At 35.5% G+C, this 72089-nt stretch overlaps 3 protein-coding genes and 5 long non-coding RNA genes across 8 annotated transcripts; 2 read left to right on the top strand and 6 right to left on the bottom strand.

The window, feature by feature from the left end:
- Positions 1-1795: 1795 nt before the first annotated feature.
- Positions 1796-5445, bottom strand: LOC134661871 (uncharacterized). Its single transcript, XM_063518089.1, has 3 exons — positions 5282-5445; positions 3373-3480; positions 1796-1893 (listed from the first exon to the last, which is right to left on the bottom strand). The coding sequence occupies exons 1-3, from the start codon at positions 5405-5407 to the stop codon at positions 1870-1872; spliced, it is 258 nt and encodes an 85-aa protein (XP_063374159.1). The 5' UTR covers positions 5408-5445; the 3' UTR covers positions 1796-1869.
- An 8870-nt stretch (positions 5446-14315) lies between these two features.
- LOC134661555 (uncharacterized) lies at positions 14316-20475 on the bottom strand. Its single transcript, XR_010097972.1, has 5 exons — positions 20235-20475; positions 18326-18383; positions 18128-18183; positions 17690-17702; positions 14316-14352 (listed from the first exon to the last, which is right to left on the bottom strand). It is a non-coding gene; the product is annotated as an uncharacterized LOC134661555 (long non-coding RNA).
- An 8551-nt stretch (positions 20476-29026) lies between these two features.
- On the bottom strand, positions 29027-33085 carry LOC134661556 (uncharacterized). Its single transcript, XR_010097973.1, has 3 exons — positions 33035-33085; positions 29429-29610; positions 29027-29089 (listed from the first exon to the last, which is right to left on the bottom strand). It is a non-coding gene; the product is annotated as an uncharacterized LOC134661556 (long non-coding RNA).
- Positions 33086-35166: 2081 nt separating this feature from the next.
- LOC134661148 (uncharacterized) lies at positions 35167-40529 on the top strand. Its single transcript, XR_010097931.1, has 3 exons — positions 35167-35292; positions 35438-35771; positions 40453-40529. It is a non-coding gene; the product is annotated as an uncharacterized LOC134661148 (long non-coding RNA).
- LOC134661150 (uncharacterized) lies at positions 35515-40499 on the bottom strand. The gene is made up of 3 exons (XR_010097932.1): positions 40411-40499; positions 40027-40265; positions 35515-35577 (listed from the first exon to the last, which is right to left on the bottom strand). It is a non-coding gene; the product is annotated as an uncharacterized LOC134661150 (long non-coding RNA).
- A 1978-nt stretch (positions 40530-42507) lies between the features above and the next one.
- On the bottom strand, positions 42508-49902 carry LOC134660775 (uncharacterized). The gene is made up of 3 exons (XR_010097900.1): positions 49628-49902; positions 43467-43535; positions 42508-42626 (listed from the first exon to the last, which is right to left on the bottom strand). It is a non-coding gene; the product is annotated as an uncharacterized LOC134660775 (long non-coding RNA).
- A 2336-nt stretch (positions 49903-52238) lies between these two features.
- On the bottom strand, positions 52239-63874 carry LOC134661294 (uncharacterized). Its single transcript, XM_063517292.1, has 2 exons — positions 63622-63874; positions 52239-53305 (listed from the first exon to the last, which is right to left on the bottom strand). The coding sequence occupies exons 1-2, from the start codon at positions 63622-63624 to the stop codon at positions 52253-52255; spliced, it is 1056 nt and encodes a 351-aa protein (XP_063373362.1). The 5' UTR covers positions 63625-63874; the 3' UTR covers positions 52239-52252.
- Positions 63875-67467: 3593 nt separating this feature from the next.
- LOC134660636 (uncharacterized protein K02A2.6-like) lies at positions 67468-70647 on the top strand. Its single transcript, XM_063516411.1, has 2 exons — positions 67468-67641; positions 68791-70647. Exons 1-2 carry the CDS (start codon positions 67468-67470, stop codon positions 70645-70647), a joined length of 2031 nt encoding a protein of 676 aa, XP_063372481.1.
- The last annotated feature ends 1442 nt before the right edge of the window (positions 70648-72089 follow it).

Below are 72089 nucleotides of genomic sequence, written 5' to 3'. Positions count from 1 at the left end.
AATTATTTTAAAGCCCGCTCCACACTCGTGCGCGAGATATTAAGGAGAGAAAATCGTAAGATTTGACATTTTTTATATTAAGATTCGAGTAATGCTTGATGCTTAAATAATTAATTGCCTATTTTAACTTATTTCCTCGCATATTTGGGGCAAACCACTATGCTCCGGTGGGAATAGCAATTCGTGGAATCGTCTCATTGTCGGACTCAGTTCAATTCTTTCATTTCGTCGAACAAAATCGAAACTCATCCACGAATTGCTATTTTCGCCCTCAGTAATCATGTAATAATAAATCTCGTCTACACCACTCATAGTACATGGACGGAAACTGAAACAATATTTAAAGCTATTTTTAGTTTTCGACCACGTATTTTAAACATGATTTTAATCGAGCAACACTGACAAAATCGTGGACGAAAACTAAAATGTATAATCTTATAAGCAAGAAACATCATTTTAAGAGAAAATATATAGTAGTTTATAAGTCTTTTGAAGTAAAACGATCATAACAAATACTCACCTAGCTGTTCCAGTTACCGTCCGTGTGGTCGGAAACTAAATATTTTTCAAAATTAGTATGTCAGTACTCGTCCACTAAATTTATCAAAGATTATTATGAAAAAACTATAAAAAAACACTTAAAATTGCGTTTACTATACTTTTAAGTTGCAGTATGTGCCAATAACGTAACATAAACTAGTTAAATTAATTAATAAACTTACCGTGAACATTTGCCGCCAACACTTTTTTTTTCTTGCAAAATGATGTTTTCAAGCTCTGGATGCAATGCCGCCACTTACATAATTTTTTTTAAAGCCGCTATTTGTCAAATAACACTTTTATTTTGGTAAAAATATTGCTTAGACATTATGGATTGCAACAAATCCAAACATGTGTGAGAAGGCTTGTTTATATTCAAATTTTCCGCAATTCTTTGTAGCAACTCCGCCAAGTGGACGGAAACAGGCACTGGACGGCAAACAGACACAATTACCCTATATAAACAAACATGAAAGGCAAATTTCTAAAAAAAAATTATTAATATTATACATATATAGGTATATATATGTCGGCGCGTAGCACCTGTAAGCTTATAGTGGCTGAGGCCCGTGAAGGTGGCCCGCATTCCTGGTCAAATGTTTACATTAACAGCATTAGGCGTGATTGTCACAGAGTACGTCGTTGTTCCTTGAAGCGGGGCGGTTATTGTAAACACTGCCGAACGTAGCCGTGGGTCTGGTATTTGAATGAAATTTGATATTAGTTCTTTGTTCTGAGCTTAGCTTTGAATGCCGAGCGGGCATTAAGATTTGGGCCATGGTTGAGTTGGGACGCGTGCTGTCCCGTAAGCCCGTAACCGCGCCGTGCGATTTCGTGTGCGCTTTAAGTACCTACTTGTACCACTTGACCCACGGATTCGTTTTCGTTTCTTGATAACTTTGTGGTGTAAGCTTTGATTAACTTGGTGTGATTTCATTGTGGTTTGGAACTTAATTTATTGTCATTGTGATTAAGTGACATTCGGCACCTATAGTTACACTAATTACTAGTGTCAGTGAGTTTATTGCATTAACATTGTATTGGACTTGTGTGCGAGATATGCCCACTGTTTCCGCCCACCATGGAGCCGATGCCTGGTCCCCTGATGTCTTCATAGAGCTACCGGCTCCGACATATATATCAATGTTAGCTTAAAGGGCTTTTGAAGCTTTCACAAGTGATAAATAAAATGGTACAGATAATGGTAGTAGGTAAACAAATATTTAACTGTCTATAATTATTTATTAAGAGTAGAAAGCCAAACAAGACAATTTCGATGTAATTCAACTTGATCCGAAAATTATTTTCTTACGCTAAATTGGTGTCAATTTAGCCGAATGGTATAAAATCGTCCTGAAACAATAAAAATATAATAACTTTTATGTCTGTTGTTATAAGTGAAATACTTTGTTTAACCCTTAAATGCATAGTGTTGCCAAATGTCTACAAAGCATTAGACAGCTCACAGATTAATGGTTAAACAAATTCTATTTGTTCCTGTATATTATTTCAATAGTAAAACTAATAAACTTTCCGAATTATTACATAAATTTACGCAGTATTTTAATTTTTAAAAATTACATTTGTTTATAGACGAAATGTCGGAAAACTTAGAAAAACCTGGAAGTTGATGATTTTTAGTTATGTGATATTGGGCAGATTTTTCGGGGTTTGTAATTATTTTATATTTACAAACTTTATCATAGGTATATCACAAATAATTGGTACCATATACCACTTTCTAATGGTAGTAAAAAAATTCATATATCTATTACTGAAAATTACATATTTACATAAATATGATTTAGCCAATTCAACTTCTAACACTGATTTCGCAGTGAAAATCGAAGTTATATATTTTTTTACTATTTTTCCTAGAATCGGCAAACAATTATGTGATATTAATTTCGGGCAAAAAGAAAAAGTCATGCATTTAAGGGTTAAAGTCAAGGTATAATGGAAATTTTACTTTTAAAACACACACTGACGATTATGATTTAATATTGTTGTTTATGTTTAAAAATATTCAATTTGATTAATTTTATAACCGTTTAATTTTTTTTTGATTCTGTGCGGAAAGAGAAGAGTCGGGAAATGTATTTTATCCAATACATTCTACGACTCTTCTCTTTCCGTACAAACTCCACAACATTTTCAATCGGCTGACAATATGGCCATAGATTCATATCATATTCATGCAATATGGCGGACAAATGTTTGAAATGTCACCGTATTTAATAATTATTTCGCTTAGATTAGTTTTTTCTTCGCAAATGTGACGAAAAACATTGTGTGTAACTCCGGGGGTAAGCATATTATAGATGTCGTCTACAAAATCTAGCGGTATCGTCTTGGGTCGTCCCATTCGTTTTCCGTCAAGTTCTTAAATTAGTCCTATTCTGCTTTCGTCACCCATTCTACATTCGTCACAATCGTCAGTGGCTTTCAATGTAGAATGGGCGACGAAAGCAGAATAGGACTAATTTAAGAACTTGACGAAAAACGAATGGGACGACCCAAGACGATTTAGACCATACCAATCTAGCTTACCCTTCTCGTTGCACAATGTAGTAGGTAGGGCCTTATCACAAGAAGTACTTACTGGCTTAATTTAATTCTTCATTAAAGATATAAAATATATTATATGCCCATAAATAGGGTTTGCACGAGGATCCGAAATGTATGAGAATATCCGCGGATCCGGATCCAGATCCGGATAATTTCATACATTTCGGATCCGGATTGCAAACCCTACCCATAAAGTAACAGGCATCGATATAGCTTGAGATAATACACCCAATGGACCGGGATACAAGCGCTAATAAAACTTACTTGGTTAAAATACCACCATTTTCTGGAATAAAATAACTCGGGTGCAGTTGCTCCGAAGGTAATGAACCGAGGTGCGTAAGGGTTAATATTAACGTGATCGCCGGTCATCTGCAAAAACATAATAATTAGCAGCAGCAGTATACTTTTGTATACTTTTGATTTTGTATAAATATATTTATTTTGTAGAACATTTAGCTGTTGACAGTAACATCGATATATTTAATTGTCGATAAAATATTTTGCTACGTCACTTTAGTTTAGTATAAGTGCCCCGAGTTATCCCAGGTTTGCTAATGTATATCAACTTGGGCAGGTGCTTCTAAATCTAATCTTATAAATATACTATGAGCACGACTAGAAGTGTTGCACTTCTTATCATGTCACGCACTTATTAAACTTTTGACTTCAACAGAATATGTGTACCTACTGTACAGCAAAGTTCTGACGACTGGATAAATATTTATATAAGTCCTAAAATTGTATTCTACACTGACTTAAGCATAATAATTAACTATTGTCAACTACGCGACGAGTCGACGACCATAGTGGGAAGAAGGGTTACGAAGCGTAGGATTTCTTACAGCAGGAAAATCTTTGACTTCCATCACTTCCATGGAGCTTTTTTTAAATACGAGTAATATACATATGAGTCCTAGAAGACAATACAAACGTGCAGTAATTTGGATTCCGGTTCGTTACAGCCAAATATCATAATACCATTTTACATATTTTTCACCTCAGCAGCTCGAACAAGGGTACTTTGATTCTTAAAAACAGTGAGCAATATGCGATTTTGCTCACTGAGTGAGACAAAATGACATTCAAGTGACCTTTATAGTCAAATGTCATTTCAACATGCGGGGTGTAATACAAGTTCGAAATACTTGGGTTCTATTATCTCTGTCCCTTTCACACTGTTAGCAAAAAGAAACAGACAAAAAAAAGTTTCAACGGTATATTCACGGTTTATAATAGACCCCCAAAAAACTTCAGACCGCATCGTTCCAAACCACGTACGAGTATTAATTCTTAATAATTAATTAATAAAAATAAAGTTTAAGATTTGATAAAAACTCATAAAATAGTATATTTTAGGTATTTTATTGTACAATTAAAATAATGAACTCAAAAAATACACAGATCATCACGCAAAATTAATTATTTTACTTTTAAGAATTTCTACCATAGTTGACAAATAGTACGTATCCGCAATTCGGACCGTATCTTACAAATATTTTTTTTTTACAAAAAAAGAGTTGTCGATTGAAGTGTCAGTTGATGTTTGTTATTTCCATATTATTTTACTGAAATTTATTATTACGTTTTGTTTTTGTGTTCCATTGCGGTAATTCAACTTAATTGTTTGTATATCTTAAGAAAACATGAGTACAGGTATTAAGTGATGAAGAAGGATTCAATTTTTCAAGTTGTCTAATAGGTATGTTTTCACTGCTCAGGTGAAAAATGTTGTGTACTACACGAGATCAAAGTTATTTACATCTCGTGCACTTTTGAGTCCCTTACTACGCTCAAGATTCTAAATTAGAGTCACACGCTACGCTCGTGAATCTATTATAGAATCTTTCACTTGCACGGGACTCAAAATAAGCACTCGAAGAAATATCAAACTTTGATCTCTTGTTGTACAAATAACTATTAGTCTATTACTAAATCTCAAATACTCGTATCACAAGCAAACTTTAATTTCGTTCCTCTTCAAGGCGGACGGACGTATAGACTGACTCATATGAAACTTACGTAAATCGAACGTCGCTCCTTGATTTTTAACTCGTTTAATGAAAAGTGTGAATAACCACTCTGGTCTGACGCTCGTACCTTGCGTACTTGAATCAAAATGTATTATGAAATACCTAGTAGACAGAAATACCTTACCTTGCCCTTATTTTACCTTATGATTCCAAAGATAATTCTGTAGGTATCGATCTTTGTGCACAGTGTATGGATTCTGGCGGTTAAATTCAAAATCGGAAGAATCCGTGTCATCATCTTCGTCAGAATCACTGTCATTTGTCATATTTCTTCGAGTATTGGTTAAAACTGGGAGGTCTCCAAACTCGTATGATGGCGCGTCTTTCTGAAATGATTCATGGTTATTACCGCTTTATTTAAACTTAAAGGTAACGTCGAATCAACAAAAGAGGTCAGACAATCGGACATATCTCATCTTTTAAAAAACCTATAACTCATTTTTTTTTAATTCAAAAGCTCCATGTATATATATAGAATGTAATATGTATGAGGTCGAAACGTCATCGGAGGTGAAGTCGCCTAGCGACCAAAAGATGGGATTTCACAGAATGTAAACTATTACTCACATAACCCAAACATTTTCAAATCGTATCAGTAAAAAATATTATCGTTTAATCAAAATGTATTTACGATTAATAGTATCTTATCTCAAAAATGTGTCAGAACTGCAAAATACACGGTAACTACATTCCTTTCTCAGCCACTGTAAGAAATTTAGGCATTGTCATGGATCAGACTCTTTCTTGGGCATCACACGTGACTGAAACCAGTATAGACAGGTGGAAATCGGCCTGTTTCGAGAAAAGTCGTCGACATCTCTTCTAAATACCTAAAACTGGTATGGATGTGTTCCTCGTGATCTCTAGAATACGAAATGACCGGTTTTAGTTTATGGAGTGGGGGACGGGTCGAAAAGAAGGGGGGCAAAGATGGCGGCCGACCATTATTGATATTTGTTCACATCTTGAGTCCTATGGGACCGATCGGTTCGTGTGAGGTGTCGTTTGAAAGAGTATTAAACGTGCTATTATTGTTTCATAATAACCGTAGTCATAACTGTAGTCGTTTACAAAATATTTTAAAATATTTGATTTTATACCGTGCATGGATGGCATAAGTACTGATTAAATATGCGCCTAACTCAATAAATTACAACAATACCGCAATTATTTTATTACAAAATATACGAGACATTTCATTAGCTTACCAAAAACATAAGTTTTATTGGCGTATGATATTATATAACCAATTAATAACGAATTTTGTTCAGCATGGGTCACTACGCACCGTCACGTAAATGGCGGGCGACCGACGTAAACTTTTCATTATTTCTCGGGTTCTATTTTATTGATCAATTGCTGATAGGTACCATTTGAAAGGTTATTAAACGTACAATAAATGGTTTCTAATAGCCGTAGTCATAACTTTAGTAATTTACAAAATATTTTAAAATATTTGATTTTTTTACCGTGCATGGATGGCATAAGTACTGATAAAATATGCGTCTAACTCAATAAATTATAACTTTACTCCAATAATATTCTTACAAAATGTACGTGAAATTTCATTAGCTTTCCAAAAATATAAGTTTTATTGGTGTATGATATTATATAACCAAGTAATTACGAATTTTGTTCAACATGGGTCACTAAGCGCCGTCACGTAAATGGCAGGAGATCGGTGTCAACTTTTCATTATTTCTCGGGTTTTATTTTATTGATCAGTTCGTGATAGATACCATTTGAAAGAATATTAAACGTACTATAATTGGTTTTCAATAACTGTAGTCATAACTTTAGTCATTTTCAAAATAATTGAAAACATGATTTTTTACCGTGCATGCACATAAGTACTGCTAAAACATGGTTCTAACTTAATAAATTATAACTTTATCGCAATTAATGTATTTACAAAATATACGAGACATTTCATTATCTTTCCAAAAACATAAGATTTATTGGTGTAAGATATTATATAACCAAGTAATAATGAATTTTGTTCAGCATGGGTCACTGCGCACCGTCATATAAATCCCAACAAACAATTAGGCGACACTTAGCACCTATTTTCTTACCTAAAGACAGCCTGGCTCTAGAATAGCTACATCTATAGTCTTAGTTTACAGTTTACAGGCTCTGGTGAGATAAAAGTGTTTAAAAGGTTCATCTAAAGATTTAAGATCTACAGTAGCTGTTTTGGGCGCTATATTGCATGTTAAGCTGCTAGTATTATAGCTTATAGCTCAAAGTGAATTGAACAACCTTAACATCTATATGAGTAATAATCTGCAATTTGCACTTAAGGTTCTAAACGCGTGATAAAGCCTTCTACTTATAGCTTTTTATATCGCAATCGCTACTTAACTCTCTTGTATGACTTACAGTCGAACAGAGAAATTATGAGTCGCTATTATAGATCTAAGATCATGTAGTTACAGACGAGCGTTATTTAAATACCGTAGTACATCTTATAACTGTCAATAGAGTCATACTTACAAGCTAAAACTACAATGCCAAACGCCAATGAATCAATAGGTAAGCAAAAACTATAAATTAGACCGTAAAATAAAATAGTAAATAAATATAATATAGATAGTTTACTCAATATTGACCTTATCTTACTATTACTATACTTAAAACCGGACTTCACGGATAGTTACTATTATTATGTGGACATACGCTGCTACTCAAATAGTAGTCACTTATTTTGCATCCTGGAGCGTGCGGCGACAAATATCTCTTTAACGCCACAAGCCTCAGATCTCACTAAAAAGGTGATTTTAAATTATTAACTACGGAGTGGGTTTGAAAACGTTTTACGTGTAGACGCGCGAGTCAAATAACAACACAGATATTAAGTACTTCATATGCAGTGGTTTTGCAATCATGAAAGCTACGAACTTAACGATGTTATGAACCTAGAACTGGGCTTTTGTCAAAAGAGTCAAACTATACTTAAGTTTCCTGTGATCAAAAAACAAAACAAACAAACCATCATTTATATCGATATTTTATCATTTTGGATACCTATTATAAAATTTACTGTCAAACAATAATAGAATGCTGCTGGTCTACCAGGCGCTCGCCGCGCCGTGTGTTTGCTTGCTTGGCGAAATTGGTCCTGGCATACCTACATATATGTTTATAGTTGTACGGTAACTAAACAATATTTTTGGAAAGTTAATAAATAGTTTGCTCATTTTACTCTAAAAATTTCACGCTATATTTACTACATTATCTCTTTCTCAAATTATTTCAGTCACTAAGCAAACCTCTAAGGTAAAAATTAAACATTTTCTTTAATATTTTTAAAATGGTTATTTTGGGCCTCAGATTTCAAACAATCGAGTATTCACAGAAAATTTAATATGCTTGCAAATGGTATCCACCATGTATCAGAAAAATAGAACCTGAAATATAATGAAAACTCAACGATGGCCGGGCTCCATTTACGTGACGTGCACAGTACCCATGCTGAACAAAATTCATGATTACTTAGTTATACAACATTATAAAGCAATAAAACTTATATTTTTGGATAGCTCATAAAATTTCCCGTATATTTTGAAAATATTTATTGCGGTAATGTTATAATCTATTGAGTTAGAAGCATGTTTTACCAGTACTTATGTCCATGCACGGTAAAAATCATATATTTTCAATTATTTTGTAAATGACTACAGTTATGACTACGGTTATTAGAAACCAATTATTGTACATTTAACATTCTTTCTAATGGTATCCATCACCAATTGATCAGTAAAATAGAACCCGAGAAACAATGAACAGTTGTGGTCGGTCGCCCGCCATTTACGTGACGGTGCGTAGTGACCCATGCTGAACAAAATTCATCATTACATGGTTATATAATACCATACACCAATAAACCTTATGTTTTTAGAAAGCTAATGAAATTTCTCGTATATTTTGTAATAACATTAATTGCGGTAAAGTTATAATTTATTGAGTTAGACGCATGTTTTGTCAGTACTTATGCCATCCATGCACGGTAAAAAATCATATATTTTAAAATATTTTCTAAACGACTACAGTTATGACTACAGTTATTATGAAGCAATAATAGCACGTTTAATACTCTTTCAAACGACACCTGAAACGAACCGATCGGTCCCATAGGACTCAAGATGTGAACAAATATCAATGCTGGTCGGCCGCCCACATTCCCCCCCTTTTTATCGACACGTCCCCCTCTCCATAAACTAAAACCGGTCAATTCGTATTCTAGAGACCACGAGGAACACATTCATACCAGTTTTAGGTATTTAGAAGAGATGTCTACGAAAATCGTGAAGGAGACGACTTGTGTTTAATTTAACGCCAGACGCAAAAGAAAACCCAGAAGTCATTCATGAAACTGATTTACGTCCATAACGTGTCCAGAACGTGTTACAGTATGGAGCGCAGTTTCTAACGCAGGAACGTTTTCGGCCCTTACTTTTTTGAGGAAAATGGTGCTACGGTCACGTAACGGGCAAACGTTATTTGGACTAAACAATTTTTTCTTTTAAAAGGGTATAGCCGCAATCCTATAGTGAAACTGCCCCTGGCTGAAGTGTATACCTTTCTTAGGTGCGTTTATTTGTCTTATTATAAGATATCGTTTTACCAAATTTCAAGGCTAGAATCCCCTTGGTTTGACAAAAAAAAAAATTTTTTAATCGTTTTTAATTTTTTTTTGTAGGTAAACTAGTGGCTCGATTGTTTTGAAATTTGGATGTTAATTGCATCTAATAATAGTATATTTACAAAAAAAAAAAATCAAGGTTGTAACTTGTTTATAAAGGCTTAAAAATATTATTAATTTTTTAAATTTTTTTTAATACTTGTGAGATAGCGATAACCTAATTTTTTTGTTATTTAATGCAGAATATACTATTGCATAAAATATATTTTTTGTAAAAAAAATCCATTTAGAGCAGCAAGGTAAAAATGTCTTATTAATGCGTATAGGCCGTCCTTCTTACGTACTTTAGGGTGGTTCACGTTTGTATGGGAAAAATTCAAACTCTAGCTAGAAGAAGCGGCACCCCCTTATTTGGTTACACTTATTATGCTGATAATGTACACCAAGTTTTGTAACTTTATCTCAACTACAAGGCGGTGCTCAACTGCTCAACAACTTTGAAAATTTTCAACGTTGTATGAAATCCAAAAATATTTTTTTTTTTTTTTTGATTTATAAGTAGGTAGTTTGATTTCACATTATTTGTAAATGTGGTGTATAAGTTAATAAATAAAAATTATTTCTTTTTAAAGAATTTTTCATGTGAATTAAAAAAAAACTTGAAAAATTATGAAAAATATAAATAAATATATTTTTTTATTTAATAACTTTATTTAATGTACTTATATAAAAATTTAAAAAAAATTAATTAATTTAGTTTTGCGCACTTTGCTTGCGCAGGCATATCTGAAGTAATCTGAACGTGTGTGGCTGGCAGGGTTGATAGCACAGAAAACCGCCTATAGAAACCATTGGCCATTTTGTTCGCGACGCAAATCACCAAACTGTGAGGTGCGGGAGGGGTGCTCACGGCGTTGCGATTGGTCGTTCCAAACATGGCGCGCTGTCACGTGTAGGCGTAGGGATGGGACATGTTCATTACAGGCAGTGGTACTGGTACGAGTTGTACCGTAATTTATTGTGGTAAAATTAATATCATTAAAGTCTATAGGAAAATTACTTAAGTAATAATATTAAAACAATATCATCATTAATTAAGTACTTTAAAAATGTATCTAAAATTTTTACTATGCATATTAATGAGCTAAGATTCTTATCATAAGAATTTATGTATGAAATTAAATATGTATTCGATGTTGCATACATTTTGTGATGCAACTTAACGACAGGGTTGCGGTACGGTAGTGTTGGCCTTGAAATATTTCATTAATGTTTAACGTTCATGGATATTTGAAGGTGGCTTAGCTTCTTAAGAAAAACATGTCATTCATTTATCATTCATAAATCAATTATGAATTTCAAAAATACAGATAGTTTTTTTTACTTCGTCACTTTGGTGGCAAACGCAGCCTATAGACGCTTGCAAATAGGAGACTGTCACATGTTCGGCTCTGAAAACCTGCTAAAAATATGATTATTTTCTTATTTTGATGCTACCTCAATAATTATCATACTATGTACTAACTAAAAATTAAACTACTTAATACCTACTAAGATAAACTACCAAGTACCTAATAATAACTACAGATTCTACAGATCCATTATTCTCAATTAAAAATAAAAGAGAATCACAGTTATATTTTACATTTCTTGGTACAAATTTGGTAATACAAACAAATGGTACCATACGGTACGAGCGAAAGCACGAACTGACGAAAACATCATCGTCACACCACTAGCCGTTAACGTGAAAGGGATAGCACATTGCATTTTCAAGTTGACGAAAAGGGACGGGCATACTTCACTGCTGCTCAGTGCAACCATATTGACCAGTATAAAATGAACCCCGCGGACCAGCAAAAATTTTCAAGAAAATAATTAATTTGACCATCCTGTGGAATGTTATTCCATCTGTTTTGTAAGTGGAAGTCTTAGATGACTAACCACACCATTTTACACTGCAAAATCCCATTATTTCCCAGTGTGTTAAATAAATTGCGATTTATTTTCGTAGACACGCGCACACTGTTAACAGATCGTGAATTTGGACGCAACTGATCGGAGCGGCGCGCGAGCAATATTATATAAGCGCTATTGCGCGCACGAGTGGTGATCGCGAGTCGTCCTATAAGCTCTGTCTATAGGGGTTGGTCTGTGGTTGATAGGCTTCAGTCATCCAGTGATTGCGGAGGGGACAGGTCGCAAGTCAATGCGCAACAATGTCGTCTCGCAAACGAAATGAGAGGATTCTTAGAAGATTTTTAGGGTTCCGTACCCAAAGGGTAAAACAGGACCCTATTACTAAGACTCCACTGTCCGTCCGTCCGTCTGTCACTAGGCTGTATCTCATGAACCATGCTAGTTAGACAGTTGAAATGTTCACAGATGATGTATTTCTGTTGCCGCTAGTACAACAAATCCAAAAAACCGGCCAAGTACGAGTCGGAGTGAGGCTCCCATACAACACATGATTTTTTGCCATATTTATAGATAATGGTACGGTTCCCTTCGTGCGCGAGTCCGACTCGCACTTGGCCATTTTTTTTTAAGTGTGGAGTGGATTCATGGTTTGTATGCGTGTATGGCTGACGAAATATAAACCTATTAATAGCGCTATTGTGTCGACGTCAACCACCGCTACCGGTGCCATGATGGTTTGAACTGAGAGTTTGTGCAGGTTTGTCGTTACGTGTGTGTGCGCTATGAAACTCGGTCGTGCCTGTTGGTATTGCTTGCACACGCAAAACCGACATGCAAAACCTAGTGTGTGTGGCCGGCTTTACTTACATAGAAAGCATGCATAACTCAGGAGTCAACATTCAGCTCATTCAAATATAGGTAGGTCACGAAAATAGTAGATTCACTATTAACTCAGGCAGCCGCTTACAAACACATTTAGGTAGTAAAATACTTTTTTAACTTAACTTTAATATTATCTGGTTTACCTTCGCAGAATAACGCTGAGATGGATTCTTACTGAAATAAAAGAAAATAATAATATTGTAGGTAAGTTAAGTTAACAATAGGGTATTTGTCAATTATTTATGAATGGTATTAACGGGTTGGCTTAAAGTAATGAGAATGTTTATTTTCAAAAACATCAATAAAAACTCAATTGCTCTAGGTTTAAGGATTTTAATACCTATGGTAAACTCAATCGTGTTTTATGTTTTAATTTATTGTCGTCCAAAGTATGATGCTAACGGTGAAAAGTAAGCTAAGAAAAATCGAAGATGCGGGACCTTTTGCAATATTATAATATTAAATTAAAACATAAAACACGATTGAGTTTACCATATTAAAATCCTTAAACCTATAGCAATTGAGTTTTTATTGATGTTTTTGAAAATAAAAATTCTCATTACTTTAAGCCAACCCGTTAGGTATCAGTCGATCGGGTTTGTTTTGAGGATCAAATGTCTGTGTATGGGACACAAAATGAAAACATTCAGAAGACTTTATCAAATCGGTCCAGCCACGTTGACAAATTGGTGAACAGACATTAATGAACAAATATTTCATAAAATTTTGATGTCGGATAATAATACATCTAGAGGACCAAGATTATGGTGGCAAACAGTGGAAGTACCACTAAAAAATCTAATTTTAATGAAAATATGACGTTAACAAATAGTGGCACTTTGTGACCTTCAAAAACGCCCTTCAAAGTTTGTAATTTCACAATGGATAACGAAGATCGATTACATTTAGTAGCAAAATAGAAACATTAAAACTCAGATGAAATAAGTTAAGTTTAAGTAATGTAAATATCCAGAAAAAATACTAAGTGGTATCCTTGTGAGCTTTTGTTTCTAAGAATCTAATACTAGTTCACTGTGACACTAGTGGCGTCTGTGACCGTGATCTTTAGTTATAGTTTGTAGCTTTCTAATAGACCCCGAAGGCTAATCCTATTGTCTATTGTTAAGAAAAACCGCTCGTGCCACGTGCCACAACCACCTGCATAAAAAATCGGTACTTCGGTTACTGAGTGCCGGCGAGTCGAACGCTACAGAACCAGTCTAAAATGTGTCATCGAGATGCGTAACAAAGGCGCGTTATCGGAGAGCGCACCTACACTGGTTTTTTGAGCGTTGGACTAGCCCGCGCTCAGGTGCCAAATAGAATAATTAGGACCCTTTTTTGCAGGTAAGTAGCACGTACGGTTTTACTGAACAATAGACAATAGGATAAGCCTTCGGGGTCTACTAGAAAGCTACAAACTATACTACCTATAATCTATTATGACTAATTAATAGAGAGCGGATTTGAAGTAGCGATCTCAATATTAATAATATATGGTTATGACTGGTATATTTTATTATTTTTTCTACACACATTTATTTATTATCATCATAATTTTTGCCCAATATTTACAAAAGCTTCCAAAAAGGTTTTTACTTTTTTGGTTCCGATAAGTTAGATTATTTTTGTGTGTAAAAAAAATAATAAATTATACCAGTCATATCCATATTAATTCAAAGATCGCAACTTCAAATCCGCTCTCAATTAACGTAGCTATACTCACGTTTTTACTTTTCTGTGTGGATTTCTAAAAAACACCACCTAAAAAAGGATGTTTGTATTAAGCATCTAATATATTTACCTTAAAGTCAACGCTGCGGGAAATTTCGTACCTACAGTCTACACGAGCGTGTTTTTCTAACAACTGTACTTACCTGCACTATTGTTAAGTGCTAAAGCACTGATAAAGCAGTGATTGATTTTAATTCCAGTAGTCGAATGTAGATGGTAGGCTGTAGCCGACGATTGAAAAAACTTGCTCGTTTATAGTAACTACTGGTCACCAGTCACCACATACGGTATGCTACAGGTCGCAACCAACACACAACCGAGAGGTCTACTATCTCAATAAGTTATTATTTGCTTAAAATTTCCGAGTTAAGTCACAAATTTAATCACTAAAAACATTGATATAGAATAAAGAACTGGATACCCAATCAGCCGCAAAAAATGGCCCCACAAAAGTAACGTTGAAACAGATCACGCGTTACTTTTTCGTTTAGTCTTGTTTGAAACGCTCAAATGTGAAGTTGTCAACAATTACGAAATGTGCCGTTAAAATATGTAAAAATAACAATGATAAAACAAGGAAAAAGGATGGAATGTATTTCTTTCGGTTAGTTCTTTGGATAGCATTACATAATTTATGTAATCTGGTGGTAATTTTATGGTTTTGAATAAATTAATTTGTTAGTACCAAAGAAGGGATGTCAAGGAACAAAAATCTAATGAGTCGATGTGAGGTCAATATTTATTTTTATTTTTATATGGAATTCGTAAGGAATAATATTATGTTTAAATTCAAGATTTCCAAGAAAACCTATGCGACGTGCAAAGTGGACTGCTATTTAATTATAGCAAGAGATAGGGGTGATGCAGTTTTAAACAAAGCAAAACGGCACTTGTGTGATCGGCCCATTTCCCTGTTTCCGACATATACACCACCAATAAGGGCTTATATCGACTAACTGTAAATGCTAAACCTGTCTGAACACAGTGACAACCACAGGATTTTTTTGGGTTATTTCCACCAACTCGCTTTGGTGGTAACTAGTGGGAATTATTTTTCCCAGTAGTTACCAGTGGTAAAAGGTGGGAAAAAAAATCCTAGTAGTTACCACTGATATCAACTTGGTGGTAACTAGTGGGAACAACCCGATTTTTTTTATAAAGTATGGACTTTATAAAAAAAAATCCAATCAGTACCTAAATGTCCCCGTGCACCCGTGCGATGAGTAAATGTAGATCTAAAATACACAGTTATTTTATTTAATAAGTTGAATTTATTTCAGGGAAATTAGTATTTAAAGACGTATACTTACTTATTAAAAATTTAATTTGTTTGAATTTGAACCACGAATTAATTTTATTTAAACTCCCGATTAAATTAAATTTGTTTTATTTATTACTTCAATTGGTTTTTCTGTACAGTAATACCTATTCAAGTGTACCAAAGTGACTCCATTCGTTCATTATTCTCGTTTGACGTTGCTTGACGTAAATACGTTATAGTTAGGGAGGCGAATAGGGGAATTTTCGGCAATACTCGAGCGTGGCAGTTTAAGATATGAGAGATACCTTAGACCTAATAGAACAACCTTGTAAAGTATTTAGCTCTATATGTAGTGACGCGCGCCTAGGATAGACGATCAGATTAGTAAAAAAAAATGGATAGTCTGAAATACTCGAGCGCGTCAGATTAAGATATTGGGGGTTGATTTTAGTGTTTAAAGACTAAATTTAACTAATCTGACGATAAGTCCTTGACGCCGCCGAGTTATAGGGTCGCGAACTTGTAAAAAAAAAACGTTAATCCGGCATTCTCGAGCGCGATTTTTTTTTTTTTTTTTTGAAGAATATAATCTAAAACTTACTAAAAATACAAAATCTGCCGGTTTCCGCATGACCGGAAGTGTGGAGGAGCCATTTCGTCTTCCTAAGAACGCGTTGCGGCATATAAGTCGCGAACGATACATTTTACAAAAAAAAAGGTTAAATAAACAAAAAAGGTAATTTTATTTTACACAAAAAAGGTCTCTTTACATTTTTGTCCAAAGTTAAAACTTTTTGACTTGAAGCATCATAAAAACTCAAACTCCCGGTCAGATTAAGAGAACCCACCAACATTTTTGTCAGATTAAAAAAATATGCTTTCAGGATACCGAGATAAACCTCCCCTATGAAAATCTGACGCGCTCGAGTATTTCAAAAAAACTTTTTTTTTTTGCATTTTCAAAAATTCATCGTAACTTATCGTCACGCCGAAATCGTCAGTTTTTTTAAAGGAAGCTTCCTTGGGGCCTACTTAACACCCCTTCCGAAAATCTGACGCGCTCGAGTAAATTTTTTTTTTTGCATTTTTGACTACTTTATATGCCTACCCCCACCACGCAAACCGGCAGATTAGTATACCGTTGTTATCAGAGGCACTCGGGGCATACGTAGTATGAATATCTGACGCGCTCGAGAATGCCCAAGTAACTGTTTTTTTTAACATTTTTGAAAAACCGTACACGCCAAACCCACCGCTAAAATGGTTTTTGCCATACGAGCTTTTCTTTTCAAAATTATTTTATCTTTCTATTTTGATAGGTTTCGACGGCGCCGTTGAATTACGCCATTTAGCTACCTCGCCTCCCTAACTATTACGTTTAGTGCCATCGGACTAAATTTTTTAACAGTGTTGGTACTTATGTATGCAAATTTGACACTTAATGCTTACGACATTAAGCTCTTTTCTGTACGAAACATTTATCTTGACTCAAAATTTACGTAAGCGTTTTTATCATCAATGCAAATGGTGCGAAACGTCATTGGGATCCACATTTCTTGACGTTTTTGTTCTGCTTTGTGTGTCTATTTCTTTTATATTAAGTCAGTGACTAAAAATAATATACGTAGGTATAACATAACTTTTATGGATTTGGGATTTGGCCGCAAAACGGATTTTTTTTAGTTAATAATGTCTTTTTGTGCAAGCAATAATGGGAAGATTGACGGTATAGGTACATTAACAGCTAAAATTATAACCCTCACTTTCAGCATTGCAGTTATTGGGTAAAAATGAGGTCAAAGCTAAAAAATATTTAGGTACCGTAAACCGGGGTGACTTTCAAATGCAGGGGCGACTTCGATATTTCAGTTTTTCAGCCGTTACATATTTTTATTCGGATTTTTTAGTAGTAGGTAAACAAGTATGTATAATAATCTAACTTGTTACACGAACAGTTCGAGAAAATAATGAATAATGATAATTTAGTGGCAGTTTTAAAACTATCAAAGTATCCCCAAAATTTCCTAAAGTCACCTCGTTTTACGGTACCCGTTTCCGGGGCCAGAAACCCCTTTTATTGGTGCCTTTAATAAATACGATACTCACAACAAGAGGTTTCCTGAAACAAAAGAAAAAAATACTTAAGTTTTTTCATTATGTCGGTCGCAATTGCCAGTGTCAAACTTAATAAGGGTTATTAAATTTAACCAACCAGTGAGTACCTAGTATTATTATGCAATGCGCAGATCATGGGGCCTCACCAAGATAACAATTATTTATCGACAAAATACAAAAAGTAAATGATTGTCATTTGTCTTGCACCCCCTGATGATACAAACCAAAGAAAACGTAGTGGTGGCCATACGAACAAACACCTTATTGAAATTAGGTTTATTAGAATCATCTCCGTCAGTAGCAGACTGTTGAAAGAAAAGCAGAGTCGATGACATTTTTTTATCAAAAATAATATTGTGACATGAATAAACACCATTTGATACTCCAAATAGTGTTTATTCAAGCTACTGCTTGGTAGTGAGCACTTACTTATGACTCCATTCTCGGGAATACGACGGTTGGTCTAACAGCCTCAGTAGGGTTTCCTGAAGACAGCAAATAATGCCACTTTATTATTTTATTTGTTGAATAATAAACAAGTTACAGTTTAATATTTTTACTAGACCCACGATGGGTATAGTAAAAATATTAAACTTTATTTTACGCTTACAACCTTCTACAACATACCAGTATAGTGTTTCTTCTACTCTGACTATACAATACTCGTTGATTTGTTTTTCCATATCTGAAAATCACGCCGTTTTACAATAGCCGCAAATGGAGACAAATACATAAAATAATAACTCTGTATTCATCTGAAATAAATGAAATAATATATCTGGGTGTTAAGCATTATACATATATTTCCAGTGTGGGTATACTCCGAAAATAAGTTTAATAAAAAAAGTACAGACAATTAGTACTTTTTTCTCTTCTGATGGAGGGAACAAAAGTAATGTGACAGTAAATTCGCTAAAGTCCGTCAACCAAATCTTGTCAGTAGTAAAAGGCGGCAAATTTGAAAAATCGCGGGTTAGCAACACTGTGTTCAAATAATTCCAAAACGCGTGTCATCTGTGTTTTATCTGTGGAATGTGGATCGTGATTATCGTGAATGACAGCCGTCACCTTATTTGTTTTCATTTGGTTTTCATTCTGAATAGTTTCTGTTTCAAGAGATATTTCTGCTGTCACCATTAAATACCAATACATTAAATAAGAATAAGCAAAGCTAAGGGGCCTACAATGTACAATCATGCTCGTTGATGGTAAACATTACTAAAAATTGAGGTAATGACAAGTATTGGAAGAACTCTTTCGAACTTTTAAGATTATGTTCAGTTTTTTTGTTTTAGGGTTAAAAGGCATAAATAAAATTAAAACGTATGCCTAAATCTATCCAACAAGACCATAAATTGTGTCCTGGAAACCGTCCATAGGCCCCACATGTCTAATATTTTCAGCAATCAGTTGTGACTATTTACAAAGGTAAACCTTTTAAACAGTATTAAGAGCCTTGATTATATCGCCGTTCTTTCGCAATATCTACCTAATCCATACATGTTTGTTGCAGGATTAAATCTTGCCCAATATAAGGCGTTCGTAGTAGGTAGTATCTTTTCAGACAATACTTACCTATGGCGGTTTATGTACGTGTACAACGCAACCAAGTCGAAAAGTGACCCTTATCTTATTTACCTTTAAATTAAATGAACACCCAAATATCAGTTGTTTTATTTTTAATATGTATATTGTACAATATATACCAATCAAAAAAATTACACAGGTATGTCATATTCATCCAGAACAGTACACTAATTTACATTAACAAGTGGCATATTATATTGTAAATAACAAATATATGCACTATCTAATTATCTGCATTTTGATATGATTTTATTTTAGTAAACTTAGAAGACATAGATAGGGAACAAAGAGAATATAAGCACTACGATAGGGAGTTGTTTTTGATATCTTCAAATTTGTTCATCATTTTGATTAACATTGTTTTAACATCGCTTTTAAATTGTCCGTCCATGTTTCAATTTTTTTCAATAAACCGCGAGTGACAATTTAAATTGACGTACGCAGGGCGCGCTCAGCGGAAAAAAAAACTGTTGGTTCGATGTACATTGCTGCTTTTCTTAGCGCAATACTGCTCTTTGAGTGTTGCCCTACTTTAGTTTGCTTTACATTGCTACTGACAAGATTTGGTTGACGGACTATACATAAAGCGGGAAAAAAAACAATGGGGATCTTTCGTGACATTAAGTTTGATTATGATCGGAAGTTTGCGGATTCTTCATTTTATTTTTATTTATATTACTTAGATTCAAAGACAATATAAAATATCCGTAACTCACTATAAAAGACAGACAATATAAAATATCCGTAACCGACTAGGCTATGAAGCCTTTGCATTAAATAATTATTTAAACGATGGCGAAAGAATCTATAAGGAATATTGAAGACTTTAATAATCAGAGAGCGACTTCGTCAATTTCGAGGCAAATCGTTGCGCGCCCGCGGCGAATTCGCTGCGCGCGCGCCTCGCTTTAAACTCGTCCGCAAATCGCCAGTGTGTTAAGGCTCTTACGTTATGCCGAGATTGTCTAGATTTCCGTAAACGAGCGATTCTTTTGTGTGAGGGAACGATGCAGCAGACGTAGGCGTGTCTTCAAACGGCTCCACGTTGCGACTGACCTCATCGTGAGCTACACCTTGTTTATTGTCCAGTGGTATTTCAGATTTAAGGTCTTCTTGAATTTCGTCCGAAGGTAAGCGATTTTCAGGAGTAAGTTCATCTAAATTATATGCGTCTTCGAGTTCCTCTGTGGTTTCCTGTGAGCAAAGACTTTCATTAGGAAATGTTTGACTAACAATGACGCTCCAAGTGTAAGCGTAAAGTCACTGGAGTAGTTTTCGGGCTAATTAAGTAAAACAATAAGTAATAGGACGGGGATGACGTGTTACTTTATTAATAAATTGCCCTTAACGTGTCTTGTGTAAACCCTATATTTGGCAATAAAAAACTACTATGCTAAACTCTCGTTCCTATTGAAATCTAGTCAGATACATACCTACTTAACTTTACCGCGCCTTTAATGTCACAGTGGCACGGTACCTAGTGCAAACGATCGACCTATATTGTGAAAGTTTTGAACCGCCGCGTCTTACGACCCCTCAGGAAGCCTTCTATTTTCCGCACAAGGGAACACAAAGGTGACAAACGCACCTACCAAAGTAGTAGTTTTCAAGGGTTCCGCACTATATGCAAAAAAAAATCAAAGTGTGTGTAAAACGAAACGAATTGAGTTTTGTAAAGACAGGCCCGAGAATTTTAAGACCTAATTATGTACGTTGCACACAATTTTTTTCTAAGTTATGAAGTTGATTTCAATCTCACTGGCAGTTATTTAATGTAGGTAGGTACAAAGAAGAGTGCTGGAGTAGAAACAAAAATTTGACGCCATTATTCGGAAATGTGGCAATAGATGGTCTAAAACCAAGCTGGAAAGTAGGCAATAGCTGTAGCACCTGAACCACCACTACTACAATGTTTCATTGTTATCATCATCTGTCATTGGTGATGATTCAGGTGCTACCACAGACTTGTCATTTTCGCGCTCGCGCTTGACAGACAGCTGAAGTGTGCGAAAGGGAAGCCATCACGTATATGAACATCGCATGAGTGCGAAAGAGTTAGACTACAAATGAGAAAACGTGACCATTTTTGAATTTGACGACGGCCGCGGACGGCCAAGAGCGTATCACCGTAATTTTCAATTTGAAAAATATACACAAATTCGGAAGAAAACTATTTGATAAAGTAATACAATGAAGATAGTGTCTTGTAGTGTACCGGATTTCAGTGTCACGGGGCCAAATAAACCTAGCAAATACTCATTTCAGAGGAATAATGATATTCCGAGCGAAATTTTCTTAACGATATTTTGTCAAATTAACAGCATAAAAAGTGTAAGAAGCCGGTTTATACAGTTGATTATAAGTTTTTGTTCCTTTGTGTGCTAATATTTTATCATATTACTCAATCATTTAAAATATATTGTGTAAAAACATAAACTGTTACTTTACGCTAGGGCTTGACAAAATGTTCAGATGACAGTATCGATAACTTGTCGGTATATTAATAGCTATGTAATCATTTCTTCACGAGACATAATTAAGATATTAACCTTTATAACCGACTTCAAATAATAACGATTGTTAATCCATTTTGAAGGTGCAGATGTTTAGCAGTAAATTTAAACTTCACTTTCCAACACAGTAAGAGTTAGACTAAGATAAGGCTGTAATGATTTTGATCCGCGAATATTCGGCAACTATTCGGTATTCGGCCTATTCGGCCACTTTGCCGAATATTCGGTATTAGGCCGAATGTTGCCTACTATTCGGCCGAATACCGAATATCTGTTGCACCTACTTAAAAAGAAAAATTGCACAATAAAAATAACCAAAAACTATGTAGGAATATTTATAATGTGTTCTTGGAAAGTTGGTAAATACGAACACCCTTTTTTGAGCATTTCTTGATTAAAAAACATTTCATTTTTATCATGAGTCTGTTTTGTTTGACTCTATTCATTAATGCTTTTCAACAAAAATATATCTTAGCTAAGGTTGAGCTTTGTTAGCGATCAGGTTTCATAATAATTGTGACTCAAAATGTTCGCATGTCATGCCGAATATTCGGTATTCGTTATTCGGCCAAAACCACTATTCGGGGCATCTCTAGTTTATTTTATACATCATAATGTCGTAGAATTTTAACGTTTAAAATAATACATTTGAAAAAGTAGTCGATAAAGCAATCAAACACCGACAGATTATTAATATGTTGTAACATGACATCACTATTTTTGATCTCACATAGACAATTTACGCACACACTTGCATTTCATTTTTGGTCGCACTTTTGAAGATTGACAGTTGTTCTTGTCTATTCTAATTCTATGGGTGCTACCACAGACTTGTCATTCTCGCGCTCGCGCTTGACAGACAGCTGAAGTGTGCGAAAGGGAAGCCATCACGTATATGAACATCGCATGAGTGCGAAAGAGTCAGACTACAAATGAGAAAACGTGACCATTTTTGAGTTTGACGACGGCCGCGGACGGCCAAGAGCGTATCACCGTAATTTTCAATTTGAAAAATATACACAAATTCGGAAGAAAACTATTTGATAAAGTAATACAATGAAGATAGTGTCTTGTAGTGTACCGGATTTCAGTGTCACGGGGCCAAATAAACCTAGCAAATACTCATTTCAGAGGAATAATGATATTCCGAGCGAAATTTTCTTAACGATATTTTGTCAAATTAACAGCATAAAAAGTGTAAGAAGCCGGTTTATACAATTGATTATAAGTTTTTCTTTCTTTGTGTGCTAATATTTTATCATATTACTCAATAATTTAAAATATTTTGTGTAAAAACATAAACTGTTACTTTACGCTAGGGCTTGACAAAATGTTCAGATGACAGTATCGATAACTTGTCGGTATATTAATAGCTATGTAATCATTTCTTCACAAGACATAATTAAGATATTAACCTTTATAACTGACTTCAAATAATAACGATTGTTATACCCTTTTTGAAGGTGCAGATGTTTAGCAGTAAATTTAAACTTTACTTTCCAACACAGTAAGACTAAGATAAGGCTGTAACGATTTTGATAGCACACGCAGTGCAGGTGTTATTTTATACATCATAATGTCGTAGAATTTTAACGTTTAAAATAACACATTTGAAAAAGTAGTCGATAAAGCAATCAAACACCGACAGATTATTAATATGTTGTAACATGACATCACTATTTTTGATCTCACATAGACAATTTACGCACACACTTGCATTTCATTTTTGGTCGCACTTTTGAAGATTGACAGTTGTTCTTGTCTATTCTAATTCTATGGGTGCTACAGCAATGAGTATCATTTAAAACATAAAAATCTAAAAAGGTCTTTTTTGGCGCAACTTTTTGTTTCAACAACAAAATTAGGTTATTTATAGCACCAACTACTTGTTTAAAAAAAGAAACTTCAAAACCATTCATCTCACGCATGGCGTTTTTACTTTTGTAAAAACGCTTCTAAGTTTAGAGTCGGTTTGAAGCAAACAACAGAAAAACGCCTCTAAAAAAGGCGGGATCGGAAAATACTTACTGAATTGGATAATGTAAATTATGTTTGACTAAAAAATACGAGAAACACGTATCTACGCTATAAAAATGAGTTCTTTTAGTGAAGAAAATATTATTTATACGCTGACGCCTACCGAAATTCAAGAGACAGCACAGGCAGTGGCTTGTAATTAGCTACCAGAGAAATTGCGGGCTAAATATAAGAAGGCCTACGAACAGTTCATACTATGGAAGAGTACCAAAAAGGCGCATTCATTTTCAGAAAGCGTCATGCTCGCCTACTTAAACGAGCTAGCACAAAAATATAAACTTTCAACATTGCCTCCACTGACTGACATGTCGGCCCTCAAACTGACTCGTCCATCTTTGAGCGGTTTTCCGGCCTCTCCGACAATGTACTATAAAGTAGTATCTGCGGCTAAATTTGGCCTGGCAAAAATAAACAAATTATAATGGTAATTTCAAATGCTAATTGACTACCATGAATCTTAGACTAGACTATACGGACATCGAAAAAGAAACACATTATTATAGATACAAGAGAAAAAGAGCCAATTGTATGTGTAGTAGGTACATAATTAAAACATGTAATACATAGGTAGTAGGAAACAATTACACAAAGTCTACGGATGACACAGCTGAAAAACTTATGTTCAAATTCTTCCCCGAAGATAACCCAACCGATGACTCTCCGTACCACCAGCAGATAAGAAACGATAATGTCAACACACAAAATACAATGAACTCTAATACGCAAAAAAATGAACCTGCATTCACGACCGAAGAAATCAAAGAAGCCATATATAATATGAATCCTAAGAAGGCTCCAGGCGTAGACCACTTAACCTCAGATATATGTAGACATTTCGTCGATTCGTACCCAGCACTTATCATAAAATTATATAATAGATGTTTGTTACTAAAGTCTATTTTTTTATTCGGTAGACTAAAATGACATTCATAGTATGAACATCATGTGTCATTTCATACTATGAAATGTCAGTTTAGTCTACCGAATAAAAAAATAGACTTTAGGATACTTTCCAAAGTCATGCAAATCCGCGTAGGTACATAAAAACTATACCGAAACCAAACAAGGCAGGTTATGGCGAGCTCGCCTCATATAGACCTATAAATTAATAAATATTTTCGGGAAAGTTCTAGAAAAGCTTATTGCGAGGAGATTAACGTACCTACTACATGCATACAAGATACGCCTGCAACTCCAAGCAATTTGATTTTAAAGAAAAAGTAGTTAAGTTAGTAAGTAGTTGTAATGAGATTAATAAGTCTTGAAACCAAGTAAGTGCCATTAAAGCCTGCATTTCTAACCCATTTAAAAATATACCTTTAATAAAATCATACCTCTCGAGCACCCGGGGATAAATTTCGTTTTGTTTTTATAAATCTGAAATCGATAACAAAGGGAAGTTAATATTCATGGAACATGCTACTCGTATGAAATATCGTCGTTAATAGGTGTCTTAAAGGTTTGGATCAGGATTATGATTCGGGCGCTGCGAGTCAAGCGGACTATACTAGAATCTCATACGACGTTTATGCTGTTGGCTTATTGCAAATTGCAACACAACCTTTTTAGGTTTCCGTAGTCAACCTTATAGTTTCGCCATGTCAGTCTCTCCGTCCGTCAGCGGCTTTGCTCCGTGATCGTTAGTGCTAGAAAGCTGTAATTTGGCATGGATACATATGTACCTAAATCATGCATGGAAAAAAAATGGGGTAGGTACCTTCCATAGAAAATGTTTTTTTTATTTAAATTTTTGGTTTAACGCAATGGTGTAGGGTATCGTTGGATACACAGACTTAAATATACCATAGATAAAGCAAATATCACGATTTGTATTGAAACCAAGCGTGCCGACTTTTTACCACCTACTGTGACGTCACAGCCGCAATTTAGTGATGGGAAACCCTAACCGATTCAAAGACACCGATGCCCCTCTGCCCTCTGCCCCGCTACGATTCAACTGTCTTGCTCATACTCATAGATTTTATATCTGCGGTCTCGCTCGCTCACTCCCCGCTCCCCCGCGAACCACGCCAAAGATCACAAATCGATTGTCATGAATGACATCGATTTTCTGACAGACGAATGATCTTCTTCCCAACTTTTCCCTTCAATGAAACTGGTATTTTCAAAATCTATGACTGGATCATGTGGAAAACAAAAATAATGAAAGATTTTTTGAAACACGGTAGTAATTTATAAACATACTAAACGTATAAACATATATTCGTATATATTCAAATTACCCTCCTTTTTTAACAATAACGATTAAATTGTTTTTTTTTAATACTAGCATAGAGAAAAAAATACATAGAGTGCTCACTCCATACATCAGTTTTAGTACCAAAAAGACTATTAGCATCTAGCATCGAGTAGCGGAACTATCAGTACTGCTACTTGACAATAGATGTAGCACCGACCGGAAAGTCTTATCTCAACAGCATAAGACTTTCGGTGCTCAACAGCATAAGAGGTCGGTGCTACATCTATTGTCAAGTAGCAGTACTGATAGTTCCGCTACTCGATGCTAGATGTAGACACTGAAATTAATAGCGAAAGTTTAGTAGAACCCCTCACATATCTTTTCAACCTGAGCCTCTCATCAGGAATATTTCCTAAAATTTTCAAAACTTCTATAATATCGCCCATTTTTAAATCAGGTAACAAATCACTTCCGTCAAATTACAGACTGATAGCTTTACTGACAGGTTTTTCTAAAATATTAGAAAAAATAGTTAATAAACGCCTTGTACAGTATATAGAATCTCAGCATATTCTCCAAAGTAATCAATTTGGTTTTAGGTCAGGTTGTTCAACTGAAGATGCAGTCCTAGCTTTTACTTCTATGGTGAATTCTCACATCGATAACGGTAACAAATGCGTAGCAGTATTCTTGGATTTACAAAAGGCGTTTGACACTGTTTCAATACCTATCTTGCTAGCTAGACTAATCCGGGGAACCCCTCTAGATTGGTTTCAAAGTTATCTCCAAAACCGTACCCAAAGATTGCGTATCTCCAACCACATAAGCTATTTGTAATTACGGTGTCCCCCAGGGGAGCACATTAGGTCCATCCTTGTTCCTGGCCTATATAAATGACCTTTGTAAAACTAAGATCAAGGGAGCTAAACTTTTCATGTTTGCTGATGATACAGTTTTGGTATTCCACGGAAAAACTTGGGAAGATGTCAAAGTACTAGTAGAGGCAGGATTAAGTAGTGTCACATGCTGGCTCGAGGACAGCCTCCTTAATTTAAATATTAGTAAAACCAAATATATATGCTTTAGCAAAACGTCTGCAGGAGCACCTGACTCAGCACTTGACACTATGAAAATTCATACCTACCCCTGCAACAGACAGACAAATAACAGTGAAATTACCACGAACTGTAACTGCGGTATCTTATCTAGAGTGGCTACAATTAAATATCTTGGCGTTGTGATCGACGATAACTTGCAATGGGGTCCCCACATATCTACCACCGCTAATAGAATCCGAAAACTAATATTTATATTTAAAAGCTTGCGAACGGTGGCGGATCAAAATCTTTTATTACAGACATATGATGCCCTATGTCAAAGTGTCTTGACCTACTGCATATGCTCATGGGGAGGTGCCTCCAAAACACATCTTATCGAGCTCGAGCGGGCACAACGAGCAGTTCTAAAAGTAATGTTCTATCTTCCATATCGATACCCTACTGAGCTACTTTTCAACATAGCAGAAGTATTAAGTGTACGCAAACTTGTTATTTATCAAACATTACGAAGATACCACAGACTAATAGCACCTACAATCACACTTGGCAACAAACGCATAGCTCACTACCCCGTACCTCGCTGTAATAGTGCATGGTCTAAAAGGCATTTTTCTTTTTTGGCACCATACTTATATAATAAAGCAAACAAAACCCTTAATATAAACACCATTAGTAATTTTCAATTAAAAAACAAAATCAAGACCAGTGTTAACCAAGGTTAAAATCATTAAATTATACTGAAGCGGAAGAGCTATTACGAAGCGTGTTCTAGTACATACAATCTAAAATAACCAGACACACACGCGCGTAAACACATAAACACACACATTCTAAAAATCAGATAACCAGAATACTCACACACGCGCGCGTACACACACATCATAGTTTCGTATGTTTAGATTATCTTTCTTTAATTTTAATATTGTTGAAACTGAAATATAAAATGTCTAACTTGTAACATTACTGACGCTTGTAATTGGGAAGGAACTGGCTCTTGAGACACAGGGACACCTACTTTGAGAGCCAGGAACCAATGCTATGTAACCACTCAAAGTTGCAATAAAGATTATTTTATTTTTTATTTTATTTTATTTTAACTGATTTATGGAGTGAGCACTCTTGTCTTACTTATTTCTCTATGATACTAGATAATATCATTAATATCATTCGTCTGTTCGAAATCGAGTAATCGATTAGAATCGATTATTGATATTGTAGAACGAACAACACTAGTCGCTAAATTTGACGGACGAATAAGAAATGGCCTGTACCACGAAGTCGAAGCGATGCGCGACAGTATCGCTAGTTCCGATATTCATCGACTCTTTAACACACAACGTCTGATCAAACGCTCAAAGCAAACGCGCAATGTAATGAAAATATAGTTTTGTAACGTTAATCTATAGTTACTTAGGTATATTATTGGAAACACAACTTGGAATACTTAAAAAATTGTTTTAAAATGAATTTACGCATAATATCTTTTTAAAATTACTTACCTGTGATAGGAAATATGTCCTTGCCCTTGGGTGCTTGCAATTTTTGGGCTGTTGCAGTTACTTATCACGCAACGAGGCATTTTTTAATTTTTTTACGAACTACCGGCTGCAACAACTGACGCGCGTGGACTGTCAGTAGCGACGGTCAACCTCGACGATTCGTCGGGGTTCGGACACGCGAAGTAGATGCATTTGCGTCATCTAGGTATATTTAAGTCTGTGGTTGGATAGGTCTTTTACAACGAATAAGGTTCTCCAACAAACACAAATTAGCCGATATGCCGATACTTTTGTCAAAATGTGTCATGACCAAATTCCAAGTTAGGATAATATGAGAGAGTGTTGCTAGCGTAAAAAAGTGGTTTAACTTGATATCAAGTTTACTGAGTGTCCCCTTCCCCAGGGATCGACCTTCCCCAGGTTCCCCTACTTACCTAAGTAGCGGGTTGTTTTTTCTATTCACACTATTCATTATCCTTTGGTTTGTTTTATCATATCTGAAACACAGCGGTAGTTCGTATTACATTTTGGTATGATCGAACAAAGAACATATTATGCAATGCTGAAATGCAATATCGTAATGACATAGGTACCTAGAGAATCTTCAGCGGGCCTAGCTAAGATGAAAATTGTTGATAGAATCTGAACTTAAATAATATATGGAAGTGGCACGTGACTTTTCGATGTCAGATTGTCATCTTGGCTAGGCGCAGTAGGCCGCTAGGTTAGTTTCAAAACGCTGTGATGAACGTCAGATTATTTTGCAGACATTGGATTATCGTTCGCAATTTGCATGTAGGACTACATTATAACTTTATAAGATAGCTAAAAATTACGTTATGCCAAGATTGTCCAGATTTCCGTAGATCTGTCCGCCTCGATCTTGAGAGCCCTTCATGGCGGAGGGAGGGGACTCCGGTTTATTGCGTGCAATATATTTGGTACGGGTACGGGTACGGGGTAAGATACGAACTCCCACGGGACGAAAACTTGTGTATCCCTCACGTAGTTTGTTCTTCTATAATTCATAGAATATAACTTTAAAAATGTATGGATTATATTTTAGGTTGTATAATTAGGGCCCTAAATTTTGAGTGCGGATTGTAGGGAGAGAACAAGGCTATTTATTGACAATACGATAGTTTTTAGGGTTCCGTAGCCAAATGGCAAAAAACGGAACCCGATATAGATTCGTCATGTCTGTCTGTCTGTCTGTCTGTCCGTCTGTCCGTCTGTCCGTCTGTCTGTCCGTCCGTATGTCACAGCCACTTTTCTCCGAAATTATAAGAACTATACTGTTGAAACTTGGTAAGTAGATGTATTCTGTGAACCGCATTAAGATTTTCACACAAAAATATAAAAAAAACAATAAATTTTTGGGGTTCCCCATACTTCGAACTGAAACTCAAAAAAATTTTTTCATCTAACCCATACGTGTGGGGTATCTATGGATAGGTCTTCAAAAATGATATTGAGGTTTCTAATATCATTTTTTTCTTAACTGAATAGTTTGCGCGAGAGACGCTTCCAAAGTGGTAAAATGTGTGTCCCCCCCCCCTCCTGTAACTTCTTAAATAAGAGAATGATAAGGCTAAAAAAAATATATGATGTACATTACCATGTAAACTTCCACCGAAAATTGGTTTGAACGAGATCTAGTAAGTAGTTTTTTTTTATACGTCATAAATCGCCTAAATACGGAACCCTTCATGGGCGAGTCCGACTCGCACTTGGCCGCTTTTTTTTATTAGTCTCTTTATTTAAAATAACCTCAAACGATGTATATCTAACTCTTTTAATTAACATGATTTTATATTTAATTTAATTGTATTTTATTATGTAAATAGGTAGTTTGCTATCTCATGTAGAAATGTTTTCTGGAATAAATTAATTTCATTCATTTCGTTCATACCTTCATTGGTCAATTATCAACTAAAATCGAAATATTGGAAAGTTTTAATCCGTTTAAATTGCTTTATTGAAATGAATACTATTACGAATTTTTTATATTATTTTCTTGAGAAATGATGTCTATTCCCTGTTATTTTGTTTAAGTGGATGCGTGCTGGGCCCATAACCTAATTAAATAAATATTCATCTAGGACAATTTTAATGAAGTTTGTTAAATATATAGGTACATTTGAAAAAATACAGCAGTTATATATAAAAAGTATGAACCTAATGGCTAGTGACAACAAATAAATTAACCGCATCGATACAGTAACAGTCTAATAATATCGATAAAAAAAGAGTTGCTATCCCTACAATCTCTCAATAGCCGCACTCAAAATTCCGGTCCTCATTTATAATAGTTTCATAAAGTAATTAGTTACTTTATTTAACTGTTGTTTAATGATATGTTGTTACATTTAATAACTGGATATCATGATATCATCTAAATAAAATAACTCTTAATAATGCACAATGTGTAAGTGCCTAAATACCTATTATATTTAAGACTAGTAACGGAAAACAATTATGTAAGTACCTAAATTTTGCTATGCTATCACTTTGAAGGATTTCATATTGAGTACTCAGAAATAGATAGTTACCCGACAGCGCGAAGCAAAGTACTTACCTATGAGTTTAAGAGAAAAGCTGATGTGTTTTTCTCTTAAACTCATAGGTAAGTACCATAAAGCCTAAGCCTTCAAGTGGCATACGAGGGCTGTTTGATAAGTACCCGTTTATGAAAAAAATAATCAGTTGTTTTTGTTTATATGCATTTATTTTTCTTCATAGTCTCCTTTTAACTCTATACACTTGTTCCACCTATATTCAAGCTTCAATAAACCATCCAAAAAGTATGATTTCGGAAAGTCATTAAAATAGGCCTCTGTGGCGGCAATGACTTCGTCATTTGATCCAAATCGCTTACCACCGAGCCATTTTTTCAGGTTGGGAAACAAAAATAAATCGCATGGGGTCAAATCTGGAGAATACGGGGGGTAAGGCAATAGGGCGTAGCGTAATTGTGTTAATTTAGCCATCACAACTCTAGACGAATGAGCTGGTGCGTTGTCGTGATGAGACAGTACTTTTTTATTTTTTAAATGGGGTCGTTTGTCCTTCAACCCAGCGTCAAATTCATCCAATAAATTGGCATAGTACTGCGCTGTTATCGTTTTCCCCTTTTCTAAGAACTCAATATGTATAATACCCTGCGAATCCCAAAAAACGGTCGCCATGACCTTTCCAGCCGATGGAACGATTTTTGCTATCTTTCGCGCAGGTTCACCCGGTAAAATCCACTGCTTCGACTGCCCTTTCATTTCCGGGGGTAGTGGTGACCCACATTTCGTCTACGGTCACGAAACGACGCAGAAACTCCTTCGGGTTACGTTTGAACACGGCCAAACACTGCTCCGAAGTAGTCAGTCGGTTCCGTTTTTGCTCCTCCGTGAGTAAACGCGGCACCCACCTCGCCGATACTGTCTTCATACCCAATTTTTCTTCTAATATGTTTTGTACCCGCTCGATTGGAACATTTACAGCATCAACGATTTCTCGAAGTTCAATTCGGCGGTCGGCTAAAACGATATTTTCAATTTTCTTAACCATATCGTCTGTAGTCACCTCAATTGGGCGGCCTGGGCGATCCTCATCAAAGAAGGTTGTTCTCCCCCGCTTAAACTCGTTAAACCAGTATCTGACGGTTGTCATAGAAGGAGGACATTCATGGTAAACCGCTTGCATTCTTACTTTTATTTCATCACATGTTTTTCCTTCCAAAAACAAGAATCTAATTACAGACCGATACTGCTCTTTCTCCATTTTCACAATTTTAAGTTCACGCTTTCACTGAATCGCTGTCAAATGAGAAAAAAACAAAAGAATGCTGTTTTTTTTTTAAATTTTCCCACCTCTGAAAAATGGCTTAAAACGATTGTATACATATTTTCGGCCCGTGATATTAATACATTTGGAAAACGGGTACTTATCAAACAGCCCTCGTATCTTAGGTTAGACCGAGAACTGTCAATTATAGTCCGATAAGAAATTGTAGAAAATTATTGAGGGCTCCACTTCCAACTTCCTTTTTTTGTTTTATTTTAATTCTATTATTTTATGTTGCACTATAGGTACATACGGCTAAATAGAACAAGCGGCAGAAAGGTGTCATTGATGCAACGAGCTAAGAAGAGAGGTGGTTATGCCAGACACGTAAAATAGCGAAAATGTAAGTAGATATTTTTTACCAAAAATCTTCTTTTGAAGGTACTTTTTAATTTCCAATAATAATCGTGACTTATTATGACGCATAGTGAGTTGGTGCCTGTAGTACCTATGCATAATTATGCATATCCACCACCTCCACCCCTTAACGATCCCGCCGCTCAGTGTTCAAGCGTTTGTGTAGCTGGTTCATGCACGTGGATTTAATTACTAGACAGATATAATCTGACCACAGATTTGCACGTATCCAAGTCTACTAAATTTACCCGTATATTATTTTGACTGCTGATTACTCTGCGTTTTGCATTATCATATCTGAAAAGGAACCAATATTTAATATCTTGTGGTATTGTAGGTAATGTAAATATAATGAGATCTGTTTCTTACTTTAACATTAGGTACTTAGTTATTTATGCAGTGGGTTTTAGTTCATACTGCCTCGACTATACAATTGATGTTATTCTTTGACTTCCGCGATAATTATTCATAAGAGGCCTTATTCCTTAGAGCGTTCACCGATTTCGCGAAATAACACTCGATAGATGGCGTTGGCGCTCGGTACGCGAGCGCTGGCAGAGTTAAGCGCGTTTCAACGCAGGCAAGAATAATATTGATACTTTTCAATTTAATTGCAAAGTAACATTATTTTTAGCGTTATATTGGCACTCTTTATTTTATTTTATAAGCATGGTAGTAGTCAATAGAGTGTATGTGTTGGGATAATATATAACCAGAGGCGAGTAAATAATAACGATATTTACCTCTGGCATGGAATTATTGTGACAATCACTCTTCTTATAAATAAGGTGTATTCGGGTATTTCCGAATGAACGAATAGTGGCGGATAATTCCGAAAGCTGACTTTTACTACAACGGAATATGAGTGATTTTACAATGATTTTCGGAATTACCCGAATAAACCTTACTACTAATATTCGTCATTGTAGTAGTGTTGTATTTTCAAACTTTTTTAGCGGCGCTGTGCACTTTTTGAGGTGGGGAAAAAATGTTAAACTCGCGACAGATCACGTGACCGTAAGACGGACACGTGACCTGATCAAAAAACTGTTACAATGTTATTGATTTTTTCTTTATTAATTTAAATGCCATCTAGTGAGTTTCCCTCTAACCGGTATTAATATAACTCGAGTACTAACAGTGATGTGCTTAGGGGTAATGCTTTCAAGTAATGCGACGAAGTAATGGTATCTAGCCATTAACATCAATTATACATAGTGCAGCAGACATTTTGCACTAGTCATTGAGTTTTCACTTCTGCCGGCACTCCCGGAGTGCAACCCGTTGTTTTTTTTTACAAACCATGACAAACCATGAGTTTTGTTTACATTTTTGCTGCCCACAAATTGTCGTATTTTTGTACTATTTCTGTTTTTAGGGGAAAGTCGGGTCCGTCCATACTGCAAATAAATATGTTTCTTTATTTGTGATATGTAACTGGCCCTGTATCTGTTAAAACGAGTTACTGTATTTATTTAAAACCATGATACCATTGACTACCTTCCACATATTTTTTTTTGTTTGATGGCCTCGTCGGGGTCAATACCGAAATTCGATTATTTATATTATGTCATCTTCGCTCCACTCCATCAAGATACCCTGGACAGAGGGCCTACCGCGAACCACGTTCGACGTGTTACCTCCCTGTCACACTTACGTACGAATTTACAAGTGCGACAGAGAGGCAACACGTCTAACGTGGTTCGCGGTAGGCGCTCAGGCCTATGGAACTCTCCGCGCGAGCACGGATTTATACCTACGAATCTCTTCCCGTTCACGGTAGAAAATCAAGCTAGTTGGTCGCCGGCGCTCGAATATGCCAAAATGTATGCGAAAGAAATTTCTTCTTCACGAACAAATAACATATGTTGTAGTGTGGATAGATGCAGAAACAAAAAAAACTAATAAAAAATCCGTGTTTGCTCTACCGATTGATAGGAAAAGTAACTATTAGACATTCTCAATATAAGTACTTATACCAATTTTTTTTACGATAGTTGCAAGCTACGTAGTACGCCGTTTTATAAACCGCGTAGTGTTTACGCGGTTTATAAAACGGCGTACTACGTAGCTTGCAACTATCGTAAAAAAAATTGTTTGCTCTACCGATTGATAGGAAAAGTAACTATTAGACATTCTCAATATAAGTACTTATACCAATTTTTTTTACGATAGTTGCAAGCTACGTAGTACGCCGTTTTATAAACCGCGTAGTGTTTACGCGGTTTATAAAACGGCGTAAACACTACGGTTACTGTAGGGATACTTGATACAAATAAGTACATTTTTTACACCATATTTAATTTCAACAACAGACTCTCGCTAGGTTATAGGTTTTCAGTGTTACTTGAACACTGGTTAGGTTTTACCCGGACGACCTGGATAATGTCCAGGTTCTCATGATGGAGTCAGGAGTTGGTCACCGAACTCCTAATCTACTCATCATAACTCCATCGTGTTTGGGCTCAATAGATTTGCCTTGACGAGCGCCGTCGATCTAGATGAGGTGCAGGTTCTCATGATGGAGTCAGGTATTGGTCATCAGAACTCCTAATCTACATATTATCACTCCATCGTGTTTGGGCTCATTAGATTTGCCCTGACGAGCACTATATATCCTGAGGAGGTCCAGGGTCTCATGATGGAGTCAGTCACCAGAACTCCTAATCTACTCATCATAACTCCATCGTATTTAGGATTATTAGAATTGTCCTGACGAGCACCATCTATCTAGATGAGGTCCAGGGTCTCATGATGGAGTCAGGAGTTGGTCACCAGAACTCCTAATGTACTTATCATAACTCCATCGTGTTTGGGCGCATTCGATTTGCCTTGACGAGCACCATCTATCTAGATGAGGTCCAGGTTCTCATGATGGAGTCAGGAGTTGGTCACCAAAACTCCTTATCTAGTCATCATAACTATATCGTGTTTTGGGTCAATAGCTTTGCCCTGACGAGCACCATCGATCTAGATGAGGTCCAGGTTACAGATTATATTATAGTTCTTACGAACAGATACTTATCTCTCAAATAAAACTCAAATGCCTACACAAAAATACAATGGAATGACCTTCAACGCACCGCTCCCCACACCGCGCGTACCGGAACAAAGCTAGGGTTGCCGATGCTTAGAAATGATTTTACAAATAAGTACCTACCTACTTACCTAAACTATAGATTGGCTGCTATTTAACTGATCACCAGATTTAGTAAAATTTAATACCAAAAAATGTATTTTACCACCCTAAAATAATAAATGATCACCAAAATTATAACTCCATTTTAATGTGAAATGATTACCAATTTTATTACATTTTACTATCCTATTAAAGGAAAAGACATTAACCCAAAAATAGTAAATGATTACCAAACTTCAAATCCCATTTTAATGTGAAATGATAACTAAATTTTTACATCTTTAATAGGATACTATTAAAGAAAATGACACCAAAATAATCATTGTAAACCCAAAAATATTAAATGACCACCAAAATTAGAACCCCATTTTAATGTAAAATTATAACCAAATTTTTAAATCTTGCTATCCTATTAAAGCAAATGACTCCAAAATAATCACTGTAAACCCAAAAATAGTACATGACCACCAAAATTATAACCACATTTTAATTAAAAATGTGCAAATATTTAATATATCGTTATCCTATTAAATTAATTAATCCACTTCGTCACCTTTTTCTAGTAGGATTTTATTTATGTAAGGGTCGCAGTTCAAACCTAACCTAACCCACTTTTTTAGTAGCATTTCTTTTCTGCAAGGGTCGCAGTTCCAACCTAACCTAACCAACTTTTCTAGTAGCATTTCGTTTCCGTATGGGTCGCAGTTCAAACCTAACCTAACCCACTTTTCTAGTAGCATTTCTTTTCTGTAAGGGTTGCAGTTCAAACCTAACCTAACCCACTTTTCTAGTAGCATTTCTTTTCTGTAAGGGTCGCAGTTCAAACCTAACCTAACCCACTTTTCTTGTAGCATTTCGTTTCCGTAAGGGTCGCAGTTCAAACCTAACCTAACCCACTTTTCTAGTAGCATTTCTTTTCTGTAAGGGTCGCAGTTCAAACCTAACCTAACCCACTTTTTTAGTTGCATTTCTTTTCTGTAAGGGTCGCAGTTCAAACCTAACCTAACCCACTTTTCTAGTAGCATTTCTTTTCTGTAAGGGTCGCAGTTCAAACCTAACCTAACCCACTTTTCTTGTAGCATTTCGTTTCCGTAAGGGTCGCAGTTCAAACCTAACCTAACCCACTTTTCTAGTAGCATTTCTTTTCTGTAAGGGTCGCAGTTCAAACCTAACCTAACCCACTTTTTTAGTTGCATTTCTTTTCTGTAAGGGTCGCAGTTCAAACCTAACCTAACCCACTTTTCTAGTAGCATTTCTTTTCTGTAAGACCAAGACAGCCAGACAGACAGACAGGGGCTAGTCATTTTGGCATCATTTTACTTTATTTGGTAATATGTATACATTTTTTGGTAATCATAGTGGCTTAATTAGGTGAAAATATCGCATTAATTTGGTCTTCAAGATTTGGTGATCATTAATGATTTTTGGTAATCGTTCAATATATTTGGTATTTGAATACAATTTGAAGTGCAGTCGTAATTAAAACGGTGGTAGTTTTGTAATTTTAGGCCTTATTTTTTTGGTGTTCAGTAATTTCTTTTGGTAAGCATGTTTTTTTTATTTAGGGTACCAAAGTATTTTTTGGTGGTCATTATATTTGTAGCCCTATAGATTGTATGAAAGATACCTACCTACTTACCTAAGGTACAAATATAAGTTTTATTAATTGTAAAATAACTATGAGCAAGATAAGTTGCAATAGTAATTAATAATTATAATATTCCTTTTATCATTATTAATTACTTATAAATTTATTTTATTATTCTCTTTATTTATCTTTTGTCTTAAGTTAAGGTTTTTTTTCTTATTTTATTATTTATTATGATGAGTGACTGCGAAATATTTTAAAAGGTCATATCTCCCTACAGTAACCGTAGTGTTTACGCCGTTTTATAAACCGCGTAAACACTACGCGGTGGCTTTGGTACCCTAAATAAAAAAATCATGCTTACCAAAAGAAATTACTGAACACCAAAAAAATAAGGCCTAAAATTACAAAACTACCACCGTAATAAATAATAAAACTCCTCATAATAAATAATAAAATAAGAAAAAAAACCTTAACTTAAGACAAAAGATAAATAAAGAGAATAATAAAATAAATTTATAAGTAATTAATAATGATAAAAGGAATATTATAATTATTAATTACTATTGCAACTTAACTTGCTCATAGTTATTTTACAATTAATAAAACTTATATTTGTACCTTAGCTAAGTAGGTAGGTATCTTTCATACAATCTATAGGGCTACAAATATAATGACCACCAAAAAATACTTTGGTACCCTAAATAAAAAATCATGCTTACCAAAAGAAATTACTGAACACCAAAAAAATAAGGCGTAAAATTACAAAACTACCACTGTTTTAATTACGACTGCACTTCAAATTGTATTCAAATACCAAATATATTGAACGATTACCAAAAATCATTAATGATCACCAAATCTTGAAGACCAAATTAATGCGATATTTTCACCTAATTAAGCCACTATGATTACCAAAAAATGTATACATATTACCAAATAAAGTAAAATGATGCCAAGATGACTAGCCCCTGTCTGTCTGTCTGGCTGTCTTGGTCTTACAGAAAAGAAATGCTACTAGAAAAGTGGGGTTAGGTTAGGTTTGAACTGCGACCCTTACAGAAAAGAAATGCAACTAAAAAAGTGGGTTAGGTTAGGTTTGAACTGCGACCCTTACAGAAAAGAAATGCTACTAGAAAAGTGGTTTAGGTTAGGTTTGAACTGCGACCCTTACGGAAACGAAATGCTACAAGAAAAGTGGGTTAGGTTAGGTTTGAACTGCGACCCTTACAGAAAAGAAATGCTACTAGAAAAGTGGGTTAGGTTAGGTTTGAACTGCGACCCTTACAGAAAAGAAATGCAACTAAAAAAGTGGGTTAGGTTAGGTTTGAACTGCGACCCTTACAGAAAAGAAATGCTACTAGAAAAGTGGGTTAGGTTAGGTTTGAACTGCGACCCTTACGGAAACGAAATGCTACAAGAAAAGTGGGTTAGGTTAGGTTTGAACTGCGACCCTTACAGAAAAGAAATGCTACTAGAAAAGTGGGTTAGGTTAGGTTTGAACTGCAACCCTTACAGAAAAGAAATGCTACTAGAAAAGTGGGTTAGGTTAGGTTTGAACTGCGACCCATACGGAAACGAAATGCTACTAGAAAAGTTGGTTAGGTTAGGTTGGAACTGCGACCCTTGCAGAAAAGAAATGCTCCTAAAAATTGGGTTAGGTTAGGTTTGAACTGCGACCCTTACATAAATAAAATCCTACTAGAAAAAGGTGACGAAGTGGATTAATTAATTTAATAGGATAACGATATATTAAATATTTGCACATTTTTAATTAAAATGTGGTTATAATTTTGGTGGTCATGTACTATTTTTGGGTTTACAGTGATTATTTTGGAGTCATTTGCTTTAATAGGATAGCAAGATTTAAAAATTTGGTTATAATTTTACATTAAAATGGGGTTCTAATTTTGGTGGTCATTTAATATTTTTGGGTTTACAATGATTATTTTGGTGTCATTTTCTTTAATAGTATCCTATTAAAGATGTAAAAATTTAGTTATCATTTCACATTAAAATGGGATTTGAAATTTGGTAATCATTTACTATTTTTGGGTTAATGTCTTTTCCTTTAATAGGATAGTAAAATGTAATAAAATTGGTAATCATTTCACATTAAAATGGAGTTATAATTTTGGTGATCATTTATTATTTTAGGGTGGTAAAATACATTTTTTGGTATTAAATTTTACTAAATCTGGTGATCAGTTAAATAGCAGCCAATCTATAGTTTAGGTAAGTAGGTAGGTACTTATTTGTAAAATCATTTCTAAGCATCGGCAACCCTAGCTTTGTTCCGGTACGCGCGGTGTGGGGAGCGGTGCGTTGAAGGTCATTCCATTGTATTTTTGTGTAGGCATTTGAGTTTTATTTGAGAGATAAGTATCTGTTCGTAAGAACTATAATATAATCTGTGACCTGGACCTCATCTAGATCGATGGTGCTCGTCAGGGCAAAGCTATTGACCCAAAACACGATATAGTTATGATGACTAGATAAGGAGTTTTGGTGACCAACTCCTGACTCCATCATGAGAACCTGGACCTCATCTAGATAGATGGTGCTCGTCAAGGCAAATCGAATGCGCCCAAACACGATGGAGTTATGATAAGTACATTAGGAGTTCTGGTGACCAACTCCTGACTCCATCATGAGACACTGGACCTCATCTAGATAGATGGTGCTCGTCAGGACAATTCTAATAATCCTAAATACGATGGAGTTATGATGAGTAGATTAGGAGTTCTGGTGACTGACTCCATCATGAGACCCTGGACCTCCTCAGGATATATAGTGCTCGTCAGGGCAAATCTAATGAGCCCAAACACGATGGAGTGATAATATGTAGATTAGGAGTTCTGGTGACCAATACCTGACTCCATCATGAGAACCTGCACCTCATCTAGATCGACGGCGCTCGTCAAGGCAAATCTATTGAGCCCAAACACGATGGAGTTATGATGAGTAGATTAGGAGTTCGGTGACCAACTCCTGACTCCATCATGAGAACCTGGACATTATCCAGGTCGTCCGGGTAAAACCTAACCAGTGTTCAAGTAACACTGAAAACCTATCACCTAGCGAGAGTCTGTTGTTGAAATTAAATATGGTGTAAGAAATGTACTTATTTGTATCAAGATTTTCTAGTCGCAGTATACAGCACTTCTCGGAACTCTCTGGCTGTTTACGAACGCACTATAGTCACCGAACGCCTGACGATCGAGCACAGGTCCGTCCCCTAAGCCGCCTCGGCGGAGACTGAGCGCGCGGCGTTGGTGCAGCGTGATTTATACGTGTTTTAAAATAATATAAATTTACGGCAAGGTAGGTCCTATAGTTATGATTTTTTTTTATGGGTTAACGTATAGTTATAGTTTGCTATAATATTATTTTTAAAATAAAAGTACAATTTGCGATAAAGAAATATAATGTTACCCTGTTTTCACCCAAAAAATGAAGAAAGTTCGGAAGGTATTTTATCAATTTTTTAAAATGAATCTTCGATTTTCAATACCGTTAGCTCCACGTACATGATATGGTGAATTGAATTGTAATCATTCATGTACCAAATGATTCTTGTTTACTACAAAATCTAGAACCGAAACGACAGTTCTCACTGCAAATGTTGAAAAAGACTCACAAGAAAACTCATTTATTTTAGGTTTAAAAACAGAAAATGTCAACTTGAACGGTCTTACTTGCTAGTTTAAGAAATGATTATTTAAGTACATTATCAGTTTTTGAATGAATACTAATAGTTACGTCGTAATCTTGAATGAAAAAGGTAACAGATTGCAAAAAACGCTCGCATGTAGGAATAAGGACTCTTATGCACAAACGTTTCGTACGACGTTTTTCAACACACGTAAAAGTACAAAATCTGGGGGCCGGGCCCTGGCCATTGTCAGCACCGGCGCCCTCCAGTGCTTGTTGTAAAAGCTAGTCGACTAATTAAAAAGGTCTGTCGGTCTCATATTATATTATTAGCAATTAGTTACAGACATCTTTAACTCTATCGGACACATTACCGCACAAGTGTGATATACCTAATGAAAAAGCACGCGTTCGTAATACTTCGAATTATGAGCCTAAAAGCGGTTCAATAATTTCCAAGTTACGAGCAAGTGTATTGAAATAGTACATTATTGTCGAGGTTCGGAAGTAGCTACTTGCAGGCTGAGGATTCGTTTTAAATTTGGGAGTCCGTTTAATTGAATCCGAAGCCAGCAAGTAGCCTTCCAGCCGAGTCATATATAGTGCTTTTCTCAAAAATGGTGCAAGAAATAGAAATATTTTACAGAAGCAACGTTTTAATTTTCACAGAAAAAACCATTAAAAAGATTTGCTTGCCGCCTTTAAAAAAAAAAGAAGTGTATTTTTCTGCTGAAAATACGCCAACGTATTTGAGACACCTACATAGTCGCGGTACCAACATTATAATAATAAGTGCTGATCATCTGTTTGGCTGTTTAATGGACCCATGCCTTCATTTGATATGGCCATTTAAAGTTTTAAAAAGTTTGGAACTCGTTAAATAATGGAATTTGTATGCAACATTGCAGTCCCGAAATCGAGATTGCAATGTTTTTAACTTTTTAATTTTTTGAATGACTATAAACTACGCACTTCGCGACCTATTTTTTAACCGGCAACGTCGACTTTGCCGTCCATTTTTGAGAAAAATTATATAACATCGCTACTTTTTAAACATTACAATTCTTAGAAATAAATATTTGACTTATTATAACTTTTTTGCCCGTATGTACGACCGTCGTATATACCTAAGTATGTAATTATTAAAAATAACATAATTACCCAGCAAATAAAATGGGCAAACTCACAAGCTACCTACACCAGCAAACATTACACTATTTTTTTAAAATTAAATGGTAATAATGAACAACCCAATCGTGTCCGTACATGTCACTGAGTGAGTATATGAGTGGTGATTAAACGTTATTGCACTCATAAAATACCTTCCTCCATCTGCTGGATTGCCAGCAGTGATAATTGCCATAAGCTTGTGATGCAGTTTGCGAGCCATCAGGTTGATATCGGCCCGCTGCTGATTTTCTGACGCACGCGAGTTCTTGTAGCCTTCACGAAGTTTCCACTGTTACATGTTTTTTAATTATTTTTACTCATTTACTTACATCAGAATCTTAAAATAGTACCGAAAACTACGATAGTTTTTTTTTGTGTCTATCGTCATATGTGTTATTTTTCACCACACCAACGTAAAGGCTCTCTTCTATTGTTCAAAAACTGATGGGTAAGTATTATTTTGGCAATTAGGGCAAAGTAGTCGAGTTGTTTCCTTTTGTTAGCTAGAAAAATTGACTATTAATTGATGATTTTAAATAATAAATATTAAATTACGTTCATTTGGATTTGATTTTGTTTGATATTTTACAGTACCTACCTAAAGTATTTTAGTCGCATTGGTGTGATGAAATATTTTGTGTTTCACTCGGAGGCAAAATATGTTCAACCCTCGTGCCTTGAAACCCTCGCAACACTCAAGATTCCAATTTGGAATTTTTGATCGCTTGCTCGAGTCACACAGATGTCAATATTTAGCACGAGCGGTTAAAAAAGCAAGTTTGGCCCCTTGTAAAACAAATAACTATTTTAATTTTGGGGTGTATCCTGTATTAAGACAGCATCATGTTTAACCAATTTCGTGTTTAAGTAGATATGATAAAAAATATGCCATCATGCCATGGATTTTCTTTTCATTCCAAAGTTAACTTCGGTTTTCTTTTGTGTTAAATATTGAGGGTAGACCAAACCTGCGATTGAATTAAGTAACTTAGATTATATTGGTAGCCTGAGTAGGTAATTCATTAGAAATAGGTTGTAGGAGTGTATACCTACTAGAAAACTATATCCAATATCTAGAACAGATCTCATATTGCAGCTTACCTACGTAAATAAATGTTTCCAACCATACCTCTTTAGGAGCATATATTTTGATTTGATCCGCTGATCGTATTGTTGCAGCACAAACAGCGCTACAACTCTGAAATAATGTTATTTATTTTTAGTATAAAGCTGTCGAATCACATAACATTACACCGATGCGTAGTTAAACATAACATCATTGTGTTCATTATGTAGATTAGGTAGGTAGATGTATGTAGGACTAATGAGAACTATTTTTTTCTGGTGAATCATTCATGAATCAACCGATAAAATTACAGCGAATTTTTATTTTACAAAGTACCTAGTTTACGTCAGGTTTTAATAAAGAACCTCAAAAGTAAGATTTTTTTTTATTGGGCACTTTATAAATATATGTAGCGTAGCACGATGTAGTGAGTCTAATGAAATACCTAATTTTAACTAGCACGATTATTACTTACCTACTATATAATCATTACAAAGCAATATAGATTTACTGGCATCGGCAGCGTAACGTTAAAACAGGCTAAGTCTGTCTGTATGTATGTAGTGATGTTTCTAACGTGTTTTAGGTTGGTACTTAGCTAGTAATAGCTATTATCGACAACCCCCTTGTTTAGCGGAGTAGTCTCAGGAACCGAAGAAGGTAGCGTGTGCATAAAACACAAGGTGGAACTACAAATCTCGTCGAGGTATGAGCCCGATTTCGTCGTCAAGGTAAATGCATATGTACTTAAGTCTATAACTCGTAGTTTACCAGCTAGGGAAGTAAATTGGAAACCCTGGCCTCAACTTGATGATGCAAAGTTAAAGTTAGCTGACCCCACCTTTAATATTCCGGGTACAGTTGATATTCTTCTTGGTGCAGATGTCTATGGCAAAATTCTTGAATCTGGGCTTATGAAAGGACCCGGCTATTTAGTAGCACAATATACACGCCTAGGTTGGATTGTAACAGGTGACACTAATACAACTTCTTCCAGACCTAGCAAACATGCGAGCTTTCATGTTATCCGTCAAGTAGAAGAAGACAACAATCTTTTGAAGAAATTTTGGGAGGTTGAAACACAAGGTTATACAAACATGAAGGGATGGTCTAAGGAAGAAGAATTATGCGAAGAAATTTACAAAACAACTACAACGAGAGATGACACTGGAAGATATATAGTACACTTACCGTTGAAAGAAAGCGTGGAGAATACGGGGACAGACCAAACAGCAAGCAACCTGGAGATTCAAACAGCTGGAAAGGAAGTTTGAGAAAAATGATAATTTGAAGAAAGAATATGCAAAGGTCATACATGAGTACCTGGAATTAGGGCACATGAAGAGAACTGAAGTGGAAGATGATGATGCAGCAGTGTACCTTCCTCATCATGCTGTTGTGAAAGAAACTAGAGACACTACGAAAGTTCGTGTGGTTTTTGACGCGTCAGCGAAAGGCTCTCATGGCGTCTCCTTAAACAATGCTATGATGATAGGGCCCACACTACAGCCAGGCTTACGAAGTCTAGTAATTCGATGGAGAGCTCATAGAATCTGTGTGATTGGAGACATTGTTAAGATGTACCGACAGGTGTGGATGACAGATGAACACACAGACTTACAACGGATCGTTTGGAGAGATACACCTTCCGAAAAAATAGAAAGCTACAAATTACTTACTGTGACATTCGGAACTGCTGCTGCACCTTATTTAGCTGTTCGGACACTCAATCAATTGGCCGATGATGAAGCACACACTTACCCACGTGCTGCATCGGTGGTGAAAAACAGTTTCTACATGGACGATTTAATGACCGGACATGAAGATAAGTCTGAAATTAAGAAACTTTGCCAAGAGATTGATTGTCTGTTAAAGGCAGGCGGGTTTGAAATGCAGAAATGGTCAAGTAACTCTGAAGAACTGCTAGAGTTTCTCCGAAACGGGAGAACATGTAAAGAACCTGAAAATAAAATTGAGATTAAATTAGACAAGGTTATAAAGATATTGGGACTTATGTGGGATAGAAAGGAAGATGTTTTCAAAATTACAGTAAACTTACCAAATTCTAGAATCCCGACAACGAAGAGACAGATAATATCAGAAGTCGCAAGTCTCTTCGACCCATTCGGATGGTTAGCTCCTGTAATAATAACAGCCAAAGTGATGATACAACGACTATGGCTATATAGTCTGAGCTGGGATGATGAACTGCCACCCGAAGTTGTCGAGGAGTGGCGAAATTACCGAAAAGAGTTAAACAAACTTCAATCAATACAGATACCACGTTGGATCAAAGTAACTTCTCGTAGCAAGGATATTCAACTTCATGGTTTTGCGGATGCATCTTCAGTTGTATATGCAGGTGTAGTCTACATTCGAGTGACAGATGAAAATGATACTGTACATATTAGTATGCTTGCAGCAAAAACAAAGGTAACACCTTTGAAACAATTGACTATACCAAGATTAGTTATGTGCTGCGGTATTGACAGCGAAACTTCTAAGAGAAATGTCAGATTTGTTGCAGGTTTCGATGGACAAGGTATATGCTTGGACAGATTCAATGGTAGTGTTGTCTTGGCTACAGTCTCAACCAAGTCGATGGCAGTTATTTGTCGGTAATAGAGTATCAGACATTATACAACTCATTGACCAAGACAAATGGAGACATGTTCAGTCAGCAGATAACCCAGCGGATCTCGCTTCAAGGGGTGTAAGTTCAAGAGAGATGGCAGATAGTGATATATGGTGGACGGGACCTAAATGGCTTAAATGTGAGAATATAGATTTTGAAAGAACCAAAATACCAAGACCTCGAGATGAAGAAGACATTTCATGTAACATTGGATGACAACCCAGTTTGGGAAAGATTCTCATCTATGTCCAAATTGAAGAGAGTCTTAGCATGGTGTTTTAGATTTCTACGAGGGGCGTTCAATAAAAAGTGAGAATGAGTATGTTATATACAACTTTTATTAAATGTTATTTTATTTTTCGACATAGTCACCTTTTAGCATAATACACTTAGTATATCTTTTTTCTAAACTTAATATTCCATTTCTAAAAAAGGTTTTATCTTGAGTACTTAAAAAATCTTGTACTGCAGCGACTACCGCGTCGTCGTCTTCAAATTTCTTGCCTCTTAGGTATTTCTTCAATCTCGGAAATAGGTAGAAATCACTAGGGGCGAGGTCTGGTGAATACGGAGGATGCTTAAGGATATCGAACCCAGCATCACGTATTGCAGCCATTGCAACGGCGGACTTGTGTGCCGGTGCATTGTCCTGATGGAACAACACAATTTTCGAGAGTTTACCTCGCCGTTTTTCACGGATCTCATTGCGCAATGTTGCTATTTGTTTGGCATATAAAGAGCCCGTAATAGTGGCTCCATGCTCGAGATACTCAATCACTACGACCCCTTTACCATCCCAAAAAACAGAGCCCATGACCTTATCGGCAGATGGGCCCACCTTGAATTTCTTCGAAGTTGGAGATGATGGCCTTTTCCATGTCATAGACTGCAGTTTCGTTTCAGGGTCGTAATGATGGAGCCATGTTTCGTCCATTGTTATAAATCGCGCCAAAAAAAGTTCCCGGTCTTGCTGTATCAGGTCCAAAGCTTCTTGACAAATCTCGACTCTAGTTTGTTTTTGCGTGTCAGTAAGCATTCTGGGTACCCAACGCGCTGATACCTTTTTCATACCCAAGCGTTCATGTAAAATATTATGCACGCTCCCCGTTGAAATCTTTACATTTTCAGCAATAAAACGAACCGTGACACGATGATCCGCCAAAACTAAGTTTTCGACTTTTTTCACAATTTCTTCAGTTACTGCTGTAGTAGGGCGTCCGGAACGGGGGTCATCCATGGTCGATGTTCTTCCACGTCTAAATTCGGCGCACCAACGTGTAACTGTCGAATACGGAAGAGCATTAGACCTTAAAGTGTCCCGTAAATCTAAATTGACTTGGTCCGTAGAAAAATTTTTCAAACACAAGTATTTAATAACGGCGCGCAGTTCAATTTTCTCCATTTTCGCTAACGTACTCAACACCATCGCAAAGAAATCGCCGTATTTTTTTTTAAAACAAAAAACAGTTAGTTTTTTTTTTCATGGTAATCAGCTAGGTAGATTAGCTTTACCGGCCAGTATTTACTTTCCTAATATTTAAAGAGTTTGCATCTCATTCTCATTATATATTGAACGCCCCTCGTAGATCATACTGGTAGCTCAAATAGAGAAAAGTTTTTAACAGCTGCGGAACTCAATAATATTGAAAACAGATGCATACAATATTATCAATGCTTGGTCTATGATCAAGAAATAGAAGACCTGAAAGAAAACGGTAAAATAAAGAACAAGAGCTCCTTGATTAGTCTCGGACCTTACTTAGATGAAAATAACTTGTTACGAGTTGGAGGGCGGCTTAGTAATGCACAAATATCAGAAGATGAGAAGCACCCTATCATTATTCCTTGCAAACAACACATTACAAGATTATTAGGGAATGAAGCTCACATAAAAACATTACATGGTGACATACAGCAGATGATGACATACCTGCGCAGCAAGTACTGGATAATAAGCTTGAAATCAGCTGTCAGACAAGTTACAAGAAATTGCAAAATCTGTATCATAGACAAAGCAAGAACACAACAACAATTAATGGGTCAGCTTCCTGCTTCAAGGGTTACATCTCACCGCGCCTTCTTGAATAGTGGTGTCGACTACGCTGGACCTGTACAGTTGAAGACTTCGAAAGGGAGAGGTTATAAGACTACGAAAGGATATATCTGCCTATTCGTTTGCATGTCTACGCGAGCTACTCATTTGGAAGCGGTTACAGATCTGACAGCACAAGGGTTCATTGCAGCATTTAGAAGGTTTGTTGCCAGGAGAGGTCATTGTGCTCACCTTTGGAGCGATAATGGTACAAATTTTACAGGAGCAGCCAAAGAATTAAAGTACATGTTTTCTAAAGGTAAAACAAATGTAGCGAGCGAAATTGCAGAACTACTAGCTAACGATGGAACTACCTGGCACTTTATTCCACCAAGAGCACCAAATTTTGGTGGTTTGTGGGAAGCTGGTGTGCGATCGATGAAAAAGCACCTCAATCAAAAATGACATATGAAGAAATATCGACATTATTGGCTCAAATTGAAGCGTGTTTAAATTCTCGACCTTTGTGTAAAATGGACGAAACATTAGCAACGTTAAATCCATTAACTCCTGGTCATTTTCTAATTGGCGAACCCTTAATCAACGTTCCTGAGACAAACTATGAAGAAAGAAATGTGAATCTACTTACAAGATGGCAGTTCATACAAAATAGAATGCAAGATTTCTGGCGTAGGTGGAAAGTGGAGTATCTTAACACTTTACAACAAAGATATAAGTGGCACGACATTGTGAAGTCTCCCTGTATTGGAGATATTGTTATTGTCAAAGAAGATGATATGCCTCCAACCAAATGGCTATTGGATAAAATTAAGGAGCTACATCCTGGTGCGGACGATTTAGTCCGAGTTGTTACTCTTCAGTGTAAGGGTGATAATGTAATTAAAAGACCTTTATCCAAATTAATTTTATTGCCAAGTAAAATATCATAGATCGCTATAGGTTCATGGTGGGCGGTTAACTTTGCAATATCACAAAAAGGTATTTATTGTTGTCGTTAAACAGACCGATTGAATGGTTTTTCTTTTATTTTTTTATTTTTATTTAAGAAGTTAAGTACTTTATTTGTGTTTCATGACCAATATTGATCAGTTACAAATGTTATGTTGTTATTTGCATGTAATGTATAATAAGTTTAATATCTCATGAGGTTAAGGTTTGCGATAACAGTTACTATTTATGTTAATTTTTTGAGTACAGTCAGTCTAAGTATAAAAATATGTATTTTGGTGGGCGGTATGTTTAGCCTCTTTGAAGTTATACTGTCAAATGTACCTACTCTTTGGTTTATGATGAAATAAACATGTCAGTCATTAAAGTCATGTTATAATAAAATACACGTTTTCTCTTCAAAAAATATTATTTCACAATTATAGAGTAAACACCCCTTGCCGGTTGTCAACTTTTACCTTTGAAAGTCACAAATGAACTATCTAAAATTATATTACTGAGATGAATTTACCTTAAAAAGTGCTATCATAACAGAAATTTAGATAAAGAAACGTTCTAAAATAGTGTGCTATAATTATTATTACTTACCGCAATTGCAAAATAAATAAGTATTTTGCACGTCATTACTATATTTTATGTTAGCAAGTTAATATATAATTAAAACAGCTCTTAAGAGATTAGATACAAGTCCATCTAGGCTATCCACCGCTAGTGATACTTATTCAAATGTATGCATTGGCAATACTTCAAAATAGAATTTCGTGCAGAGCATGAAATTAATCTGTGAAATGATTCAAACGGTAAACAATTCTATTCGCTTGAGTAATTTCAATTACCTATTTATTGAAAAAGCAAAAAGTAGAGGGAACTCTAGTTTTTCGTTTTATAACAATGAATACTCCATGTCTGTTGAGTCTTGGGGCTAATACGAGAAGTAACATATATTATGGAACTGGAATATTCCCATTTGTTAAGTACTTGCAGAATTTTGTAGCAGTCTTGTTTTGATGCCATTCCATTACTATTAATAGATACCTACTTAACTCGTAATTTCACTGCTGTGCTGTGAATTTAGATACATGTTTTATATAATAGTAAATAAGTATAATTATAGCCTACGTATCTTTTTAGTTCTTAAGTTAACTTCTTGGAATAAGCTTGTGCACCAGTCCATGCCTTATCTACATCGTTTAAGTAGGCAAGTCGCAACTGAGCAATTGAAGGCCGCTTTCAAGCATTCTTGGGACCCTTTAACGTTTTTGTTGACCTATTTTGATGAAAACTACCATAGTAAATGTAGGTATATATTTTAAACTTAGTAAGATTTCGAACTTACAGTTACATAGGTACTTATGTACGATCTAATATTATGTTTACTTTATCTTAATAATAAGTCCAAACAACGATCAATTGTCATAACAATTATTTTCCATAATGTAATGGTAAATTAAATTAGGGAATATGAGTGTTAAGACAAATGAACATTATGACAAACCATATTAGGGAATGCAAAAATAGGGTAAAAAAATAGGGATTCCGATATAGATCCGGTTTATTAACTAGTTCCACTAGTTTATCAATGTATGGCGACGACATATTCTCTATTAATATTCCATCCCAATTCCTACGAATACCTTAATATTTCACTCGGTGGCAAAATTTGTTTAGCCCTCGTGCCTTGAATTGAAACCCTCGCAACGCTCAAGATTCCATCTTTAGTTTAACCTTTTTTTTTAATTGTGTAAAATATTTTCCATAATATCTATTATCCAGAGAGAAAAATGGGGACTTTGTTTGCATGAATAAGTAGTCGTTCACTTTGCTCTTAAAATTGAGTCAATATAATATGCAGTTCAACGCTTCGATACAGTCACCTGCAATATTATCTTGCACATAAAAATATTAAAAAAGCGGCCAAGTGCGAGTCGGACTCGCCCATGAAGGGTTCCGTATTTAGGGGATTTATGACGTATTAAAAAAAACTACTTACTAGATCTCGTTCAAACCAATTTTCGGTGGAAGTTTGCATGGTAATGTACATCATATATTTTATTTAGTTTTATCATTCTCTTATTTTAGAAGTTACAGGGAGGGGACACATTTTACCACTTTGGAAGCGTCTCTCGCGCAAACTATTCAGTTTAGAAAAAAATGATATTAGAAACCTCATGTTTGATGAAAAAAAAATTTTTGAGTTTCAGTTCTAAGTATGGGGAACCCCCAAAATTTATTGTTTTATTTCTATTTTTGTGTGAAAATCTTAATGCGGTTCACAGAATACATCTACTTACCAAGTTTCAATATTATAGTTCTTATAGGTTCGGAAAAAAGTGGCTGTGACATACGGACGGACAGACGGACAGACAGACAGACAGACATGACGAATCCATAAGGATTCCGTTTTTTGACATTTGGCTACGGAACCCTAAAAACGCACAAAAATATTTGACACGCTCTTATAACTCTATAAATATGATTTTGTTCGATATTTTGCGCGCTTAATCTTGTAAGATATATTACTAGCTTTAAGCCTACTTACCTATTAATTTTGAAATTAACTACAGCTTAATAACATTCGCTAGGTTTCTTATAGGTACTTATATGAAAAAGAATTAAGTAACCTACTACACTTTGACTGTAACTATGAGTAAATCTCATGTCATTAAAACTAAATAATTCGCTTCGCTATAATGTCAGTAAATATGTTAATTTAAAAACTAGAGCGTAGGTATGCAAATTCTTGGGATTAGGTTACCGAGTTGGCCCACAGGTCAGGGATCCGTGACATACAAACATATAACGTATTGTACTACTTATATCTAAATAATGTTACAGCAACATGTAGGTACCTATACACATAATTATTTTCTCTTGAATTATTTAAACACACAGTACCTACACATTATATACTTAGTTAAGAATTCTTAAAAAAAAACCCGAGGTAGGTAAATGTATGATTTACGTTGATTTTTATTTATTTATAGCATTAAAAAGTACAATGGTAACAAATCGAATAAAAGACTGAATCCATAAGTGTATGAATACATAATCAAAATAATTAATTTTAATTTAATATTTAGTTACCTAAATAACACGGCCAGGATCAGTATAGCAAAGAAACTTTTAAATAGTAAATTAGTATTGTTTTAGTAAAACGAAACTTAACAAAGGCTAAAAGTTGAAAAGGAAAAGTTGTTATAATAAAAAGGAACATTACAAAGGCGGGCGAACCTTTTTTGAAAAACTGCCCATTATATTACCTGGTGGGCTGTAGTTTGCCACGACATACACATGCCCGTCTTTTGACCTCGCCATGCCGACGCCTACTTCTTTGCTATCTTCCCATATAACTTGCGTAAAGTGCCCAGATCCTAAGTCCGTAGGTTCTCTGCCAAAACGATGATCTTTTATTTCACTGTACCACTTCTCTACCGGGTCTTTCCCAGATACGACAAAGTCAGGGTCCGAAGACCAAGCATAGAAAATATTTTCTCCATAGTCCTGTTGATCCCTATGTTCCATTCGTCCCTTTTTTACCAAAATTTTTGCCCATTCTTCAGCATATTTTCCCAGTTTTTTACTTAATTCTAGAGGAGGGACACCATGTTTTTTTCTATAGATATTATGAGCTGCCAAAAATTCTTCTTCAAATTTGTCACCTGACACAGACGTACTTTTAAATTTACTGACTAAATCCGACGCAATATCACCAAGATTTTTGCTATTCCTCTGGCTAGGAAGTGGTGATCCACTCGAGTTTCGTGCAGTGCCGCTCGTTGTATTTGATTTAAATTGTAAAGCGCCAGGAGGTAAAACATTTTTCATGAATTGATTACTGATATTTCCTGGAGGAAAGTAATGCGCCACCACGTAAAGCTTGCCCGATTTACTCTTAGCACTTCCGATTCCTAGTTCCCTTGTGTTCTTCCAGATAATCTGGGTAAAATGACCACAGTTTAATACTTCGGGTTCCTTGCCAAACGAGTAATCGTTTATCTCACTGTACCATTTGTCGATACAGTCACGTGCTCTTATTTTTATATTAGGATCATGAGACCAGCCACAATACACGTTTTCTCCGTACTCTTCATGGAGGCTGTACTGCATTTGATCCTTTTTTGCGAGTTCTTCGGCCCATTTTTGGCTGGTTTTACATATATCTTTATTTAGTGTGAGAGCAGGAGCCCCATGTTCTCTTCTGTAGTTATTGTGAACAGATAATGCTTCATTTTCAAAATCATTGGATTTAGAGCCGAATAATTTACTCTGAAATAAATGGAAATTTTGTTAGATAGGTATTTGTGTACGTGTTTTGCGTTATTTATATCAAGTCTTAAGTATTTATAACATTTCCGTGTGGCCTCTTTTCGGTATCGTTTAGGTAAACAATTCAATAAATTACTTGGTATACAGGATTAAGATATTATTTATCATGGTATATGTATACGTTATCGATAGTGATAATACAATCTTCGTTGTTTGCATAAGTAGCATAATTTGTAATATGTCGTTTTTGGGGATATATGGACTATGTGAATCAATTACTAGTTTCTTTTCTGGGTAGGAACTAATTTTTACCAACTATCCTATTTTGGCCGTTGCGATAGCTAACCTGCGAGACAAACATACCCGGCCTCATACTATAACTTTTAGGTCATATTGAAAGTTCCTATTATCTCAAAAACTGTAGTAGATATGCTAAATATACGGAATGTAGTTGAATAAAATGAAAATATATAAAAAATAAGCCTATTTTATTTATCATCTTAAGCTGTCGGAATAATAAAAATCAAAAAACTTTACTTTGGCACGCTAGTCAACTTAGGAAGAATTAAGATGAAGATCGGTCCACTAAGGAAATGACCGTTTTCAATATATATTTGTAGGATCTAGGAAAAAATATTGTTACCTAAGGAATTCGTAGGTACAATAACTGGGATTAAGCGTATAGACTTTCTAAGGCTACTACTTTGAAAAATAACCATAACGTGGGTCATGAACTTTTTAGTAGTAGTTAAGGCTATGCGACTTTTCTGTGAATATACTTTTAAACATAATTTTTGTACTTTGTTCTGTACTTTGTTCTTATAATTTGTATGATGAAAGTCTTAGGAAAATGTATACAAATAGTTGTCTTTTCTAATTTTAACAGAAATGACGCCGGTTTCCCGAAAGTTTTTACCCAAGTTGCATTGGTGGTCGACAATTTCATGTAGGTATTATTCATAGTCGTTTCCATTATTTTGAATCGCCTTTCGTAATATCTAAAAGCATCATCATTATTAAAAAGGCACTGATAGATATAAATGTACAAAGACTCAGTAGCATGTAAAAGTAATTAATTGTAATTTTAAAATATGTATAAGATTAGTGCTAAGTTAATATACCTAGTGTAATTTTATGTTCTATATTTAAAAAAAAGGAGTAGGTATAAGTTCCTAATATACTTACTTTACTCGTTGGGTATAAGGCAACAGTAAAAGGGCCTGCCGCTGTCATCTAATCTTATTTTATGCAGGTGTAGGTACTAAAGGACAAAGGCCTATATTGTTTATGAATTAAGGATTGTAAAAAAAGCTATAACTTCCTAGGGAGTGTTTATGTTTAAAAATATTTAATTTGTTTAATCATAAGCCTTCAAAATATTTTTACACAATTTTCATACGTGGCTGAATGCCGGATGGGTATGCCTTCGATGCTTAACCTGACAATATGGCGGACAAATACTGCCCCCTCGTTGCACAATGTAATATTAAACGCCTAATCCAGCTAATTTAATATTATGGCAAAACGATTATTCACAATGACATATGCTATCAGCTAGAGCTAAATTTAGACGTACAGAATTTAAATTTTTGGTAGTTTTTACTCTACAATAATACTTTACAAATGTTTAGGTACCTACATAGTTAATGTTATCACCACTCCCATGTGAATAAGCTTATTATTCATAAAGGTTCCGTGATAGTTATAATCTTATCGCAAATGTTTTGTTTTATTAGTTATAATTTAACGTGCCTGCTAAACTTTTATTATGAATAAAAATATTGTTATTGTTATTTTATTGCGAAACTGAATGATGATGAAAATAAAGTACATTCGTTTCCCTAATATAAGTATGCACTTGTCTATCTATACAATCAGTATGGCGACGTGGGTACTTAAATTGGGACACCGAACGTAGGGGAGCGGGGGACTTGTTGTAACAGTTTTAGGAAAAAGGCCTGTATTGTCTAATATATGTAGAATTTTATGCTTCTGAGTATGAGGGCTTGTAACGTATTTATCTAAGCACTAATTCCGATTACAAAATAATTTTAAATGTTTACGCATCTTTTACACCAGACACTTTTTGAATAACTGGGAGTTGTTACAACTTACCCCGTAATTGGCGCTTGTTGTAGGAAAAAGGCCTGTTATTGTCTAAAATTCTGAGTATTAGGGTTTGTAATCTAAGCACTAATTCCGATTATAAAATAATTTTAAATGTTTACGCATCTTTTACACCAGACACTTTTTGAAAAACTGGGAGTTGTTACAACTTACCCCGTATTTTTTTTCAATTCCTGGTCGAAACAGAGCTTCGATGTCTGGCGGGGAATGTCATTCAGCAAAAAAATAAAAATAAACGTTTTTAATTCCCCGTCAAAATTGAGCGTTACTACTTAGTTACTTACCCCTGTTACATTAAGCCCCCGGCTCCCCTACCTAAAGATTTATAAGGATTTTAGTCAACAATTGAGTTTCACCTAAGAAAACTATCCTTTATAACTGGTTGATGAGGAACTTGGGAGTAGGTATACCGGGGGTATTTATTTAAGTACGTGTAATTACCCCTATTACACATACAGTAGATTCCGATTAGTACGACTTCGCATATAACAACCAACCGCTTATAGCGACGTAAGTATAGGCACTTGTTTGGTTTTAGTATGAGCTACTATGAAAGTACAACCGTTTATTACGACTCCGCTTATAACGACCGATCGCTTTTAACGACGGAAATTGACTCAAAATCCGTCCGTCAAGTCCGGTTACAACGACGACCGACGTAGTTTTTGCCTATACGCAGCAAGATGAAATAGTCATGTGACTTTTCGTAATCTTGCAAACTAAATAAAACCCAATTCCCATTATTCAATTGAGCTTAAACTTCACATACATAATTATGTACATACGTTAGGTACAATGCAATATTTTGGTAGGTACCTTCGAGCTGATCTATGGACACAGGAGATGGCCATAGGAACTGTGTGATAAAACAACGTCAGCTGGATTAGATCCCCAAGAATTACGACTTTTTATTTTACGGCATTCGAGTAATTTGCGGATGACGAGTGAGTTGAATACGCGTACCTTGAAAAGTGGCTTCTTCTAAACACACAAGTCTCTTCATTTAAGACAACGTGTACTACTAACGTAAATAAATATTTTAAAGGAAATGTTTTTTTTTCTTTGATTGTCGCATAAGTATTAATATATACAAAATGACGTAATTATTTTGATTAAAAAAATATATTAAAATTGGCAGTTCGTTTTGTACGACGTCCGGTTAGTACGACGTAGGGCGTCGTTATAACCGGACTCTACTGTAGTTTATATAGTGTGTCAAAGGTCTGTTTGATTTCAAACATAGACAGAGAGAATCATACTATCTTTGTCTTACACTAGTTAGTACTAGTTAGTACTAGTTAATGCTAGTGCACCCAAAAGAAAAGGATGAGTATTGTTTTTTTGTTCCTATTTACTAACAAGATTTGGTTGACCCAGTATATTTTATCATTTTGTTTACCTACTTATTTATTTATTTTTAAACTTTATTGCACAAAAAAAAGAGTATAACAAGCGGACTTAATGCCGCTATAGGCATTCTCTACCAGTCAACCATAGGGCAAAACAGAAAAGCGTCAAGGTGGGTGGGTTTTATCGACATGTTTGATGTATGTAACCTACCCAGCAAACATTTTAAGTATTTTTTCCTGGGCTCGAAGAACATTTTACCAATTTAAGTAAAAATTACGTCCTAAGTCACCAATTATTTTACGTAATGTACACTTTTACTTCAAAGTCAAAATATAGGGACAATAAAACGTAAATTTCACTTCATAAATAGACCATGAAGTCAGAGACTTACGGGTTGAAAATAAGGCGAAATATTAGGTAAAATTTACCTTGAAACCTCACCAATAGGTCAAATCTACTAATAAGGCATTTTAGGTGTATTTGCGACGTAATTATTTCTTATACGGGGACCATGAAGTCACGGACTTAATGGTTGAAAATAAGTCGAATTATTAGGTAAAATTCACTTAGAACCCTGACCAATAAGTCAAATCTACTAATAAGGCATTTTAGGTGTATTAACTCACATTTATAGACGGGTCTAACGCGAAATTTATTCAATTACCTTTACATACCGACGTTTCAAAACGCGAAGGTTTTAAATATTATATTTTAGGTGTATTTGCGACGTCATTATTTCTTGTACGGGGACCATGAAGTCAGGGACTTAATGGTTGAAAATAAGTCGAAATATGAGGTAAAATTAACTTCAAACTCTGACCAATAGGTCAAATGTACTAATAAGACATATTAGGTGTATTTGCGACGTAATTATTTCTTATACGCAGACCTTTAGGAAGTCGATTTTATGTCGATTTAGAAACTAATTTTAGGTAAATGTTACTTAAAATAGATACCAAATTGCGACCTTATAGTTAAAAACACTTGTAAAGTACTATCAATACCATAAGGTTGTGCCGCCATTTTATTTCATTATAACGGGATGCAAAATATGAAATTGCATAATTTAAGTTGTTATATCTTGAATGGTGCCATCGCACGGTACTTCATATTGCTAATATTCAAAATAAAACAATATTTTTGATCGAGTCAATACACTCACACACACAAATATTCAATTACAACACTCAATTACAAGCAAATATATGCATTTTGATTTTATAAAATGTTGAAAACTTAAATATTTCAAGAGCCCATCGATAGTTTTGTATGTAAACCTAACATAATGCACGAAAAAATTTTCTGCGCACTAGATTTCATCGTTCTTCATCTGCGTAATCGGCCTAAGTAAATTATTTTACATGACTTAGTGGCCGCCATTATCATTGCAAAACTTCAAGTTGTTTTCTTGTCAGACATTTTGTTTCTGAGTGAAAAGAATATATATATAAGCGTAATGTTTGTCTCTTTTTCTCATCATCGCGTCTCATCTAAACATTGCCTTGCAGAGTAATTATATGGTAAAAAATATGTCACCACCACGTCTAAAGGTGGTAAAGATTACCAAATTAGATTAGATTAGATTAGATTAATTTATTTCTTATTGAAAATGTACATTAAATTTTACATGTCAAAATAAAATGCATTCACAAAAAGATCGTCACAACACAATATCAATAATAATAATTCGAATAATAATCTAAAAAATAAAACAGTAATATAATATAAAACGACCACTTTCTATAAAATAGAAATGAGTAATTAGTACATTTCAACTACGCGGCACGTCGTGGCGACGTCGAATCCACGTCGGAAACATGACCTAATGTTGACCTAATGGTTGTAATCACCAAATTGCCGTCAATAAATACGTCGCCGGCACGTGCTTTTTTTCCCCATTTATGTCGACTCGACGTCGATTCGAGGTGCCTCATTTTGGTCACCTAAATTGTGCGACCTAAAATAGGTGCCTTTCTCGGAATATTGACCAAAAATGTTTGCTGGGTACCCATGTTAAATTGCAGCTAAAATATAAGATAAAAAAAAGCTTTTATTTAAGACATTTACTGATAGCTGATAAAAGCCACAGACGGACAGACAGGTATAGTCTATACATATACGGGTATTCTTGAATAGCTTACTTAACGTAACAGTAATTAATATTTAAAAAAAATGACTGCATGAAAAATGACTGCATTAATAAAATAATAGTATTGATTCGTTAAGGTAGGTCATTACAAATTTAATTTCAAAATATGCAGCATAATAGTAACTACATCAATAATTACGTATTTATGTAAGGAGGAATATTAATTTTAAAAACCATTTTAATTTAATCATACCAAGTTTTTAAACATACTTAGCAATTCTCTGAATTTTCATGATATTCGGACTACAAGTAAATAAATAAATTATACACAAAACTTTTTTGCAAACAGTTGGTACGAGTAAGAGAATTCTCTTCTTAAACACACATAATTTAAATCAGTTATCGTATAAAATTATCCAGATAACGTCGCTTGGAGACTATTAACTAAATCATGATACCTAATCTATATCTTCTATATATATAAATGCACGTGTCCTGACTGATTGACTGACTGACTGACTGACTGACTGACTGACTCATCAACGTAGAGCCGAAACTACAAATGCTAGAAAGTTGAAATTTGGACACTAGGTTGCATTTATAAAACGTATAAGAGCTAAGGAGCGATTTTGAGAAATTCAACCCCTAAGGGGGTTAAAAAGGGGATGAAAGTTTGTATGAGGTTCAAGTTTTATTTTGAGCTAGGAAGTTGAAACTTTGTAAAAATGTACTATATTAAAAAACAAGAAAATTAATTTCTGCGTTTTTGAAAATTCATCCCCCAAGGTGGTGAAAAAGCGGTTGAAAGTTTATATGGAGATCAAATATTTTTGTGAGTGTTGGACTTGAAACTTTGTATATGGGGATATTATTATAAGACGGGAAAAGTAATTTCAGCGTTTTTGAAAATTCATCCCCTAACAGGGTTAAAAAGGGGTTGAAAGTTTGAATCCATTACAAATGCTTTGAAACTTCTTAGAAAGGCATAATAGCCGATGACAAAAAAAAGTAATTGCGACGTTTTAGGTAATTCAACCTCTAAGGGGGTAAAAAAGGGGATGAAACTTTGTCCTGGGGTGCAAATTTTATTTAAAGCTAGGACCTTGAAACTTCGTAAAAAGGTATTAAATTAAAAGACAAGAAAATTAATTTCTGCGTTTTCGAAAATTCATCCCCCAAGGTGGTGAAAAAGGGGTTGAAAGTTTGTATGGAGATCAAATATTTTTGTGAGTGTTGGACTTGAAACTTTGTATATGGGGATATTATTATAAGACAGGAAAAGCAATTTCAGCGTTTTTGAAAATTAATCCCCTAACAGGGTTAAAAAGGGGTTAAAAGTTTGAATCCATTACAAATGCTTTGAAACTTCTTAGAAAGGCATAATAGCCGATCACAAAAAAAAAGTAATTGCGACGTTTTAGGTAATTCAACCTCTAAGGGGGTAAAAAAGGGGATGAAACTTTGTCCTGGGGTGCAAATTTTATTTTAAGCTAGGACCTTGAAACTTCGTAAAAAGGTATTGAATTAAAAAACAAGAAAACTAATTTCAGCGTTTTTAAAAATTCATCCCCTAAGGTGGTAAAAAAGGGGTTGAAAATTTGTACGGAGATCAAATATTTTTGAGAGTGCGGGACTTGAATCTTTGTATTTGGGGATATTATTAAAATACAGGAAAAGTAATTTCACCGTTTTGTAAAATTCATCCCCTAACAGGGTTAAACAGGGGTTGAAAGATTGAATCCATTACAAATGCTTTGAAACTTCTTAGAAAGGCATAATAGCCGATCACAAAAAAAAGTGATTGCGACGTTTTAGGTAATTCAACCTCTAAGGGGGTAAAAAAGGGGATGAAACTTTGTCCTGGGGTGCAAATTTTATTTTAAGCTAGGACCTTGAAACTTCGTAAAAGGTATTGAATTAAAAAACAAGAAAACTAATTTCAGCGTTTTTAAAAATTCATCCCCTAAGGTGGTAAAAAAGGGGTTGAAAATTTGTACGGAGATCAAATATTTTTGAGAGTGCGGGACTTGAATCTTTGTATTTGGGGATATTATTAAAATACAGGAAAAGTAATTTCACCGTTTTGTAAAATTCATCCCCTAACAGGGTTAAACAGGGGTTGAAAGTTTGAATCCATTACAAATGCTTTAAAACTTCTTAGAAAGGCATAATAGCCGATAACAAAAAAAAGTAATTGCAACGTTTTTGGAAATTCAACCCCTAAGGGGGTTAAAAAGGGGATGAAAGTTCGTCTTAGGGTGCAAATTTTATTTTAAGCTATGAACTTGGAACTTTGCAAATAGGTATTAAATTAAGATACAAAAAAACAAATTTCAGCGTTCTTAAAAATTCATCCCCCAAGGTGGTTAAAAAAACATGGGGTTAAAAATTTGTACGGATATCAAATATTTTTGAGAGTGCAGGACTTAAATCTTTGTATTTGGGGATATTATTAGAAGACAGGAAAAGTTATTTCAGCGTTTGGTAAAATTCATCCCCTAACAGGGTTAAAAGGGGGTTGAAAGTTTGTATGGCGTTCAAATTTTATTTTAAGCTAGGAACTTGAAACGTCGTAAAAATATATGGTATTAAAATACAAAATAACTAATTTCAGCGTTTTTGAATATTCATCCCCTAAAGTGGTGAAAAAGGGGTTGAAAGTTTGTATGGATATCAAACATTTTTTCGAACGCGGGACTTGAATCTTTGTATTTGGGGATATTATTAAAATACAGGAAAAGTAATTTCAGCGTTTTGTAAAATTCATCCCCTAACAGGGTTAAACAGGGGTTGAAAGTTTGAATCCATTACAAATGCTTTGAAACTTAGAAAGGCATAATAGCCGATAACAAAAAAAAGTAATTGCAACGTTTTTGGAAATTCAACCCCTAAGGGCGTTAAAAAGGGGATTAAAGTTCGTCTTAGGGTGCAAATTTTATTTAAAGCTAGGAACTTGAAACTTCGTAAATAGGTAGTTAGGTTGTAGGTTTTATTAAATAGAGGACATGAAAATCTTCTAAGGGGGTTTAGAGGGATTACATCGAGGACAATTTTATTCAGTTAGGGGCTTGAAACTTCGTAGGTTGTGAAAGACAAGTTTCATGCGTCGTATAATATTAATAATTAAGAAATGATTAACCGTCCTACCGCAATCTCTTGCTGCATAATGTTCTAAGCTAATGTAGAATATATAACCACCAAAATTTGCACACTAGGTTGCATTTATAAAGTGTACAAGAGATAAGAAGCGATTTTGAAAAATTCAACCCCTAAGGGGGTTAAAAAGGGGATGAAAGGTTGTATGGGGTACAAGTTTTATTTTAAGCTAGGAATTTGAAACGTTGTAAAAATGTATTATATTAAAAAACAAGAAAACTAATTTCAGCGTTTTCGAAAATTCATCCCCCAAGGTGGTGAAAAAGGGGTTGAAAATTTGTATGGAGATCAAATATTTTTGTGAGTGTGGGACTTGAAACTTTGTATATGGGAATATTATTATAAGTCAGGAAAAATAATTTCAGCGTTTTTGAAAATTCATCCCCTAACAGGGTTAAAAAGGGGTTGAAAGTTTGAATCCATTACAAATGCTTTGAAACTTCTTAGAAAGGCATAATAGCCAATTACAAAATAAAGTAATTACGACGTTTTTGGAAATTCAACCCCTAAGGAGGTTAAAAAGGGGATGAAAGTTCGTCTTGGGGTGCAAATTTCATTTTAAGCTAGGAACTTGAAACTTCTTAAAAAGGTATTAAAATAAAAGAGAAGAAAACTAATTTTAGCGTATTTGAAAATTCATCCCCCAAGGTGAAAAAGGGGTTGAAAGTTTGTATGCACATCAAATATTTTTTTGAGTTCGGGACTTATTATTATAAGAATACAAGAAAAGTAATTTCAGCGTTTTTAAAAATTCATCCCCTAACCGGGTTAAATAGGGGTTGAAAGTTTGTATGGAGATCAAACATTTCTTTGAATGCGGGACTTGAATCTTTGCATAAAGGCATATTATTAGAATACAAGAAAAGCAATTTAAGTGTTTTTGAAAATTCATCCCCCAAGATGGTGAAAAAGGGGTTGAAAGTTTGTATGCACATCAAATATTTTTTTGAGTGCGGGACTTGAATCTTTGTATAAAAGCATATTATTAGAATACAAGAAAGTAATTTCGGCATTTTTGAAAATTCACCCCTCAAGTTGGTAAAAAAGGGGTTGAAAATTTGTATGGAGGTCAAACATTTATTTGAGTGCGGGACTTTGAATCGTTGTATAAAGGCATATTATTAGAATAAATGAAATTTCATTTCAGCTTTTTTTTAAATTCATCCCCTAAAAGGTTTAAGAAGGGGTTGAAAGTTGGTAGAGAGTTCATATTTTATTTAAAGCTAGGAACTTCAAACTTCGTAAATAAGTAGTTAGGTAGTAGGTTTTACTAAATAGTGGACATGAAAATATGCTGGGGGTTGAGAGGGATTATATCGAGAGCAATTTTATTCAGTTAGGGGCTTGAAACTTCGTAGCCAGGTTGTGTATAACAATTAACAAATGATTAACAGTCCCTACTGCTATCTTTTGCTGCATAATGTTCTAAGCTAATGTAGAATATATAACCACCAATATACAAATCCACGCGTACGAAGTCGCGGGCAACAGCTAGTTAATAATACTGAACATGTAGACTTCAACTAGCGGATATACTTATATACGATATAGCTAAAACTACGTAACTATTATATTACATAAAACAAAAGAATACCATTTTCTACGGGTTCCAGGCACTGTCCAATAAGTTTATAATGCGATCAGACGTGTAATGCCTGTCGAGTCACCAGAGATCCTGGCCAATTGTTGTGGCCCAGTTATGTTATTATCCTCGTTGGCGTCAAGTTCAACGAAATACTGCCACGAACATTTGGTTGCGTTATCACACTAGATTAGTAACTTCCAATGAAAAGTGCAAAAAACAGATATGTCGGATTTTGTATAATTTTGGATGAAATCTAGAGCGCCATTCGAACTTAACACTTACTGTCATTTTGAAAACAATTTGTTAAGTAAATGCCGCTATTGGCCACCAATGGCTGTGCCGTGTCTTCTATCGCAATTTACTGAAACCACTGTATCTCGTACTCAATCATATTACTCATTTATTTATTTAAACCTTATTGCACAAAGTATACAACAATTTACAAATGACGGACTTACCGAATGCTAAATGGCATTTTCTGTCAGTCAACCATAGAACCAAAGTCCATCAGAGATACATACAATTGGTACGGAGAGAAAAGTACCTACACATATTGATGAAATAAAAAACCAAATTACTTACTTAATACTACTTATAAACTCCATATATTACCATCATATATAAATAAATATTATGTTTAGTAGACAAAGATAAAATAACATGTTGAAGTATTTTAGGTTAATACTTACCTATAGGTGTCTAATAGATTGACACCAGCGTTTTATGTTAAACGCCATTACTGTACTCGTAACGTAGTACCGTACGACATAAGACCGTAGGACTCACCATTGATTAATTTTACAATTTCAATGTATATTCATCGTAGAAAATAGAAAAAAATGAGCAAAAATAATTTGCATGAAAGAAATTGTGAATTATGAACGCTGTGCTAGACTCTGGATTAGTTTGATTGTTAATGTGTTTAACTTTAAAGGGCAACCTACTTTATAAATCATTCCCGTGTAGGAGTTGGAAACAGGAATAAAAATATACTCCGTATAAGATATATTAAACTTTTATCATAAAATTGAGCCAACCTTATCATAGTAAAACCAATCTCAGGTCGCACCTTTCCTCAAAGTAGCCAATATGTATCCTCCCCATAGTAAAACACTAAATTATATAATAGTGTGCTGTAATAATCTACAATACAAGCGTTTGATTGCGAAGACGGAGCAGGAATCCTGTACTGAAAATGATACTGAACCACATATAATATAACAACGTACATAATAAGTTTTTTTAAGTTTTTCTAAGTGTATGTCATTTAGTTCATTCTTGTATTTCTAATAAATATAAGTTATATAAATAAAAATAAAAAAAACACAATATGGTACTGTTGTACGGTACCGTATTGTAAAGTTCCCATTATTGTTTTGACCTAAATTAAATTTGTCAATTAAAATGAAAAAACAATTATGTTCCTACTACGCCAAGCGGTATGAGTAACTCTTATCGTAAATACTTCGATAACGGGTTTAGATACGGTATAACTACGATTACGTGGAACGATTTACTCTTACATAGGTACTCACATGATGACAATTGAAATGACTTTGACTACACTTACATACAATAAGTAAATACCTACAACATTTTTTTAGAAACTCATCGTTTAACATTGGTCCTTAACTTTGAATATTATATACAATAAGTACATATGGGTAAATACCATACCATACATGTCCTGTTAACGTTCACCACCGTTCACGTGTTCACTTCTTATCCATTACACATCGAATATACAAACTATCAACCCTGTTTAGCGCTCATATTAAAAATGATAGCTGAAATCACGTTTCTAGTTTCTTTTTACCTAATACCGCAAATATTTGAATTATAAATATGAAGAACAAGCTTTCGTGCCAAAAATATTATTGTAAATTAAATGTAATTTATTTGCAGAAGGAAGTATTTTATAAATGATCTAGCTTAAACGAACCGCAAAAATGAAGTTGATTAATTAGTGACACTATAGCTTTAATAAAAAGTAATGGATATAAAAGGAAATTAAATAAAAATTGTTAAAACAATAACTTCTTACCGCCAAGGGACATCTTGGTAATACGCAAGGATATTTCATTGTACAACACGATCTGCATCAATTTAGCCACTTGAACTAAGTGTAATAAAGATTAAGCCGGTACTATAACCCAGAGAAAACAACGAAGACGCTGTTCTTGCGTCACAGAACCTTCGTTGTGACCGAATTTTAATTCCTCGATAAGAGATACTAACGTTTGGTGTAGATTATAAGAAAACGTGTATTTTATATTTTGTGAGGCTTTGAATTTTATAATGCTACTAGACGTCCCCGCGGCTCCGCTCGCGTAAGTGAAATAAAGACTTAAATGCCAACCTTATTATGGAAACTTTAATCAACATTAATTCGCGATTGGGTTCACTTATATGTAACAGTTGTATGATAACTTCTTATTTGTTACATATGTAACCTAGTTCGCTTTCTCAATAAATGATATGATTTGGAAAAAGGAAAGATTGTTTTTATTTATACACATGTTTATTTAAAAATTAACATATATCAGTGGATGAATAAGGATCAAAGTTTTGACTTTGTTTTGCCATTTGTGGCGTTATAACAATTTTACCATAAATGTAGCAACAAAAACATTTTCTTTCCTCCAGTTGTAGAAACTCCATAAATTTCTTTAATATTTTGAACGCCAAACGGCGCATCCATTTGGCGTGCCACCGACGCCACGGGGGTAAAATTTAGTTTCGTGAATAAATAATGCCAACCTAAAAGTGGGGTGTTGTAGTGGGTATACTTATAAACATAATGTGGGTACTTTAAGATATGCATGAGATGTAATAAATCAGTCATACGCCATCAGCTGTTTAATTTGGATCTTGTCCCATACTACATGGTGTCAGGTGTGGTTTTAAGTGTGTTTTTGTGCATAAAAGTGCGTAAATTGTTTGTTGTATTAAAGGACGGATAATATTAATACAATGGTTGAGAAAACGGAGAGTGCGAAACATGTGTACGCGGCTATTCAACAGCCGGCGCCTTTACAACAAGAGGGCAATATGGCTACCAATTGGCGAGAATGGAAAATGTCGTTTGAATATTTTTTGATTGCCGCAGATAAGGCATCTGTTCCGGATGCAGAGAAATGCGCACTGTTCATGCATGTTATAGGAAAATACGGCCGAGAAATTTACGAGGAATTAGATGTTGCCGAATCTGAAAAATCTAATTATGACGTTTTGTGTAAAAAATATAGTGATTATTGTGATCCACAGAAAAATATAAATTACGAAAGACATATGTTTTTTGAGACATATCAGAAGGACATGACTTTTGATAAGTTTTTAGGGGTGTTAAAAGCGAAAAGTAAAAATTGTAGCTTTGACAGTTTAAAAAATAGCTTAATATTAACGCAACTTATTCGTGGTTTAAAAGATGTACAAATGAAGGAAAAGCTACTGGCAAAAACGTCATTAGGTTTAGAGGAGGCCGTAACTTGGTGTCGAGCGGCAGAGCGAGCGGGTCAGCAAGCGGCGGGCTGCGGTGTGCAGCATGCGACGAGCGGCGCAGACGGCGGCGCGGTGGAGCGCTTGTGGCGCGACGGAGCGCGGGCGGCGGGCGCGTCCGCGGCGCGGGGCCGGTGGCGCGGCGGCCGCGGCGCCCGAGGCGGCCAGGCGCGGAGCGCGCCTCAACGCCAAGCGCCACGACATTATTACTCAAATAATGTGTGCGATAAGTGTGACTTGAGGCATAGCGTGAGTGACCGGTGTCCGGCGTCGGGGATTCCGTGCTATCGGTGTGATAGGGTTGGACATTTCGCGAAGTGTTGTCGTGTGCGACCTGTGCAGCCGCAAGTCCGCGAGATGGTCGGCGGTGATGGCGGTGACGAGGACGGTGATGTAAACGAGGACTTTGGTGAGCTTATTTTGTACAATATTAATATTGATGCGGCCGAGTGTACCGAGTCGTGGACGGAAATGATTAGTGTGGATGGTGTGGATATAAATTTCAAATTGGACAGTGGTGCGGCTGCCACGGTAATGTCATTAAATTCATATTTAAAGGCAGGTTTTAATACGGAAAACTTGAGAAAAAGTGACACTGTACTGAGACAAATCGACAAGCAGCGATTGCCGGTAGTAGGTTATTTTAATGCGTCGTTGTTGTGTAATAATAATAGGAAAATAATACAAAAAGTTTATGTATTGCGGGTGAATTGTAATAATTTGTTGGGATTAAAAGCATGTATCAATTTGAATCTTATTGTCCGAACTAGTGATTCTACTGACAGTAGTTTGAAAATTAAAGAAGTTAAAATTGACGAATCAGTATTTGATGGCATAGGATGTTTGCCAACAGTATGTAAAATAGAATTAGATAAGACTGTACAGCCGGTGGTTGCCTGTTCGCGAAAAATACCTCTGAAACTGCGTCCTCGTTTAAAGGAAGAACTCGATAATATGGTTAAGTTGGGTGTAATTGTAAGGGAGGATGGTCCCACAGACTGGGTTTCAAATATAGTGGTAGTGGAAAAACCGGATAATAAACTTCGTATATGTTTAGATCCTAAACATCTAAACAAGGCAGTAAAACGAAGTCACTTTTTACTTCCAACACTGGAAGAGATAACCAGTAATCTCTCGGGGGCTAAGTTTTTCTCTAAATGTGATGCAAAAAATGGCTTCTGGATGGTACGTTTAGATGAGGAAAGCTCTAAGCTTTGTACGTTTTCAACTCCTGAGGGTAGATTTAGGTACATTAGAATGCCCTTCGGAATTAACTGTGCACCTGAAATCTTTCATAATGAAATGTCAAAAATATTTAAAATGGAGGGGGTAGAGGTTTACTGTGACGACATTTTGATTTGGGGAAAAACTGAACAGGAACACGATAATCGACTAAAGGAAGTTATGAGACGGGCGTTGTTAAATGGGGTCAAATTTAATAAAAATAAATGTGTATTCAAGGTGCCTGAAATTATTTTTTTAGGTCACAGTTTTAATGCCGATGGTATGAAACCAGATAATAGTCGGGTGAAGGCAATAAGCAACTTACCAAAGCCGACTGATAAGAAAGACCTTGAGCGGTTTTTGGGAGTTACTAATTATCTTTCGAGATTCATTCCTCAATATTCAGAGATATCGGCACCGTTGCGTAGTCTATTAGCAAAAAATGTTCAATTTCAGTGGCTCCACACTCATGACAACGCGTTCAAAGAATTAAAGTCAAAAATAAGTAGTAGTCCAGTATTAGCATATTATTCGCCGCATGAAGCGGTGTGTGTGTCAGTAGATGCGAGCTCGCGTGGCCTGGGCGCGTGTCTGATGCAGGGCGGGCGGCCCGTCGCCTATGCGGCGCGCACGCTAACGCCTGCGGAGACGCGCTGGGCGCAAATCGAGAAAGAGCTGCTCGCAGTGGTTTTCGGGTGCACTCGATTTCACCAATACATTTATGGGCATAGTGTTATTAGTGTGGAAAGCGACCATAAGCCGCTGGAAGCTATCATGAGAAAACCACTTAATGAAACACCGGCGCGCCTCCAGCGCATGCTTTTAAAATTGCAGCATTATAATATAGATCTCCGCTACAAGCCCGGAAAAGAGATGTTTATTGCGGACACATTGTCGAGAGCGCCTAGCGAGGCGGGCGTCGATAGTGATGTGTGTAAGGATGTAGTGGTGCACGTTAACATGTTATATAATAATGTGGAGGCGACACCCGAAATGCTAGGCAGAATAAAGGAGGACACGTTGAGGGACCCCGTCCTGATGGCGATTTGTGAATACTACCATAACGGGTGGCCCTATAACAAAAGAGAGGTCAAGGATATCGTGAAGCCATACTGGGACGTGCATGACGAGCTTCACGATGTAAATGGTATTTTATTTAGAAATGAGAGAATTGTGATACCGGCTTCGTTACGCAAAGAGATGGTGCGTCGAGTTCATGAGGGCCACCTGGGGGTGGATAAATGCCAGAGGCGAGCGCGCGGAGTGATGTGGTGGCCCGGCATGGCCCGGGACGTGGAACGCGCCGTGCTGGCGTGCGAGACGTGCCAGCGACACCGCGCGGCGCCCGCGCGCGAGCCGCTGCAGCCGCACGATGTGCCCGAGCGCCCGTGGCAGGTACTGGCGGCGGACATTTTTGAGTTTAAAGGTAAACTGTTTTTATTGGTGGTAGATTATTTTTCGAAATTTGTGGAAATAAGTTGTTTAAATAACTTACAAAGTGGTACCGTAATTGAATCACTCAAACAAATGTTCAGTCGGCATGGGATACCAGAAAAATTGGTCACCGACAATGGGACACAATTTACGTCTATGGAGTTTAAAGGATTTTGTAAACAATGGGAATTTGCCCATGTCACCAGTTCACCTCTGTACCCGAGATCGAACGGTCTCGCGGAACGCAATGTACGCACAATTAAGGGATTAATGATAAAAGCCTACGAAACAGGGAGTGATTGGTACCTCGGCTTACTAAATTTCAGAAATTCACCTGTGACAGGTGAAACATACTCTCCGGCTCAATTATTAATGAGTCGAAGTTTAAAAACACGTTTACCGGTAACAGATGCGTTATTGAAACCGCGAACGATTGATCGTCGTTTATTTAAAGACGAGAGATCCGCAAGGATAAATAATTACAAATCAAACTATGATCGTGGCACTAGGGCCTTACCACAATTAAATCCTAACGATACGGTACGCGTGAAGCAAAACAAAGAGTGGGTAAAATCACAAATAGTTAACCAAGCTCAAGACGGACGTTCGTACTGGCTACGAACTAACGATGGAGGAGTGTACAGAAGGAACCGTCAGCACATATTGAAAGTCCCAGACACAACCAGCGAATCAGCTGCTCGTAGTCAACCTAACAGTGGCCATACGCGAGGTTATTTGGACTGGGACCAGTTTCAGGGTCCTCGAGGGCCGGCAACTAGTGCCGCGACCACCAGGCCCGACCCGCAACCATCGACTTCGGCTAATGGGAATTATGTAACTCGAAGTGGCAGAGTAGTACAACCGCCTCAACGGTATTAATTTATGAATTTTCCTTAAATGACACTTAGCACTGTACTGTTTACAAACGTGAAGTTTATGTTTAAGTCATTTCGAACGTTAACTTAGAGACTCAAGGTCTAAATTCCATTGTTCCTTATAATGTAATATTAATTATTCGAAGGAAAATATTCAATAATATTTACATTATTTACAAGTAACTTGATTTTGTTAAATGGTTCAGTTAATTATTATGATCATTTCATTATTGTTTCTCTAATATTACTGTTAGAGTATAACATGTATTTTTTCTTCTTAGTTACATTTTATTTTGTTTTGCAATTTGAAATAGCATAATACAACTAAATAAAAATAAATGTATAAGGGGAAGGACAGTAGGTATGTTGTAATATGTATTCTTTTATTAATTAAGTGTACCAATTGTTGTATAAGGTTTATTCTAGTATTATATTGCATGATAGGTTAACAGTAAAGTTCGAAGACCTTTGATTAGGCATTGTATAAGAAGGGAGATGTAGTGGGTATACTTATAAACATAATGTGGGTACTTTAAGATATGCATGAGATGTAATAAATCAGTCATACGCCATCAGCTGTTTAATTTGGATCTTGTCCCATACTACAGGTGTTTTTCAGTACATTTTCATCAAAAAACGATCGACGTCAAATGCCGTCTTTGGCGTCGTTGTCATGTTTTTGTGTTGACGTCAATTGCCGTATGTGGCGTTCAAAAGGTTAATCCTGCTTTCCGAAGTATTATACAATTATAAGCAAAAGTAATAGTATTTTATGCAACCGTTGTTTAAGAGAAGTCAAAAAAGGCGAGTGGCGTGAGTAACAATTTGAGACGAAGCCGAAAATTGTTAATAAAGACGCCACGAGTATTTTTGACTCAGTTAAACAACGTTGCATACAATGCTTTTTCTACGACCAAGCACTTACTTTGAAATAAAATTGTAAATTTAACAAATATTTTTCATTCAAGAAGTAGCAAAGAATGGAGGGTAAGGGCGGGAAAAGAATGAATGAAATAAAGAAAACATGTCTATGGTTCACTCATCTGTCAGAGATGACAATTAAAATTAGGTTGGCAACAATGTATTTCATACAATATTTTTTAAGTGGTGATTACACGAAGTATCGTAAAAGTTCCAAAAAGATACTGCGTGTATGCACGAATACTTTTTTGGGGAATAGACTAAAGACTTGTCTTGACAACTATAAGATTGGGGTTTAAAGTTGTGTGCACGACCCTTTAAATGACAAATAAAAGTACGCGAGTAGCAAAAATATCTAAACGCACCATCGCAAAATCGTCCACGGCAGGGTATAAAAGCAACCATTAATTATTTTCCACCTATAAAATATCTAAACGCACCATCCACGCTAAAATCGTCCACGGCAATAAGAGCGACCAATAACGCCACGCAATATACTTAGGATAGAATCGTCCACGGCAGGGT

Source organism: Cydia amplana, chromosome Z, assembly GCF_948474715.1.
Source record: "Cydia amplana chromosome Z, ilCydAmpl1.1, whole genome shotgun sequence".
Taxonomy (NCBI): domain Eukaryota; kingdom Metazoa; phylum Arthropoda; class Insecta; order Lepidoptera; family Tortricidae; genus Cydia; species Cydia amplana.
This window is presented reverse-complemented; position numbering and strand designations above follow the sequence as displayed.

Excerpts from the sequence above, each read along its gene's own strand:
- LOC134660636 (XM_063516411.1), top strand. The coding sequence starts at position 67,468 with ATGGTCGGCGGTGATGGCGGTGACGAGGACGGTGATGTAAACGAGGAC. Across the intron at positions 67,642-68,790 it reads ACAGTGGTGCGGCTGCCACG|TGGCTCCACACTCATGACAA; the intron begins GTAATGTCATTA and ends GTTCAATTTCAG.
- LOC134661871 (XM_063518089.1), bottom strand. The coding sequence starts at position 5,407 with ATGACAAATGACAGTGATTCTGACGAAGATGATGACACGGATTCTTCC. Across the intron at positions 3,481-5,281 it reads ATTATCTTTGGAATCATAAG|ATGACCGGCGATCACGTTAA; the intron begins GTAAAATAAGGG and ends ATGTTTTTGCAG. Across the intron at positions 1,894-3,372 it reads AATGGTGGTATTTTAACCAA|GACGATTTTATACCATTCGG; the intron begins GTAAGTTTTATT and ends TTATTGTTTCAG.